The sequence below is a fragment of the Triturus cristatus genome, chromosome 8 (genome assembly GCF_964204655.1).
Source record: "Triturus cristatus chromosome 8, aTriCri1.1, whole genome shotgun sequence".
NCBI lineage: Eukaryota > Metazoa > Chordata > Amphibia > Caudata > Salamandridae > Triturus > Triturus cristatus.
Window position 1 is genome coordinate 224,484,568 of NC_140591.1, and position 72,089 is coordinate 224,556,656.

The 72,089-nt window shown below is 45.1% G+C and overlaps 1 pseudogene; it reads left to right on the forward strand.

Moving 5' to 3' along the window:
• The first annotated feature begins 1,111 nt into the window (after nt 1-1,111).
• LOC146801883 (FRAS1-related extracellular matrix protein 2-like) lies at nt 1,112-40,135 on the forward strand (annotated as a pseudogene).
• Nucleotides 40,136-72,089: the final 31,954 nt, after the last annotated feature.

The window sequence follows — 72,089 nt, forward strand, 5'->3', positions numbered from 1 at the left end:
AATACAATGAGCAAATATATCAGGTGCGACACAAAAAACAACAAATAACACAACAAAAACATACCTAAAAAGGGAGATTGTGGAGGAGGGGGAGGTGAGACCACGAGGACAAACGAGGCATCCGAGCAAGGACACACGGGAAACCAGGGAGGAATCACGCCAAAAAGAATATAGGATCTGTGGAGATGAAGAACAATCAATTAAAACCAATTGGTAACGAAAGCAAGATACGCGGCTTCAACTGAGTCAAAGCCATATCTGGCCATAGCATTCAAACAACCAAAATGTAAGAAAAATAAGCCAGAACATTAAAAGAGAAGACTTATGCAAAACCTGAAAAAGTAACGACAAGGCAGTAATAGAAGCAAAACATTAAGGCTTGGAAAAAGATGTGGAGGCGGAGGAGTCCATGCTGACTGGTCTGCAAGAGTTAATGAAGCTCTGTAATTTCACCGGATCTTCATATGTAATGGTCTTGTTGTTATAGGTGACCTTAAAGAGGCAGGGGTGGAAAAGTCCATACCGAGCTCCCAAAGAGCGAAGATCAGGCCTCATACTGAGGAATGCCTTACGTCTGTTAGCGGTAGCTTTGGCATAGTCCTGAGCGAAAAATAGCATAGAACCATACCATGTGATTTTCGAGATGGCTTTAGCCGCTGACAGCACCTTGATCAAATCAGTATACTCCAGGAAATATAAGATTACGCCTCTTGGCCGTTGGGATTGCGCATTAGGAGAGGCGACTCGGCCCAATCTGTGTGCACGTTGAACATTTAGCACGGTACCCTCCGGGAGGTGAAGCAATTGAGGTAGGAAAGATCTGAAAAAGGAGACAGCGTCCGACCCTTCAAGACCTTCAACCAAACCATAAATTTGCAGGTTATTACGTCGATTCCGGTCTTCAAGGCCCTCCAGTTGACGCTGGAGCTCAGAAACTTGGGAATGGAGTTGAGAAACACTTGCGCTCGAGGTCTTAAGTGAAGAAACACTATGCTCAACTGCCGAGACTCTGGCGTCCAACTGAGACCAATTTTCTCTGAGGACCTGCAATTTAACATTTGTCTCCTCCATAAATGGGCAGAGAGCTCGGATTTCCTCCAACAGGAGCTCCATGGAGACCGGCGAGGCTGATTTAGGCGGAGAAGGGGGGTCTTTTTTCAATCGCTTCGTGACAGACTTCCCTTGCAATGCAGAAGGAGGATCCATTGCTGTTTCAGAGGATTGTGACGCAGACGACAAAGTATCCTTGAATTTGGAAAATTCTGTAAAAATTCTAGAGTTCTTAACAAAAGATTGCTTCGCGACAGAGGAACCTCTGGACCTGCCCATCAATTTTAATGAAGGTGATGAAAAAACTGTGAAAAATAAAATGACCAGTCCAACTATGACCTGCGCAGAATACCTGTTAGTAATTCCCCCTCATAAGGGAATTCTCACTCTCTTGTGGACATCTGTAAACCGCAAACGACGATGGCCAGAAGCCAGAACCTGTTGATGATGGCAAGTGGTAAAAAGGCTAAGTAACATAGCAATAGGCATATGAGCTGAAACTCCTCACGAACATCATAAAATGGCTGCCCAAAAATAAATCAGCTCACCCTGGAAATAAACATGGAACTGGAAGTACATGTAGTTGAGGAGGAAGAGGTACAGACAAAAAAGTACCTAATTCATAGTTCACATCGTCTGCTTGTAGTCACCGGAGGCACTAGACATCACGAAGCTGCGCTGCGCTGCCTGAAGGCTCCGTTCGCGGCAGGAAGACAAAATGGCGGCCGCTACGGAGCGTTGTTCGTCAAGCGACTAATGTAGGGGCGAAAAGCAGCTTCTCATCGTGCGCAAACAAGTAGCGATCTTCGCGCTGCAGCCAGTATACCTTTATGCCTCATTTCTCCCCTTCCGACTTCAACGAGGACAGCGGAAAGCGCGTTTACTCCGAGGTGAGCCCGGGAGCCTCACTCGGACGCCGCCATTCTCCGCGGGCGTTAGCCACGCCCCCCTAGTTGTAATTTTTAAAATGTGCTTTTCCCCTGCTCGTGTCTGTTTCCATTTGCCTCTGTTTTTCTGCAAACTTGGTATTTTTAAACTGATGCTTTGTTCTACCCGTTTGTATATTAATTTACCTCTTATCTATCTGCAAACTTGGTATCTTCAAACTGCTGTTTTGTTCTACCTGTGACTCTATGCATTTCCCTCCTAGTTTTTCATAAAGACTGTATTAAGCATCACCACCCATTCACATCAGTGGCTAACCAGAGTGTGCTTAGGAGACTGCTTAATCTGCTCTGTAGTTTTAAAATGTGCTCAGAAAGTGTATTCAGCACTCGTTTTTTGGTTTGAAAAGTGATTAGTTTAAATGTGTGCAAAGCAGTATTTCAGTGGCTTCAAAATTGTCCGTCACCTGAAAATTAGAATCTGGAAGCTGGGAAGTGTAGATTGTGCCTGTCTGGAGATTCCGAATAAAGGAGCACCTCCCTGCCACAGCATTCAGGGCTTAAGGTCACTTTGATATGTTTTCTATGGGTTGTTGCATCTGTTGCTGTGATCGGTTGCTAGGACTAGTACTTCTAGGACTAAGGGCCTAGGTTTTGAGTTCTGATTGACTGTTTGGGCTAGGGTTCTGATTAGCTACTAGGGCTAGGTTTTCCTATTGGACTTAGGGCTTTGGCTTTGATTGGCTGTTAGGACTAGGGCTGTGATTGATTAATAGGTCCAGATCTACCATTGGCTCTAGGGTTTAGGGTTAAAGTTCTGATTGGTTAGACGTTGGGTTCCATCGGCCAATAGGGCAATTTTAAGCATAGGGCTCAGGGAATCTCAGCCCGGGCGTCGTAGCTAAGTGAGAAGGGTACTGGGGCAGTTGCCTGTTTGGACTTGGCAGAGAGGACAAGAACAGTTGTCTGTTTGGGCTGGGTGGAGAGGACAAGGGCAGTTGCCAGTTTGGGCTTGTTCGAGTTGGGCCTAGGGTCAGAGATGTTGCCCAATTTTCACTTACGAGCTACCACCTTAAGACATCCATATCCCCCAACATCTAAACACAAAATCAGCAAAGGCATTCTACTCATGCATCACAAACAAACCTCATACAGATTTCAATGTGTATTGAACCACTACACAACCCCACACACTACCACTAAGCACAATTCTTACACTATAGCACCTGTATTCTCACACAAAACACAACCTATACTACCAACACATACCAACACAACGCTACATTATACATAAGTTTAATGCATCCAGACACACACGCTGTGTTCTAACAAAACACCAGCTGTATCCTCTACTTGCTCCTAAAAGAGCCCCTTTTGTCATCACAAAACCTATACTCAGCCTTCCATCACACCAGCCACTAACACTGGCATCCCCTCTTTACCAATTACACACAAACATACAATCCTTACATCAATCAATCAGGGTTGGTAAAGTGCATCTACTCACTTGTGAGGGTCTCAAGGCGCTGGGGTAGAAGGGGCGGCTCCGTTGAGATTGCTGGAGGTTGATGGGGAGTGTGTTCCAGGCTTTGGCTGCGATGTAGGGCAAGGACTTTCCTCCCGTTCTGGTCTTGTTGATACAAGGGACGGTGGCCAGAGAGCTGGACTGAACCGAGGTTTCTTTTGGGTGTGTGGAAGGAGACTCAGCTATTCAAGTATGCAGGACCGATGTTGTGAAGGGTCTTGTATGCGTGGATGAGGAGTTTATAAGGTTATTCTTCTTTCGACTGGAAGCCAGTGGAGATCGCGGAGGTGTTTGGTGATGTGACTGCAATGGGGGATGTCGAGGTTCAGTCTGGCCGCGGCGTTCTGGACAGACCGGAGTTTGCAAAGGAGTTTCTTATTGACTCCACCACACACATTTGATCCAGTGATCGAATCTAACACAAACACCCATAACTCCTGTCCATCCCCTCTTGCACACCACATACTCTTCTCCAAAACACATCACCAACCCTATACTATTCAAACACCTATAACCAACAGTACGGTACATACAAATCTTCAACAGAAAACAACTACATCAATATCTCCTTTCGTTCTGCCCCACATCTAGTTGGAACTTGGTACAGACCCAAGTGGATCTATACAAATTCACTCGGAAACTGAAACTACATTCCTTTTTCTCTGACGGAACCCAACAACAGAGACAACCAGGTCACCCCAACATCACTAGTCATCTCTCAGCCAAAGACTTAGAAGACATCAACTTATTAACACACTTGTCTACGGATGCTCCAACAGATGATTTGGAATCTCTTACAAGCACGGCAGAAGAATTGGATATTGACATTTTTTACTGTAAAACCACAACACTTAGGGGCAAATCTAAATTTACGCCAATCTTACCAGCTGGCAATCCAATAGACACTTTTTTCTCGGCAGTGAGTAATGACCTGATATCTGAACATCACAAATATCTGTCCAAACGAAAATATCTCACACATAACACAACACGAGAAGAAGAACATGCACTATACTATTGGAACTCAAAAATGATTCATCGTTAACAATCAAGGAAGCAGACAAAGGGGGCAATATTGTCATCCTCAACACATCGGACTATCTTCAAGAAGCCGAACGCCAATTGCAAGACCCCGTCTGCTACAGCAAACTTACCAACAATCCGACTAAAGACATACAAAACAAACTGCAGTGCTTATTGAACAAATGGTACGAAAAAGGTCTTCTCACACTGGCAGAAAAACAACTTCTCTTCATAGACACGCCAGTAACTCCGACCCTATACCTTCTGCCCAAAGTCCACAAGCCAGGTACACCTCCGAAAGGAAGACCCATCATTGCAGGTATCGACTCTATATGCTCCAGGATTGGGGCGTATATTGATGAGGAACTTCAGCCGTTCATGAGAGACCTTCCCTCATTCATCCGGGACACTAAGGACATACTACAGAAGCTGAATAACATCACATGGCAACCGGACTACCTTCTCTCAAGCATTGATGTCGTCAGTCTATATACGTCAATTCGACACCCTGATGGTATAGCGGCAGTAAGGAAATGCCTACTAGGAAGATCAGTACACTTCACCGCGAGAAACAACATGATTCTGGAAATCCTGGAATTTTGCCTATATAACAACTTTTTTCTATTCAATGGTACCTATTACCTACAGACCCAAGGTACGGCGATGGGGGCAAAATTTGCTCCTCCATACGCCTGTATCTTTATGGGGGAAGTAGAGCGTCACTGGATTTGGAAGGATCATGAACCAAACTACTCCGAGAACATAGTCATGTGGGGAAGATACATCGATGACGTGCTGCTAATATGGCAAGGATCTGAAGAACATCTACGTAACTTCCTCAGAACCCTGACACCAAATCAATGGGATATCAATATCACCTATACCATATCTAAAAATGAAATAGAGTTCCTGGACGTAAAAATATCTTTTGAAGACAACGCCTTACTAACACAGTTTCATCGTAAAACCACAGCCGCTAACTCCATTTTACACGCGACCAGCAGTCATCCACAGCATACCATCAAAAATATACCAGCAGGAGAATTCCGCAGGGCCAGAATCAATTGCAGTTCAGACCAAGGATTTGAAATACACTCCAGGGACATTACATCACGACTCGCCCAACGAGGATATAATACCAGTTCTCTTAGAAACACTCAACAACAAGTCTCTACTCTGGACAGAAACAATCTTCTACAAAACAGGAAAAAGAAGGAGACGGAACCTACCATACGCTTCCTTACCCCTTTTCACAACGGTCATCACCACATACGGAAAGTGCTCAAAAAACATTGGAACCTATTAACATTAAACCCAACCATCAGATCTGCAATAAAAGACCAACCACAACTCAGCTTTAAGAGAAGCAAAAATCTGAGAGACTCACTATGTCCATCATTCTTTGAAGCCAGACAACTTTCCTACAGAAACCACATGGATTCTACACATGCTCCAACTGCTCAATATGTAAACTAGGCCAATCAAAATTACAACAAACAACAATAAATGGACATACAATTACTATCCATGATTTCATCAACTGTGAGAGCACTAATGTGATCTACCTCATCACATGTCCATGTGGTCAACATTACATTGGGAGCACAACCCGCCCACTCAAAAAGCGGATACAGGAACATTATCGCAACATCAACAAAACAGATGATAGACAACCTTTAGTTGAGCACTATAATCTATACCATGAACATAATCGGAACTTTGTCTTCTGTGGCTTAGAAAAGATCCGACAACCCGATAGAGGAGGAAATTTGGAACAACGTTTGAGACAGAAGGAAAGCTCCTACATAATCCGTTGTGGAACTGTAGAATTTGGTCTCAATAAAGATCATGAGTGGCATCATTGGCTGTAAAAACAAACTGACAACATCAAATAGCTATCAAAAAGACTGAAATGGATGTCGAAATATTCTCAGACACACTGATGATGACACCTATGTGTATATATGTATATTCAGTTTTTACAATGCACTGTTGTTTTCCTGTTTTCTTTCCACCAAACTGTTCCCCGATCTGCAAGTCATAATCATCTTTCGGGTTTCCCCTGACTGGCCCTACTAAAACCCATAGAATAAACAGAGCGATTAGCGCCATAAATGGAAAATACAATAACAAAATAATTCCTTTCTTGAGTTATCCTTCTCACCCAAACATCGCGGTAATCAACACAAAAAAACAATACAATCAAAATTAAAACGAAAAGATAAGCAAAATAAAATATAGGAATAAAGTAAACCCTACGTATCTGTGAACACTGTTTATAATAAATACAGACTAGAAACAGTGAACTAACTTAACTATAGAATGGTCTAAGCCCATTTCAAGATGGCGTCGGTGGTCTTATTAAATCACTAGCGCACAGTAACAAATTAAATCGAACTGAATGGAGATCATGTAGTTTCTATGATTATACCACAAAGCGGCGCGGACCAACAAAGTAACTTCGTATAGCCGGTCGCACAAAATAAATAAAATTAAATACATCTTTAAAAATATATACTAAATAGGGAACAGAGCGAATTAAAATATAACGAAACAGGATGAAAATCCACTTTTTAATAATATACAATAAATAAGTAGATTTGAGACATAAACCGTTTCGCTAAAGGAACATAACAACACTCAAAGATGGCGCAACAAAACATCCCCATCTGACGTGAATAACACGTGACAGGCCGCATTAACCCCTTTAAGATGGCCGCGGATCAGAACGCGAATACGACGCGCGGAAGACTACCAGAGACGGCATTCCCGCCGTGATCCTGATCTTATGCCTGAAAGTAAGTAGACTTCTCCTAGGCAATGTTCTGTTAACAGAACTCGGCTGGCGTTTGAGTCCCTAAATAATAATAACTGTTTCCCCCATCATGTGCCATTACGCTGATTTCGAAACGGGTTACTTTACTTCCTATAACCGATATAACCAATTCATTAACCTTTTCCTTTATGCTATCAACTATTGGGCCCCCAGAACCTTTTCATTATCATAGGAAACAGAATAGAGAAGACATATAAGGAGAATAAGACTGTAATGATTGTAAATAATGGTATTGCATAGCCAAAATCTATAATTCACATTACCGGATGGTCCTCTGTATGAATTAATGCATACTGTACAAATTATTTCGTGACCAGACTGCCTCTCAATATGATTAGCCTGTTGCAATTTTCGTTATTGTACCAATACATATTGTTTCATGCAGAGGCTGGTATACTTGTATTTTACAAGTAACCTGTGAAAAGAATGACGAGATAATGAAGATAACATGACCTGTTTGAGATGTTTAATATCGAAAGAAATTTGAAAGCACATCCCCAGGTAAAACCTGCTCGCACTCTTTTGCCTTAACCACAGCTCTTGGTTATTGGACTCTATACTTTACCAACTTCAACTAATTCTTTCTAGCGCAGCATTTCTCTCCCTGCATAGGTTGCTTAGTTTCTTTATACGTGACCTCCGATAAGAACTGAACTAACTTTGACATATGTTAAGCACTACTAAGTCCTAATACTGATTAAATCAATGAATAATAGTCAATTAAAATAACTTGTTCACTATAATTTCTTAGCGACTTGACATATCCAGACTTACCTATAGACACGGGTTTTGTTCAAAATCACGCTTTATTTTCTTCTTTCTTAATACAACTTCTACTCACAGGGAGTGGTCACACTAACTTCTCTTAGTTCACTTAATTTCTTCTCCTAGGATTAATTCCTTTTTGTCCTTTCTTCCCTTGTCCCCGTACAGCCTTGAGAAAGCCCCGGCCTCAACTGAGCCTAGGGGGCGAAACACGTGTTGGCTGTCCATGTTCATTTGATTTTTCATGTTCATTCAAATCACGAATAAAAAGAACTCTCTGTTTCTACCAAAAGCCTGAATATGGTTCATTACAAGAGAGAGGGGATTTGACTCACTACTATAAATACATCAATATCTCCTCTCACTTCTCCACAAAAACAAAACACAGAGATCTAAGCTTTACTCTGTAGTACCATCACAATATACCTCTATCAATCTATTCTCTATCTTCACTCTCTCATCCCATCCCCTTTCTGCTACTATGATCTCATAATAACCCTTCCAAGTCTCCTCCCTCCTCTATGCCTTCTAGCTCTCCCTAAACATCAGTTTACTACTATGATCTCCCAAACAATCCTACTAAATTCTTCCTCATGTTATATCTCCTTTGACTTATCCCAAACCTCATTTTCTACTCTGATTCTATTTCTCCCTGATCCCCTTCTAAAGGCTCTTCCCACCTCCATCTCTCCTTTACTCATCCCAGACCTCAACTTACTACTGTGATCTCCCAATTAACACTTCTGTTTTTCTTCCCTCTTCTATTCCGCCATTACTCTATTCAATCCAACTAACAGACTTGCATTGGCTCTGCTCAAATGAACTTGTACCTCTCTATACTAATACTATACTCATATTTCCCTATACCAGTCCACCACTAATCCTTTTCGGTTCCAGAGTTGCGTGCTACTCACCAAAAAGCAATTTGACGCCTCGTCAGAGGTAGTAAGTGCTATATAAATATTATTACAAAAGCCATTTCCTTCATCCAACCCACAACTTTAGTTTCAGATGCACTTTGATGACTATCTTTTGAAGAAGTTGTATCCTGTGTTTGACTGTGGTCTTTTACCCACTATATTTGAGAGAAAATATAGCCTAACAGCCAGAGCTGCTGACCTTGGCTCTGGGGTACCAGGGACAAGTCCTGGACTAGACTCAACATTCTGTGATTTTTTATTCAAATCACTTAATTTCCCATTGTCTAAAATAAAATGTGTAATCTAATCTGGTGCTCATGCAAATCACTTTCTCGCTCTTGGGCCAATATAATAATATATATTTAAAAACCCTGCATAATATAAATATATATATATTTACAAACAGATATTTATGCTCATCAATATCTTGGGACATTAGCGCACATTTTTGACTAGGACCCTTTAGGACGTTTATGAGCTGCCATTAAATTTCCTTTGGGAGATAAAATGGGAAAACATATCTGTTTGAGCCCCTACCGTTAAGCTTTGTTGTCTGATCAGAACTGCATGAAAAATGGCATGCTGGACCTTAGCTACATATCCTAAATGAATTCTAAATTTGTTAACGCTCTGCCCATGGGGGCCAAAGTTATGTCAGTGAAATTGCTCACCCTCCCTCGTAGCTCCACCATTAAGTGAGGCCTTCCCCAGAGCCCCTGCACTCTCGAGTATTGGTGTTCGAGGCCCTCCTCTACCCGCAGGTTTCACCTGCGCCTCATCCCTGGTGGTCCAGTGGACCTCTGTCTCCATTCTCTTGCTCCGCTTTCTCTCCTTTTTCCCTCGTTTTTTCCCCTCACTTCTATCTCCCCCCTTCACTCTCCTTCTGGGTCTTTTCTCCATTTTCTGTTGTTTTCCCCTCATTTCAAGCTCCCCCTTCACTCTCCTTCTGTGTCTTTCCTACGTTTTTCACTCGTGTTTTACCCTCATCTCAATCTCCCCCTTTCACTCTCCTTCTGTGTCCTCTGTGTCTTTCCTCCACTCTTTCTTGCACTTTTGCTGCCTTATTTGCACTTTTCTCTCTCTTTTTGCCTTTTTCCTTTTGCCTTTTTCAGCCAGTTTTTCCCCGCTGCTGCTGCCCCCGAGGCCCTTCCCCCCCCCAGCACGACCAGTGCGACCGGCCCAATCCAGCTCCCCTCCCCACTCCCAGCTGTCCAGCCTTCCCCGACCCCTACTTATTGACGGCCACCGGCGTGCCAAAGGCAAGTCCGTCTGCGCCCATCCACGACCTGACTGCGACCAGCACGAGGAACCCTGGATCTCTGCACCACCAACGCTATGACCCAGCTGCACACCAAGCTCTCAACCCAGGCCGCAACAACAACAACTGCAAGCTAGCATCACCAGCTGACACCCACGGACCCTTTAGCTTTCACTGCTGTAGACACACCTGCAGCACTGCCAAGACCACGGACCCAGTGCAACCTGCCCGCAAGAACACAACCGAACCGAAGACCCTGCAATGCATCCTCCTCAACGTCCAATCCCTCCACAAACACGCCACCGAAATCTGGGACCTCATCGACAGCACCACCCTGGATGTAGCATTCTTTACTGAAACCTGGACCAACACCACCTCGGGACCGGACATCGCCATCGCCATTCCCCAAGGATACAAGATCTCCAGGAAGGACCGCCCCACCCACCTGGGAGGAGGAATTGCCATCACCCACAAATCCACCCTCTGCCTGAGCACACTCCCCGACGAGCCCACAGACCTGATGGAACACCTTCACTTCAAGATACTGGCCAGCCCTACCTCCACCCTCCGAGGAACCCTCATCTACCGGCCCCCTGGACCCCATGGACTTTTCACCAACTCCATCATGGACATCATCTCCCCGCATACCATCGCGTCCACCAACTGCACCCTACTGGGAGACCTCAACTTCCACCTCGACAACCAACTGGACCCCAGCACCACATCCCTCCTGGACAAACTCCACAACATTGGACTCCGCAAGATCGTGACCGAACCCACGCACTCAGCAGGACACACTCTCAACCCCCTCTTCACAACAGGAAACTCCATCACCTTCAGCCACACCACCGAACTCCCATGGACTGACCATCCATGCGTCCACTCCACCTTCAGAACACCCACCATCCACAGACACCAGCACCTGCTCCCATGAAGAAACTGGACCAGAATCACCGACGACCAGCTAACCTCATCACTCAGCAACTCTACACCAACCATCGCGGAAAACGACAACCCCAACACCGCAGCCCGAACCCTGCACAGATGGATCTCCGACAGAGCCAACACCATAGCCCCCCTCAAGAAAAAAAACAACACCCACGCCAAGAAAGCTAGATGGTTCACCACCAAACTTCGAGAGTCCAGACGCACTTGTCACTGCCTCAAAAAGGCAGGGAGGAACACCAAATACACAGAAGCCCACAACAACTTCAGAACTGCCACCAACGCCCATCACCAACTCCTCAGAAAAACGATTGAAGACAGAATCTCCACTCATGCACACAACAGCAAAGAACTCTTCAACATCATCAAGGAATTCGCCCAACCCACCAGCGAGTCCACCGACATCCCTCCCTCACAAGACCTCTGCGACAAACTCAGCACCTTTTTCCACCACAAAATCAAGAGCATCTCCACAACTTCGACGAAGACAATCAACACACTGAACCCTCACCAACCACCCCCGACACCCTGAAGCCAGCAATCTACAACTGGACAGCCCTCACCACCGAAGACACACTGAGGATGATCCAATCCAGGGCCCCAACGGACCCCTGCCCCATCACATTTTCAACAGAGCTGCCGACACCATCGCACCCATGCTCTGCCACACCATCAACCAATCCCTGGCAACCGCCTCGTTCCCCCATGACTGGAAAAACGCTGAGATCAACCCCCTCCTGAAGAAACCTTCGGCGGACCCCACCGACCTCAAAACCTACAGACCCATCTCCCTTCTCCCGTTCCCAGCTAAAGTCATTGAGAAAGCCATCAAACGGCCAACTCGCCACATTCATCGAAGAGCACAACATCCTCGACTCCTCCCAATCCGGCTTCAGAAAAAAACACAGTACGGAAACCGCCCTCCTCGCCGCAACAGACGATATCTGCACCTTACTGGACAAAGGAGAAAAAGCAGGCCTCATCCTCCTCGACCTCTCAGCGGCCTTCGACACGTTCTCTAACCGTACCCTAATACGCAGACTCCACGACGCAGGGATCAAAGACAAGGCCCTCGACTGGATCCGCTCCTTCCTCTCCGGCAGAACGCAGCGGGTCAGACTCCCTCCTTTCCTCTCGGATCCTACACTTACCACCTGCGGAGTCCCCCAGGGGTCCTCCCTCAGCCCTACGCTCTTCAACGTCTACATGGCTCCACTCGCCCCATCGTCAGAACCTACGGACTCTACATTGTGTCATACGCAGATGACACCCAACTCATCCTCTCCCTATCCAACGAACCCAACACCGCCAGACACAACTTTCGAGAAGGCATGGAAGCCATCGCCAAATGGATGAAAATCAGCTGCTTACAACTAAACACCAACAAAACGGAAGTACTCATCATGGGCCCAAACCCTGATGCCTGGAATGACACCTGGTGGCCCCCTGCCCTCGGAAACCTGTCCACCCCCACAGACCACGCACGCAACCTGGGAATCATCCTGGACTCAGAGCTCAAAATGGACCACCAGATCAACTCCATCTCGTCCTCCTGCTTCCACACCCTCCGCCTCCTACATAAGACCTTCAAATGGATCACCCTCGAACACAGAAAGACCGTCACTCATGCCCTGGTTACCAGCAGGCTCGACTACGGCAACACACTCTATGCCGGAATAAACAAAAACCTCACCCGCAATCCAAAACGCCGCCGCAAGACTGGTCCTCAACCTGCCAAGACACTGCCACATCTCCCAGCACCTGCTCACACTCCACTGGCTCCCCATCAAAGCTAGAGTCACCTTCAAGATGCTAACCCACGCTCACAAGGCCCTCCACGACACCGGACCAGCATACCTGAACCGCCTACTCAAATTCCACTCACCCCAAAGGACCCTACGATCAGCCCTGCTCTCCTATGTCATGGTCTCCCGCACCAGAAAGACCAGATCAGGAGGCCGCTCCTTCTCCTTCCGCGCGGCCAGAGCCTGGAACAACCTTCCTCTCCACCTCAGACAGACAACATCGCTCCCCATCTTCGTAAGAAACCTCAAAACCTGGCTCTTCGACAGACCCCCTCCTTGATGGACTGGAACCTGTAACACCCAGCCCCCCAACCCCCAGCGCCTTGAGACCCTTACGGGAGAGTAGTCGCGCTTAACAAACACCTGATTGATTGATTGATTGATTGATTGATTGATTGATTGATTGATTGATTGATTGATTGATGGGCAAAAAAAAGAATGCCTTGTGTAACCATATAAACTCTTACCAGTAACTACCAGGGAAGTGATTTGCTGCAGTCTCCTAATAATGATAATGGTTAACATAGTGCTATGTGGAGGGAGAGAAGTTTTGGTATACAGTTCTTGACCTTGTGTCACTGTAATCTTTTGCTGTCACCAACTTTACAGCCAAGTGAGCTGATGGTAGTCATGCTTGGTAAACAAAGGTGCATCTAATATGCTCCTCTAGACCAAAGAGCTCACTCTATGTTGCACTCCTTGTCGCAGGAAACCTTCAATGCACAAACATGAATGTCGTGTTTGCTGAGGCAAAAAAGTTGAAAACCTACAGAATACGATGTCTTGCATGCAAGACAGGGGTGCGCACTGCTCAGAGCCATAATGTGGACATTTCCCAGCTGAATGCCCTGAAAATCCTGAGTACCATACTTTGTTCTGGCCTCTCTCCCTGTTGACTTCTTCACCATTTTAACTCCATCAGAGATCCAGGAGTTACCTTCAGTATTGAACTATATTTCTCCTCTCAGGTTAGCTCTGAGACCAAACACATGTTCTTCCCCAACCATCACAACCAAGGGATACACTCAGTCCTTCAAACAAAAGATCATATCACCCTTGTCATAGCATTTGCCCTCTCTTGCACAGCATACTGCATTGAAGTTTGTCAGGGCCTCCCAACTACAACATTGTTTAAGCTACAAAGTGCAGCAAATGTTTGCAACCTGACACATCTACATATTGAACGGGAGGTCAGATGCCTAAGGTCAGCCTCCCATTACTGTCTCACCCTGCTTGCATCAACATTAAAATGTTTTTGGGGAAGGTCTCTACACTGTGCAAACTGTGTTTGCTTTGTTCATCCTAAGTTGGCAGAGTATGGCCAGACGTGGGTCCCTTGCTCACTTTGCCACTGGATTCCAATAATACCACACTTGCTGAAATTGATCCAGGGGTAACAGAATAAAAACGAAAAAGGTTTAAAATTTGTTTTTAGCGGTCGAAGGTCACACTGACCTTTCCAATGATGCCTCACTTTGCAAAAACAATTTCACTGTTACAAAGATACATCCTTTGCGCACTTCCAAGAGCTACCGTTGGCGGTGGCATGAGTGTAAGTGAGGAGGGCATCCCAATGCAGTTGGATTAATGGTCTGTGGGATCGTAACCTTGGCGGGATACGCAATGCTTCCTTGATTGTCATAACGTAAAGGTTGCCTCGGCATAAATAGAGGTTGGGAACATGGAATGTAAGGAGCAGTGGCAGATTGGAGAGGGCTTTGCTATTCATGGCCCCAAAAACATGATAAATACCTTGCAATTGTGCAATGTTTTCCTGAAAGAACCAACAAGTCGATTGGAGTGGTTAGAGCTCGATGAGGTAGATTATGTAATATGCATAATATGGCAAAATTGATCATTTTTTGAGGTAGTGATGTGTATTGGGAAAGAGCTAATAGCAGGTGCTTGAAGCATTCTAATATTTCCCTAACTCGCACAGAGATAAGGCTTTTGGATGTCTGGAAGGAAGATGTTTGCGTGCTCTCCTGGTGGTGAACCGTTGGAAGCGCGCAGTTCTTGTGGTGCTAGGTAAAGAATGATAACATCAGGAGACTGCTGTTGAAGGGAACACCCAGCTTACTGGTGGAGAGGGAAGATGTCAGGAAGAAGTTGATGGAAATTTAGTGGATTACAGAGACTGATTGGGACATGACGCGGATGGTTTAATTCTCAAATGACTTGAGCATTAAGAAATGGAGCAACAACTAGAGTCGCAGCCGGAGGTTTTTGATTGGGGGAGGGAGTATATCTGGCCAAGGAGGAAAAGATGGCATGTCATCAGCATAGAGAAGGTATATGATTCCAAAGGAGTGATCATGTTGCCGAGAGTGGTGATGCAAAGAGAGATAATTAGATGGCTCAGGATGGATTCATCGAGGGCACCAAGTGGCAGTGGGTGTGACTGTTAGAGTGACGAGCATCAAAACATGGAGAACAAAGGGGTGGCGAGATAAAGGCTGAACAAGTCAAATGCCTTTCCAAAGATGCTTTGAAAGATGACAGTCACAAGAAAGGTTCGATGAGCCAGTACTTAATGCTGCCAATATGTTGAGCATGTTATGGGTAAAGAAAAGGCAGTTGTGTGTCTGTGTGTAGAGGTGAACAAGTTGGAAGAGTACAACAAAGCTGTAACTCATTAAGAATGCCACCCCATCTGACTCTGGAAGGTAACCTGCAGCTCATAGCCAGTCCTCCATCTTGGTCCATACAAAGCTGTAAGCAAGGTCTAAGCATTCTTGGGACATCCATAAAGCCCAGGCATTTCCTATAGCTGTGCTCCATCCTGGGAAGAGTCCTACAGATGAGTGTGAATCCGGCAAAAACAGTGATAACGTGAATGGCTCTGTTGTACATTATGCTCCATGCTTTCCTTCTTGCAGTTTGCCAGTTTTCTGCTTGGGACACTAGATGAGTTGTATCCTCATAGGCGCATGCGGGGTGGAGAATGAAAGGTTGCCAATGCAAATTGCTCATGACTCCTTGTGTAACTGGTTGTTGTGTGAGGTAGTCTTCATTCATTGTCATTGATGTGACAAGAAATTAAAACACATTTAAAATTGTGATCATTCAGAATGCAAGCTAACTGTGAAAGACCAAGCTCACAAATGCTGAAGAAGATGGTGACTATTTTTGAAATGTACACATGACTATATCTTCCTGTGCAAATGTACCTTTGGGAATAGGGACCTGTCAGTCTATTGTTAGCATTACTGGGGGTGATGTGAGGTTTTCTGAAGGATGAGTTTAAGTTCATTGTGAAGGGTGTCAGGTTGCGTGGTCTTTTGATTGTGTTTGGTGGCATTCAGAGTGTGTCAGGGTGTGGTGCATGAGGCAATCTTGTGTACTTTGGGATTGTTTGCTTGAGTGTTGTGTCTGACAGTGATACGTCAGTTGTAAGTGCATCTATTGCAGTTGTTACCGTGCATGAGCAGGAGTTGTAAAGGTCAGTGGTAATTTGATAGATAATGTATTGCCTCACTTTGAGAACGTCTGTGTGCATTATGAGAGTATAGGTTGGAATTGTGTGAAGGAAGCCTAGAGACATTTTAGAGTTCTCGGAGTGCTAGTAGAGTGTTGTTTTTGGGCCACCAGTGAAAGGGTTTGGCGTTGGTAGGGTATCAGATGGCATATTGGCAGGTAAACAAGAAAATATGACAAGCGGTTTGCGAGTCAAAAAGAGTTGCACAGCCTTATTCACATTTGTGTTCAAGTAATCCACGTAATCAGTTATGTATTGCAGTTCATCCAATTTATTCCCAAAGTATACCAGTCCTTATTCATCACGTCAAAGGTACATAGTTCCATTATTTTGTGCGTTTTTCTGCTCCAGAATTGCCCATCCGGGCCTATTCGTAGGCATATACTGAAACTTGATTCCTCCATCACATTAAAATCCACCCAATGCATTTCGGTCCTCCTGGACCTTCGTCAGGGGTATCTATGGTAATTTAAAAATATGCATCAACTACATGCAATAAAAAGATATAGCAAAAAATTATGACAAAAAATTAATTTGACTCGCAAACCGCTTGTCATATTTTCTTGTTGATTTCTTGACATGCGCATTCGGAACGGAGCGCATTTTGAGTGAATGTACGCCAAATGAGAGAAATATGGATAAAAAGGACTGAATTTATAAGAAGGGTGTGCTTCAGGTTTATTGCAATGTATATTGGCAGGTAAAGACAGTCTCAAGGTAAGTCATGCACCTCACTATTTAACCAGCTAATTTCCCCAACTCTCATCTCCTTATAGTGGCAAAAACAGCCTTCCTGTTTTCTGTGTGTCTTTTACTCACTATTATCTTTTTCAATTTTCCACTCTTGGTCTCTCCTTAGGAATTCGGTTTTTGGCCTGACTCATCAATGTGTGTCTGTGAATATGAAAAGTGTTCTTATCTAAAATAACGTTGTGTGTCATTACAGATGATTCCCAGCTGAAACTGCTTCCCTTTGCATATTTTGGCTTATGATGATACAGTGTTCCTTCTGCAGGATCAGCTCTGCCATCATGCATCTAATTCAGGTAGGTTCTTTGTCACTAAATATGCATGATGCATATTCATTTGTGAATGTGGCTAGGTGCATGTTGCCTTTTGTGGGTACGTGATATTGTACATGGCTGTCTGATGGCCTGCAAGGGTGTCTGATGACCTGTAGGATTGTTTGTTGGCATGCTTGGGTGTATGAAAGTTGTGATTTTGGGTTGAGTAAGGGTCAGACGGTATAAATGGTTGTCTGTGGGGTTGTGATTGGGCACATTGATACTGATAACTTTTGTGCATGGGTGTCCAATCACATTTGATGATGTTTGAACATAGATAAGGTACTGATTAATCATGTGTGTGGATATTTAATGATGTGTGAGAGTATCTGTTATATTTCTTTTTCTTATGAATGAATGCGAGTACTTTATGGGCTATCTGGCAATCGTTGATGCCTGATTAATGTGAGTGTGGGTGTCAGCTGGTATGCAAGTGTGTCTGTGTGTGTCTACGTATGAGTGTGTGTGTGTATATATATATATATATATATATATAGACACACACACACACATACGTAGACATTACATATTGCATTATATATTATATATATATAAAATCTACTGGCGGTTGCCAGTAGATAGTTATAGTTAGGACCTAGTTTCCATAGGAAAAGCGTTTTTTCTCTGCCCAATAACTTTGGCGCCAGTTGACGAATCTTCGCAAAAGTTTCAAAACTAGTGGGGCGCTCTGGTCAGCTCCTGTCTTGAAAGTTTCGGGGTGATTCGCTAAGCGGGGGCCAAGAAAAAAGGGGGGTCCCAAAACGTGTTTTCTCCATGTTATTTTCCGTAGGAAACTTTAGACACGGCTACAGCCCGAACTGCTGAACGGAATTACACCAAATTTTGCAAAAAGGTAGCCCTTGGTTCAGAAAGAGTCCTTTTTGTTAAATGGTGTAAATCCATTCAGTAGTTCCTCAGAAATTCAAAAAATAGAGGCCGGAAAATCAATTTCCCATAGGAAACTTTAGACACGGCTACAGCTCGAACTGCTGAACGGAATTAAACCAAACTTGGCAAAAAGGTAGTCCTTGGTTCAGAAAGCGTCCTTTTTTAAATGGTGTAAATCCGTTCAGTAGTTGCTGAGAAAATCAAAAAATATTAGTTTTGATATCTAGAGCCGCGGTGGATCCGCGGACCCTCCCGACCACGAGCTTTATTCTAATTGGCTGTCAACACTCCAAACCAGGAAGTGTTGGCAGCCATCTTTTTGTAAAAAAGAAATTGGCCGAATTTGCGCTGGGTGTGTGAATCCGGACGAAAAATTTTAAAAAGTGAAGCGCGTCGCATTCAAAAAGCCCCCGGGTGTACTCAACAAATGTAAGACTGGCGCCGCAGGTATCACTTTTTAAATGCATAAATTTCCATCGCCGCCGGCTACGCTTCCCAACTCTTCTCAGGTTTCTTTTCGCTGCCATGCACGAGGAAAACACGCACTTCGGTGAAACCTCTCTCTTTCAGGAGCCTGGCTGCACGAGAGAAATGATTAGTGTGTCCGCAGAGTCATGTTCAGATATGATGTCCTTTAACCAAATTCCGAATCAAAAACCGACTCTAGACAGTCGCGTTAAAAAGTTTTATTTTACACATTTACCCAAGTCACCGCAAAAGAACCGAAACTAGGCGATATCGAAGCAAGGCTTGTAGGGATTTGAGCGCACATTTTGCAAGGCGCTCAGATTGTGTAGGCTGAAAAATGTAAGAGAGTTGACGCTGTTTGCGACCCACTCTTGTTGTCACTGCACAAGAGGCGGGTATGTGCACTGTGCGGATTTGCCTGAGATTAACAGCAGGTTCCCCTTGTCCCATAGTCACAGGCCTGTACGCGTCCACCTACGCCCTGCCCACCAAGTTGTGAGTGATTCCTCTCACCTTTTGAAAACCTCTCTGCGGCACGCAGGACCCACCCGCGTCAGAGGCCCCTCCACTCCACTGTGGTCAGTATCCTTCACCCCCACCACACTCCCCTTCTGAGTGATCGAGCAGCGCTTGTCCTTCCAGCAGCGCTCCCCTCCCCACCGAGCTGCGCACCAATCCCGAGGCACCGGGGCGGGCTCCGCCCGGCTCCTGACTGCCCCTGGGACTCCAGCACTTATAACCTACTGGACAGGCACTGGGTGCAGTGCTAGGGGACTTGAAACTAGCCTGGTCACCCGCAGCCAGGATTAGGAGGGGAACACCTTGGAGAGGCGGGGCATGCTTCACCCGATCACACAGGTAGAGTCTGCGCCGCTCTCAGGACTTTGGCAAGTTACTAAACTTCTTGAAGGGACGCGGCGACCATGGCAAGGGGGACCACTCAGGCCGCCCTGGCGGAGGCGCTGCTGTCATTGCTGCTTTTAGCTGTAGTTGGCATTGTCCGAGGACAAGCCGTGGCTCACCGGGACAGTGCCCCTTTATGATACGGAGGCCCGGATCAAGTGGAGGGGACCACCCTGCTCACCAACAACGGCATTCGAGTGCCATTCGGCAAGTCTATCTACCTGGATCCTGTGCAGGACTTGTCTATCACCGTGCACCCTGGCGACCGGTGCCACCTGTCCGTGCTGGACAATGACCCCCTGTCCCAGAGGCCCTGCCGCCTGCCTCTGGCCAGGTTTCCCTGCAACTTCTGCCCCGGAGAGGTGAAGTACACGCACCTGGGCTCCCGCAGCCCGTCCATGGACAGGGTGAAGCTGATGCTGCGCTATGATACGCAGACACGCACAATGGTGGTGCCCTTCATGCTGGAGGTGGAGGTGCTGTTCACCCAGCTGGAGGTGGTCACCAGGAACATGCCTCTGACTGTGGAGAAGCTGCTGGGCACCAGTGGGCCCATCGACAGGAAGACTCTGGAGTTCACTTACGACCGGGCATCGGAGGTGTGCAGAATGAGCCCTGTGGTGGGCCAGGGAGGCCTGCCCAGGTATGGGAGACTAGTTAATTTCGAGCCCAAGACCCCTGGTCAGATGGTTGATGGTGAGGAGTTTCTGAAGTTGGATGTGCGCTACCAGCACGCGGCTACCACCCGATCCCCCAACCGGGACTTTGTGCCCATGTTGGTAGAGTTGCAGGACCACGGAGTCGGAGAGAGAGGCCACACAGGTTTGCGGTATGAGCTCTGTCAGCTACAAATGGTAGCTGTGACAGAAAACCCCTACTCCTGACTCATGGAGCCTGTCCCTTTAATCTTTGGTGATTGGAAATAAGAGGAATACCCCCTCTGACAGCTAAGGCGCCTTAGCGTGCGCCGCACAGACGGCTATGCACACTCTGTTAGACCTGTCCTCTCACCTTCCACTTTCTTGGTCCTGATGAAAGCCAGCCCCAGTTTCCAGGCACTGGCTGAAACATGTTGACCCCACTGGATGGTGGCGGCCATTGATACCTCCTTAGCCATCCCCTGCCTCCTTTTAATGCTGCCCATGGCCCATTATTAAATAATTCTAATTGGTTTTCGGGACCAGAGGGACAGCTTTTAAATATACACGCACTACACCATCACTGCACGCTCACCTTGAAAATAAACCAGCTCCGCTGCAATTGCAGGCGTCGCAGCACACTTGAGGTACATTCGGTACCCCTAGTGGGGGCCGATGATGATGCATGCCACCAACTAGGTTGGTGGGTGAGGCCTTTCTTAAAAACCTAAATGGTTTCCCTTGACTAAAGAGACTATTCTGTTTCTTCATATCTACATACACATATCCCCCTCGACCGTGGGGCTAGTTCCTTTTGATTTTCTACATTTGTACTCAGGGGAATTGAACCAGCTTCCTTTTTTCCTCTCTCTCTTTGATTTATATAAAGAGTTGCAGGACCGCCAGGGCCAGGTGCTGAAGCAAGAGCTCTTCCAGATCCTTGTTAGGGTGCGGGAAGGCCTGGGTAACACAGCACCCAGGCCCAGCTTTGTGGCCATGATAATGAGGGAGGTGGACCAGTTCATCATGACAGCCTTCACCCCAGACATGCTGGCAGCTGAGGATGTAGAATCTGACCCTGGGGAGCTCATCTTCAATATCACATCAACCTTTGGGCTTGGCCAGTGACGCATTGTAAGCACGGATGACCGTAGCATGCCCATCACCTCTTTCCACCAGCGAGATCTGCAGGAGCTGAAGATTGCTTACCGGCCGCCAGCTTCTGACTCTGGCTACGAACCATCTTCGAGATTGAGCTGGAGGTGGTGGACACAGAGGGTGCCTCCTCAGAACCATTCTCCTTTATGATCCTGGTGAGGCCTATGAACACCCTGACACCCTTAGTGACACACAACACAGGCCAGTTGTTGTATGAGGGTCAGTCTCGCCCTCTCTCCAGTGCCCATAACCTTGAGATCAGTGATGAAGACAACCTGGTGCAGGTGATAGACGGGCTCCGACATGGCCAGCTCACTTTGTTGGGCACTCCACCAAACAGAAAGTTCTTCACCGCTCACGACTTAGATTCTGGGCTTGTGATCTATCAGCATGATGGAAGCGACTCTTACAGCAACAACATCATCTTCCGAATGACTGATGGGCAACATGAGGTGGAGTTCCTGTTCCCGATAACTGTTGTACCCACTGATGACGAGCCTCCAATTGTAAATGCCAACACCGGGCTGGTGCTCTTTGAGAAGCAGGTGGTGCAAATCACGCCCTTTGTGCTCAGTGCAACTGACATTGACTCAGAGGACCTGACCCTGGTGTTCACCCTGGAACTACCATTTCCCAGCCTTGGAGAAGTGGTACTGCGGCAGCAGGAGGCACCAGAGGAAGACCTTGCCTCCTGGAGCCACCTGCAGAGCGAAGGCCTTTACGAGAAGGAGATGAAAACCTGGCTACAACAGGACATCCTCAATGGGAAACTCTTCTACAGGCACACTCGGCCCCACAGCACATCCACCGTCATGGACTACCTTGTGTTTAGTGTCCACGATGACAAGAACCCTCCAAACCAGTCTGGAGAGAATATGCTTATCATCAAGATCCATCCCATTGATGATATCCCCCCTGAATTATACCCAGGCACCTTGCTGCAAATGGTGGTACAGGAGTACTTACCTACTTCCGAAGAAAGTTACTCCGTTACACTGACTTAGACTCTGATGACAGGGATCTAAAATACACCATTGTAAAACCACCCACTGACACTGATGAGAATAACCCAGTACAGATGGGCTCCATAGTGCTCACGGAAACTCCTGATGTTGTTGTGACTGAGTTCAATCAGGCTCAGATCAACCACCACAAGATCGCATACAAGCCCCTGGAGCTGGGTATCAACCCCCATGTGGTGCAGTTTGAGTGGAGGACACGGCTGGGAATACAGGAGGGGTGTTTTTACAATCTACCTACAGCCTGTGGACAATAAGCCTCTGAACATCATCAACACTGGATTGACTGTGTTTGAGAGCGGAACTCATGTTATCACAAAGTCAGAACTGGATGCTACTGACACGGACACATACGGGCACCGGATTGCTTTTACACTAACCCAGTCTCCCAGGCATGGGCAGGTGCTGTTGTCACTCAATGTCTTGATGGTGGGAGAGTCGTTTAGCTTAGAAGACATAGCCAAAAGCAGAATATCCTGTATTCACAATGAAGACGAGTCAAGCAGTGATTCGTGTACTTTGGATGTCAGCGATGGTGTGCATGTAATTACCATTGTGCTTAAAATCACAGTGCGACTTGTGGATGATGAAGTCCCTACACTAAAACTACCTCCTGAAACTATTGGTTCTTTTTTAGATGTTCTTGAAAACAGCGCTGCTGTGATCACTGCTAATGTCATCCAAGGCACAGATGAAGATACTGATGACCTAATGTTTACTTTCATTGTTGAGGATCCACCATTGTTGGGGGACATTTTGGTGAATGGGATTCCAGCTGAACGGTTTTCACAGCGGGATATCATTGATGGGGCTGTGGTGTATTCTCACACCAGTGGTGAGGTTGGGCCACTGAAAACAGAGGACTCTTTTAATTTAACCCTTTCTGACATGTCTGAAGAGTGGACAGTTAGGGGAACACTGTCCAGGGAGTTAGAATCCAGGTGACTATCCTACCTGTTGACAGCCAACCACAAGAGGTTACAGTAGGAGAACAGTTTACTGTTGTCGAATGGGACAAAGGAGTAATCACACCTTTACATGTAAGTGCCATAGACACCCCAAATTGACAATATTCTTTGTACTATTGTTGTACAGCCCACTGCTGGATATTTGGAAAACATTTCTCCAGCCCCAGGTTCTGAAAAGTCAAGAGCCGGAACAGCTATAAGTGCGTTCACCTTGAAAGACCTTAGACTGGGACATATTTACTATGTTCAATGTATCCATAAACATGTACAGCCTGTGGAAGACAGGTTCAATTTCCGCTGTTCCGATGGGACCAACTTTTCCCAGAGGCATTTCTTTCCCATTGTCATCATTTATTTTATTTATTTATTTTACGGATTTATACAGCGCATAGTTGCCCCAGCAACTGGGCGTTCCAGTGCTACCCAAAGGACAGGTGCCAATAGAACTGCTCCAACCAACACAAAACAAATTACGTCGGGAAGAGCCAGGTCTTTAAAGCCTTTCGGAAAGTCAAATGATTCTGGAGTCCTCTGATAGAGATCGGGAGGGAATTCCAAAGGTGGGCCACCTGAACCTTAAAAGATGGACCACCAGCTCTGGCTCTTTGAAATCAGGGGGTACATACCAGTCCCGAGTTAGCAGAGTGAAAGGGGAGATTCGGGATGTACTGGACTAGCAGGTCCACTAGGATCGGAGGACCTTGTTGTATCAACATTTTGTGGGCTACACACAGGGACTTAAACTGGATTCTTTTGGCTATTGGCAGCCAATGAAACTTAGGTAAAAGATTAGATACCGAGCAAAACTTGGGCAGTGCCAGCAAAGCACGTGCCGCGGCATTCTGAATTCTTTGGAGGCTTAAAATACAAGATTTATTGGCACCTAGATAAAGGGAGTTGCCATAATCCAACCGGGATAAGATTGTGGCCTGGAGAATAGTTTGGCGGATTTTTGGGTCAAAATATCCAAGCAGAGGTTTCAACCCCCTCAGGAGTCCAAAGCAGACCCCTGCAAGAACTTTAGATTGGGTATCAAAAGAAAGATCCCTATCTACCCAGAAGCCAAGATTCTTAACCGCCTCTTTAGGCAGTGGCGCTGGTTTGAGTTTATCCAGCCACCACTGTTCTGACCAGAGAGCACTATCTCTCCCCAGCACAAGAATTTCCGACTTGGCGGCATTAAGCTGCAAGCAATTGGCTGTCATCCAGTCTGCAATCACTAACGGGTCCTCTTTAAATTTAAAGAGGTTGTTTTTACACTTTTTTGAAAAGTCAATGACTAGCTGGGTGTCATCGGCATAAGATACCAATGACATCCCTCTACTTTTTCCAACCATTGCTAGGGGTTGAACATAGATGTTAAACAGCGCAGGGCTCAATATCGAACCCTGTGGGACCTCATGCTTAATGGCATGCACCTGCGAGTGATACAGTGGTACAGCAACTTGAAAAGTTCTGCCTTCCAGAAAAGAATGGAACCAGGCCAAGGCCAGCCCCCTGACCCCGATATCCTGCAGCCTACATAAGAGGATGTCATGGGAAACCGTGTCAAAAGCGGCACTTAAATCCAACAGATTCAAGGCTGCAGAGTTCCCAACATCTAGGCTGCCACGGATGTCCTCGATCACAGCCAACAGCGCCGACTCGGTGCTGTGGCGGGGGCGAAAACCATTTTGTGAGGGGTCAAGGACTTTGTTCTGCTCTACAAATTCAGCCAAGACTGTATTTACATAGGATTCAGTAGCTTTGGCTAAAAAAGGAAGTTGGGAGATCGGACGAAATTACCCGGGTCCGAAGGCTCTAGAGATGGTTTCTTTAGAAGAGGAACAACTTGTTTCCATGTTGCAGGCAATGATGCAGAGGACAGTGATAGATTAATCAGTTCCCTGACCGCTGGTAGAATTGAATTGTAAACTAGACGAAGTTAGTCTGGTCTCAGAGGATCGACTGGGGAACCTGATTTGATTTTACGACAAAGAGATTCCGTCTCAGAGAGCGAGAGTGGAGTGAAAGTGCACAACGTTAATTCAGGAATTACTATCCTGTCCTCGACCTCGGCTATTCGATCAGTGTTGACCCTAACTAAATGTAAGCTGGCAGTTGGAAGATTGTTATAAATAGTCCCAACTTACGCACAAAGAAAACAGCAAGTTTTTCGCACTGAGCGTTGGAGGAGACTGGGGTATCCGCTTTCACATTAGAGTGTTGCATCTTTCTAAGAAGGGAGAAAATCATTTTAGGGGGGTTATTACTCTCCAAAATTTTAGCCGCAATCTATTCAGCTCTGACTTTTCGCATCAACCTATGATATGTCTTAATTGAATCACGGGGTAATCCTGACAAGCCCCAAAATTGGGTATCGCAAGAAGCGTGGGTTGAACATTTCGAGTCCCTTTATGCCACAGGTGAGGGTCAGAGCACCACCCCTGAGTTTCAACTTGTCTTTTATAAGGATGAAGCCTTTACCCTGGGTGATGTTGATAAAGCTCTAAAACTTGTGGTTCCAGGTAGGGCCCCCGGTATGGATGGAATTCCTGCCGATATTTTTTTGAGTAATAGTGAATCCTGGGGAAAGTATATATTAGTACTAGCTAATCTGATTGCTAGAGGCACCTCGATACCCAATTCCTGGAAAGGCGCTGAGATCATTGCGGTGTTTAAGAAAGGGAATAAGTCCCTCCCCGGCAACTATCGACCAATTAGTTTGATTGACACCACACAAAAAATCCTGGGTAGGTTGATTTTGAATAAAGTGTTGGACTGGGCCTCTGAACATTTAATTCTTTCCCATTTGCAAGCAGGATTCAGAGTTCGAATAAGTACCATTGATCAGGTCCTGCATTTTGCTATGCTCCATTGGAAGACTGTACTTCTAGGAGAGGGCAGCCTATATGCTGCCTTTATTGATTTAAGGGCAGCGTTCGATCTTGTCCCACGGGCATCCTTATGGGCTGTCCTTGACAAAATGGGCATGCCACCTTTGTTACTTTCATTAATTATTAGACTCCACATGGACAACTTTGCCGAGATTAGGTGGGGTTGTGTAGGACAAGTGACCACTCAGTTCCCCATTCAGAAGGGGGTTAGACAAGGCTGCGTTCTTGCACCTACGTTATTTTCTATGTACATCAATGATGTGGCTAAATTGTTAATTGATGCAAGCGTAGATGCCCCTATATTGGCAGGTGCCAAAATCCCTATTTTAATGTTTGCTGACGATTGTCTGATCATAGCTAAAACCCCGAGCGGCCTTCAGAAATCTTTAAATATTTTTGAGGACTTTTGTTCAGCTCGTGGGCTAGAAATTAATGTTTTAAAATCTAAATTTATGTCTTTTAACCAGTCTAAATCTTTCAAGGGTAAAATATTTATGAACAAACTGCCACTTGATCAAGTCCAAGATTTTATTTACCTAGGTATCTGTATCCAACATGACTTGGGTTGGAAGAAGCAGGTAGATATGGCTACCCTTAAACATTCTCAACTCTCTGGTGCGCTGAGTAAAGAACATTCTAAATCTCTGACAAAACCAATCGACCCGGCACTTCGTGTCTATGATGGAAAAGTGGTTGGTGCTGCGCTCTATGGAGTTGAGTTGTGGGGATTCGAGAACCTACATAAAATGTCTACCTCCGAAAACAGATTTTTACGTAATCTTACTAGATACCACAGAGTACTCCCTTGTGCCCCTTGTTTTACGATCTAGGAGTAAGACCAATAGCATTAATTGCCTCGTTTCGTCCAGTCCTATACTGGCGACGATTATGGGTTACCCCGGAACTTGGGCTCTTTGCCCGTGGCCTTATGGATATAGTTAAAATCGATAATTTCCACAAAGTCAAGTGGCTTCATAGGATACATGAGATGCTTAAAAAGTTGGGTCTAAAAGATTTGTGGGAGGACCCAGTAAATAGCAGGTTCCCGTCGAAACAAATATTGAAGGCCCTATACTGGGAAATGGTGGCTATTCGAGTTTATAGAAGTACAGCCCCACTTTCACTAACAGGTGTATTTCTCGCTTTTAAGGACTCAATTTCACAGGCATCCTTCTGGGATGATATTACCAATCCTCTGGATAGGAAGCTATATTTCCAATTTAGAGTTGGTAGTCTCCCAGTCAGAGAATTTACATCTAGATGGTCTTCGAGTTGCACACTTATTTGCCCAGGTTGTACGGCACCTTCTGAATCAATTAACCAATGCCCTTCATATGTAATCCCGAGACGGGCCTGGATTAAACCTATGTGTCGACAGCTGGGCATTAGGAATGTTAAGGTAGTACTTAGAATTTTACGTTCTACTGAAATACCATGTATCTACATATCTGTTGCTAAATTCCTTGGGAGGGCCTGGGTAATTAGGAGTATATTGTTGGATGGGCAGATTGTCTAAACACTTGAAATATGAATTATGTTGTAATACTATTTATCTTTTTAACTATTTTAATATGTTGTCTTCTTTGTATTTATATCTAATTGTTGTATGCTTTTATGACAATCGTCGAATAAAGCTAATTTGACTGACTGAATCACGGTATTTATTTTTTGCTTCCAAGTCATAAGCACGCCTCCAGGATCACTTCAATTGCTTACAGACCTTTTTAGCTTTCACCAAGGTTTCAGTAAACCAAGTTTCTTCCATGAACTGAGTTTTGCAGGAATGCTGGCATCTAGCGCTTGAGTCAGCCAATCCTGAAAGAGAGTATCGGCTACCTCTATATTAAAAGGGGACTGTGGTTTCAAACTTAACAAAGAATCCGAGAATTGACTAACATCCAATTTATGCCAAGGACGTTTCATCACAGAGCGAGGGCAGTTCAGATCCGGTTTCCCTGGCAGCTGAAAGGAAAAAGAAACCAAGAAGTGGTCTGACCAGACCAAAGGGCCCGGAGGTGACACTGTTATAGAACCCAAATTAGAAAATATAGGGTCCAAAAAATGGCCGGCCACATGAGTGCAATCAGTCACACGTTGTATCAATTGACAGGCCTCTAAATCGGCTAGGAAGCAGGCAATATCGGTTTTGCCACTGTCTTCCAGATGAAGATTTAAATCACCCCGGCCAATGATGAAAATCCAGAGAATTTGTTATCATGGAAGGTATGCATTTGGTGATTGATACGCCCATCCTCAATGCAGCGGATGCTGATATCCCAGCTGACAATCTAACTTTTATCATTACTAAACCACCCAAGCTTGGGCATATTGTAAACCAGCTGGTGAATGGCACTGTTTTGGTGGAAAGTTTCAATTTAGAGAAGATTAAGGAGAGCTCTAGTATAATCTATTAACATGATGACGCTGAGACAACGGAGGACAGCTTTGAGGTGAAATTAACTGATGGCAAGTTCAACGTTGAACAAATAGTGCTCATCATGGTGATACCAGTGGATGATGAGACCCCAGAATGACTATCAATGATGGACTTGAAATTGAGATTGGAGAAACCAAAATAATCACAAACCGAATAGTGAAGGCTACTGATTTAGATTCAGATGATAGCACGCTGACCTTGATTGTGTGATATGGCCCAGGGCAGGGCCTTTTACAGAGCAGGTGGCCCTCAGGTGGAATTGAGAACATCACTATGGGAATGAACTTTACTCAGGATGAGATAGACCGGGATCTCATCAAGTATGTGCACTTTGGACAAAAAGGGATTTGAGACCTTTTATAGTGTGATGTGACAGATGGCTTGAATCCCCTTATTGACCGCTACTTTTATGTGACCATTGGAAGCATTGACATGGTCTTCCCAGATGTCATCAATAAAGGAGTGTCATAGAAAGAAGGTGGGAGAGTAACACTCACAACAGAACCTCCTGAGCACCAGTGACCTGAACAGCCCAGATGAGCATTTGGTTTTCAGCATCACCCGGGCACCTATCCGTGGCCATTTTGAGTGCACACATCGCCCGGGAGTGCCAGTGACTTCCTTCACCCAACTCCAATTAGCAGGTAACAAAGTCTACTATATTCACACTTCAGATGATGAAGTGAAAATGGATAGCTTTGAATTTGAAGTCACTGATGGATACAACCCAGTGTTTCGCACCTTCCGGATTTGCCATAAGTGATGTTGACAACAAAAAAACAGTGCTGACAATTCATGGCATGGCAGTCAGTGGGAGTGAACACAAACTAATAACCCCCTTTGAGCTAACAGTGGAAGACAGGAACACCCCTGACCATCTTCTGAAATTCATTGTGACCCAAGTACCTGTTCATGGGCAGCTCCTTTTCAACAACACGAAATCCGTGACAACCTTCACCAAGCAAGACCTTAATGACAAACTGATCAGTTACAAGTATGATGGAACCGAGTCCGCTTAAGACAGCTTCTCGTTCACAGTAACCGATGGCACCCATACTGACTTCTATGTTTTCCCCGACACTGTATTCGAAACAAGGAGGCCACCAATGATGAAAATCAAAATCATAGCAGTCGACAGTGGGATCCCGCAAATTGTGGTCAGCAAAGGAGCCCCCACACTACGTATCTTGCCTACTGGTCATGTGGGATATCTCATCACCAACAAAGGCCTGAGAGCAGGGGACAGGGACAGTGTAACCCTCCTTGTGTGCTTCTGGGTCATTGAGGGGCCCCACCTCGGCTTCCTGATCAACCTGGATAAAGGCAACCACAGCATCATTCACTTCACACAAGGTAAAGTGTACGGGTCTTCCTGTTCTGTCTTTTTCCTTGCCTTCATCACTGTTTGCCAACCTATTACATGTGACAAGCACAATCAAAGTAAATGTCAACATATTGTTGTTCGATACTGTTTTCACTGAAATCACACATGCAGCCCGTCAATGTTAAAAACATAATAAAAGCAATGTGAAATGTATAGTGTACAAAAGATCGGAAACGTCATTGTCAGTTCACAGCCTAAATAATGAATAGGCTTGTGTAGTCATATATACGTCATGAGATTTAGTACTGAATTCACCATTTTTAAAATGTTTGCTTGTTTGGAAAATTTAAACATGTTGGTGTAGTTATAAACAGGTGTTGTGTGCCTCCAAGAAATAACCTGCACACAAAACTCGTGTAATGGGTAAATATGCTTTAGGCATAAGGAAGGCCAGAGAAACTCAGCACTGTTTTCAGCTGTATCCAAACACACTGTAATCAATAGTGGTTTTAGGTCGAAGCCTACCAGACAGCCAGATGTCTGGTTCATGAATGACATCTTGGAGACATTCAGAAAGCTTCCACTCTACTCTGCACCACTCCACTGTACGCCACTCTACTCTGCAAACACTACACTCTCTGTCACTCTAGTCTGCACCACTGCACTCTACACTGCACCACTCTCTTCTACACCACTGTACTGCACTCTATGCCAATTCACTTTACGCCACTACACTTTACGCCACTACACTCTACGCCACTTTAATCTACTGTGACACACTGCACTCTGCGCTTCTCTACTCTACATCACTCTACTCTATGCCAGTGCACTATACCCCACTCTACTATGCACCACTGCTCTTTTCGTTACAGCACTCTACACCACTCCAGTCTAGGCCGCTCCGCTCGAAGTCACTCTACTCTGCAACACTGCACTCTATGCCAATGCACTTTATGCCTTTACTCTGAAACAATATACTCTAAGCCACTGCACTATATGCCACTGCGCTCTATGCCACTCTACTCCCCTCTGCGCCACTCCACTCTATGCAAATGCGCTCTATGCCACTGCACTGTACGCCAACTACTGTGCACCACTGCACTTTGTGCTACTATACTCTGCTCTGCGACACCCTGCACCTCTGCATGCTATGCCACTCCACACCATTGTGCTCTGCACCACTCTACTCTGCACCACTGCACTCTATGCATTGCACTCTACAACACTGCTCTCTTTGATACTCCCCTCTATGCCACTCCACTCTATACCACTCTACTACACTCCACGCAATGCACTCTACGCCTCTACACTACACTCTAACCTTTACAACGCCACTCTACGCACTTCATTCTACTCTGAAACAATCCACTCTACTCCACTGCACTCTATGCCACTACACTCTATGCCATTGCACTCTACACTGCACTACTCTGCACCACTCTACTGTACGCTACTGTGTTCTATGGCAATGCACTCTATACCACTTTACTCAAAACCAGCGCAATTTACGCCACTGCATTCTACACCAACTATTCTTCACCACTGCACTTTATGCCATTATATTCCACTCTGCAACACTCTAAGCCACTGCATGTTATGCCACTCTACTCCATTGTGCTCTGTGCCACTCTACTCTGCACCACTGCTCTCTACACCAGTCTACTCTGCACCGCTCTACTATCCATCACTCTGCTCTGCACCGCTGCACTCTGTGCTACGCCACTGCACTGTACAACACTCTACTCTGCAGGAACGCACTCTCCACCACTGACCTCAACACCACTCTACTCTGCACCACTGCACTCTCTGCCACTGCACTCTACGCTACTGCACCCTATTCTGCCCCACTGAACTCTACGGCATTCTACTGCAGTCTATGCCACTACATTCTACATTATTCCACTCTACGACACTCTAATATATTCTGTATCACTGAAATCCATGCCACTGCACTCTGCACCACTCTACTCTACACCACTGCACTCTTTGCTACTCTCCACCTCTCCACTCTACCCTGCACCACTTCACTCATCACCACTCCACTTTTCTCCACCCTACTCAACTGAACACCACTTTCCTCTACTCTGAAACCATCTACTCTGACTATGCCACTGCATTCTACACCACTATGCTCTACGCCAGTCTACTCCACTCTAGGTCTTTGAATTCTACGTCACTGCAATCTACTCTGCACCACTCTACTTTATACTACTCTACATCACTGCACTCTATGCCAATGTAGTCTACACTACTTTACTCAAAACCAATGCACTCTACGCCAATCTGCTCTGCACCACTGTACTTTATGCCACTTCATTCTAGGCCACTGTACTGTACTCTACAACACTCCACTCTACGACACTACACTCTGCTTCATTAAACTTTATTCCACTCTATGGCACTCCAGCCTGCAACACTCTACTCCACTCTACAACAGTACTCCATTCTACAATGCTCTACCCAACTCCCTCTATGCCACTCTACTCCACCCTATTCTACAACACACTACTCTACTCTGCTGCACTCCACTACTCCACTCTCTGCCATTCCCCTCTATGACACTCTATGCCACTCCACTCTATGCCACTCCACTCTACAACACCCTACTCCACTCTGTACAATTCCACTCTCCTACACTACTCCAATCTATGCCACTGCACTCAACAACAATCTATTTTGCTCTACTCCACTCTACTCTAGGCAACATCCTCTATGCCACTCCACTCTGTTCCATACCACTCCATGACACTCTATGCCACGACACTCTATTCCACGCCACTCAACTCCACTCAACGCCATTCTGCTCTATGACATTCTACTCCCTCCACGACACTCCACAACACTTTACACCACTTCACTCTATGCCACTTCATGACACTCCACTTCACTCTACTTCAATTCACTCAAGTCTACTCTACGCCACTCCATGGCCCTCTATGCCACTCCATAACACTTCACTCTGCACTGCTTTATGACCCTCCATTCCACACCACTCTTTTTTACCCCACTAACTTTTGGCCATGCTGAACAGCAGGCATGCTGGTGTACAACATGGCTAAAAAAACATTGGCAAAGCCAATAGCTCGTGCACAGGCGAGTCCGATTGGCTTTGCCAATGCATGTTTGAATCATGCCTGTTTACCAGCCAATAGACAGTATTGTGAATTGTATTTCAACAAAAGAAATCACTTTAGCGTGTCTGTCTTCAGTAAGGCCCTTGTGACAAAGGTCTTCTTTTTCCATAGTGGACCTGATTCATAAACTTCACTTTGTAGTACGTTTTGCAGTACTACAAAACGTACTACAAAATGCTATTCACAAGCTGCACATTTGTAGTAAATTACACTTTTTAGTAAGTTTACTACTTTCCAGTATTTTCAAACTGCACTTTTGTAGTTACTTACACCTTTGTAGTAAATCCCTACCCCCATTATTTACTTTGGGAGGGTGTTGCAGTGCCAGTGGTTGGCCATGTGTAGTATTGGACTTACTACAAAAGTGTACGTTACTACAAAAGTGCAGTTTGTGAGTACCAAACAGTAGTAAACTTAATCTTAAGTGTAAAATTACACAAAAGTGTAATTTACCTTTGCGAATCAGGTCTTATATGTCTGTGGGAAAATACTTTGATACATAAGAGCCCTCGGCCCTCCACCTCTCCAAGTAATTTGTGTGAACTGAAAGTGCAGTGTGCATCTGCTACACATGCCACTGTTTACACGTGTCAGAGCACTACTGGTAATATGGGTATCCTGGCACTTTGCAAACCTGGGTCATTTTATAGCGTTGTGCCAAAGCTAATGCTACACACATCATTCGAAAACAGGCGACGCCCCTCTTGTTTCAGGTTGTCTTCCTTCTTTCAGTTAGCTTCTGAACTCTGCTCCCCCTGAGTGCCAAGCACTTGTTTTTACCTAACATAAAGTTGTAAACACAAACCCCCCGAGTTCATTGGAGTAACTAGTGATTTTAAACTGTTTGAGCGGGAAGCTGTTCTTGTGGCTGAAATCAACAGGTCCAGTGGCAGGTGTGCGTTTCTGCAGGATTTAGCAGCGTCGCTGAATTCCATGGCCTCCGGGCGCCATAGCGATTACACTCCATTCAGGGATGTTATTGTGAAATTGCCGTAATGAACCGGACTGGCCGCATTTCTTACATTTTGGGCCTAACAAGCTTAAACTGTAAGTACTCGCATGCCCATTGTAGAATGACGTAGCTTGTAATCGGCAGGTGAGGAGAGGAGATTCTTAAATCGGGCAACAATACCTTTGTTAGGCGTGCACTCTCTTGATACCTACTTTTTTGCTCTTTTTAAAGCTCATTTATTTTTAAGGTAGACATAAGCAGAAATTAGTGACTGTTGTAAATTCAAACATGTTCACATTCATTCTCAGTAACCTGATGACTGTTGATAATCCTTCCCAGTCATCAGAATGTTCACAGATTTTCAGTTTACTTATCCTTATGATGTTCCTAGGTGCAACAGAGCACCATCGTTATAATTCTCTGCACAACGTATTAATTACAGTTTACTCTGCAAAATACCTGTGAAAAGTCTACTGTAGACACAAAACACACCGTCATGTATGTGTGCTTTGGAGGTGTCCTGGTAAACATTGACCTTTTTACGCTGTATTGGCCCTCAGTCATTTTATACCCCTCTCTCTCTCTCTAACTCTCTCTCGCGCGCTCTCTCTCTCTCTATATATATATATATATAGAGAGAGATATATATATAGGGGCAGATTTATGAGCCCCTTGCGCCACTTTTGCATCACTTTTCCCATGTTAAAAGTGACGCAAAAGTGGCGCAAGGGGCTCATAACACACCATCCCTACTAGCAGAGACTATAGTGACACAAACAGTGCAGAATTCAGATGAGTGGGAAGCACTATCCTCAAAGAAAAAAGAACAAATTCGCACAGCCCTACACGGGGCGTTTATGACTAAATACCTCCGGAAAAATACGGCACCCAGGGGATTGATTGTCACTAACGAACCTAGATTATTCCTTAATAATAAAGAATTTAGAATCAATTGGTCCAGCATTGCGTGGAAATGCACAAAAGATTGGTTAATTCTCATCATCAACACTGCGAGACAACCAGCAGATGCTCTCCTAGTCGAGATCCAACAGAGTGAAAGCAAACTGAAAACTACAGTGCAACTCTCACTTTTCAAAAAGAAGTTGGATGAAATTAATAAAGAGCACTCAGAGTATAAGGAATGTCTAACACAATCCAAGCTGACTAAACTGAAAAAAGATGTACAAAAATTCAGCAAAGAAACAGTCTATCCATACGTGACGGATGAACATTACAACAAACCAATCCCACAACAATTAGGGAGAAAACAACGCTTCCGACCGACGCCCCAGAACTGGACATTCAGCTCTGGAGAAGATAGAAGCGACACCAGCAGTGATGAAGGCTCGGGACCACATTATGGAAAACCGTCCGGGTACCAACCCCTGATGCAGGTACCTCAACAACAACCACCCCAACCTCCCCCCTTTGGCTTTTGGCAACAGCCTTATTTTCCATCGGGCTTTGGTTATCATCCAGGCCCACCGCCCTTTTTTATTCCAGGGCAGAGGCAGAGGGCGGGGCAGACAAAAAAGAAGAAAAACAAGGGTCCAGTGGGAAGACCAACAACCACCGCAAGGAGTAACAACCAGGAGCAGAGGGAGAACGGAGATGCCCTCAACAAGCAGGGATTAACCAATATCGTTAACATCAGCACACACATCCTAACTCCTGATGAAGAAACCATTCTTAACAAAGGTTTAGGTTTCGTCCCCACTCCTAAAAATGACCCCTTCACTTTTAATATGGAATTGGCCCAGTTTTTTCGAAAACTTAAGCTTCGAGACTTCTTCGGAGACACGACAGAAACTGATGAGGATAAGAGGAAATCTACCGGGTTGCGCAAAAAGTCTACCTTCCAACCCCCAAACCAGAACATTTCATGCCAAATACTGACATTCGAACAGGCAGTGCTCAGTGACATAGAAAATATTGACTACCTTAACACCAAAGGGTTTAATAACCTCTCAGGGAAGGAACGGATGGCCCTACTGGCACTTAAAAACAAGCATTGGCATAGCCAATAGGTCTCGCCTTTGGGACCTTATAAGTGTTTAGCCATGTAACAGTTGCATAACTAAATACTTATAAGGTCCCAAAAGCGAGACCTATTGACTATGCCAAGCGGCCACGAAAGTTAAAGTGATCGCGATCACGATCAAACATCAAATCGAAAGTGAAAGTAATCGCTGTAAAGCACGGCGCGCGCGCCTGCGCACATGCACTGTAGCTCTAGGCTGGCCTGGTAGCACTTTTTGGAGCCCTCTCAATAAGTCTTGCCAGAGCAGCGCATGCGCTGGGTCAGGCGAGACCTAAAAAAGAAGTGGGGGGATGCTGACGTCACGACAGGAAGTGACGTCACAAAAGGTGGCTTGCACCATCAGACTCATTGCCTCCCCTCGCTCACCCCTTAGGTGCGATTGCACGTGAGCAGCATTCTGAATGAGCTCCGATCTCGCCCCAGAGAGGCCAAAGAGTGAATGTGTGGCTCTATTTGCTCTAGTTATCGAGCTCCGGGTAAAATAAGTGGGGGGACGCCGTCCACAAGCGTGGTACCACAACTCGAGCCCTGATAATAAGCACTGGCAAATCAAATAAGTCTCATCACTTGGCTTTACTAATGAAGAAAGAAAGAACGAACGATGCCGAGCAATGTATTTTCAGGTAGTAATACATGGTATGTGTTCAAAATTGAATATGCCATTGTAAAACAAAAAGTGTTTGCTTCATTTCAGCTTTTCACACCTGTGTTACAAGACCCGTTTCAAAGGCACCATTCTTTGCTAGTAGGTATCCAGTTGTTTGAAGGAGGTATGAGGGATGAAGCAGGGCAGTAATTGACGGGCCTCAGTCCCGGTGTCCAGCTCTTATCTGGGAGAAACGGGATGAGAGTAGCACGTGCACCTGTAGGCCAGCAGCCGCCCCACTTGCCGCAGAGATTATGGATAAAGACACTGAAGTGGGAAATGGCAAATTGTGTCTAGTGTGTAGTTGGTGCTGTTGTTGGTGGGTGTGGGGGCACTGGTGTGGGGCTATCGAGCAATGACACTCTCGGAAAGCAGAAGAAAATGTCAATAAAGCCTGTGAACGTTCTAGTTGAAACGTTTGACACAGTTTCAACCATGTTGCTTTGGAAAGGCAGATTACAACTGATTTAGTTTGGTGTTTGAAATAGCGCTAATATAGACATATTGATCACGAGGTGCTGTATCTATAGACATTTGGTGTGTGGGGCTATTACAGACCGGATTACTGGCACTGCTGGTTATTGCGTGAGGACAACCAATAAATGATGTACTTCGCATTACATAGTAAAATATATTTGCATGTTTGGTGGACGGCAAGATGTTTTTTTAGTGACGCTTCGTGCTGATTTCAGAACCTTGTTTATATTTTGGGTCAGCCAGTGCCCCGCCCCACCGGAGAGCTCCTAGCTGAGAGTGACTTCTGGGCACAATGTCGGTTACCAAAAGGACACACACATTTGCTGACATAGGGTCATCTATAGACGGGGTCGCCGCGCGTGACTGTCTTCTGTTTACATCCCCCAAAATTCTGCAGAACGGATCTTGGAATGCATCTCAGGCACCGAAGCACCGTACCCCCTGTGAACCCGTCTAGGTCTGTTGGCGATGAAACTCTTTCTTACAGTGTGCTGTTATGCAAGACAAGTTCACAGAGGCACCACGGTGAGTATAATGAGTGAATGAATTAGTGAATTGATTGCAGATTCCCCTAGCGGCCGCGAAAGTTAAAGTGATCGCTATCGCGATCACGATCAAACATCAAAGCGGACGTGGGGCCGCGAATGTGAAAGTAATCGTGGTAAAGCGCGGCGCGCGCGCCCACGCACATGCACTGTAGCTCTAGGCTGGCCTGGTAGCACTTTTTGGAGCCCTCTCAATAAGTCTCGCCAGACCAGCGCATGCGCTGGATCAGTCGAGACCTAACAACCAGGATATCGTTATCAAACCAGCAGATAAGGGGGGCGCGACTGTCCTGATGGACCTCACGACGTACCGAGATGAGTGTATGAGACTGCTAGCAGATACGAACAGCTATGCAATACACCAAACGGACCCCACGGGCCCGATTAAGATCAAAATCAAGAACATGGTGGAAGAAGCCCTAGGTAACAACTGGATAACGAAGCAAGAAGCGGAGTTCTTAATTAACGAGGAACCTAGGATGGCGCGCTTCTACATCCTACCCAAGATCCACAAGGGACGCATGCCACCGCCAGGCAGACCAATCGTCTCAGGCATCGGATCGGTGCTAGAACCTTTGTCCCAATTTTGCGATTGGTTCCTACGGCCCATTGTCAAGGAAACACAATCATACCTTAAGGACACAAAAGACGTCCTATGCCTCCTAAGAGATCTGGAGGTTGATACCACAAATGACTGGCTTATAACGATGGACATCGAAGCCCTGTACACTAGTATTCCGCAACGACGAACTTTGGAGGTTGTAGAAAACATCATCTTGCGCAGGGAGTGGGATTTTGTTACCCCCCAACACTTTATCATGGAATGCGCTGAACTGGCCCTTACAGAAAACTTCTTTGAATTTGAACAGGTCATTTACCACCAAATAACAGGCACTTCGATGGGGAGCACATTTGCTCCCAGCTTGGCCTGTTTATACGTCCAGCAATTTGAAGATGATTTCATCAATAATGCAGTGAACCCATTTCAAAACCACATAAAGATTTGGAAACGTTACATAGATGACGTCTTGATTGTATGGAATGGAACAGAAGAGAACGCTACAGCCTTCGTCCATTGGGTCAACCTACAAGATAGCCATCTTAAATTTACTCACACCATCAATAAAAACCACGCAATCTTTCTGGACCTGGATATAACACTCACAAGTGAGGGGATAACAACTAAGGTTCATAACAAACCCACCGACAAAAATAGCCTACTCTTGTATGAGAGTTATCATCCAAAAGCCCTCAAACAGAACTTACCAGTTGGTCAGTTCCTCCGTATCAGGAGAAACTGTTCCGAGAAAGAAACTTACACAGAGCAGGCAGAACAACTCGAGAAGAAACTGATTGAACGCCATTATCCAAGAAAACTGGTGAAGAAGGCTAACAAAAGAGCCAGAAACAACCCAAGGGAGGCACTTTTGGAAAACGTGGAAAAAGACAAAACCAATAGACCAGTCTGCGTCACCACTTTTACCCCAATTTCAAACTCAGTTCAGAAAATCATTCAAAAAAGATGGCACATACTCAACAGCGCTGGAAAACATTGGGAACCGCCACTGTTCGCGTACAAACGGAATAAAAATCTCAGAGATGAACTAGTCCATGCCCAGATGACCACAAATGAGAACACAGAACAACTTAGACTCTGGGATCAACCACCCGTGGTTGGCCATTTCTCCTGCGGCGGATGCCAATCATGTAATCTTACAAAGAACACTAAGTCAGTGGACATTGGAACCAACAGACCGTGGCAACTCAAATCATTCAGCAACTGTAACACGGATAATGTGATATATTTACTAACATGCCCTTGCCAACTTCAATACGTGGGGATGACTACAAGGAAAGTAAGAATTCGAATCAATGAGCACCGTAGCACAATTAGGTGCAAAAAAACGAACACCAAGTTAACACGACACTTTACTGAGAAAAACCACACAGACTCAGACCTACAGTGGACTATCCTGGAGGTCATGAAGAAAAAGAAATTTGATCTCACAAAGGCTCTCCATGTGAGGGAACAACGTTGGGTGTATCGCCTACGCTCTCATGAAAAAGGTCTCAACGATGACATTACATGGCTGCAGTTAACCAATTGATGAAAGGAGATATAATTCGGACAGTAGAACAACCATACACAATGGTTCCCTTTCTCCATTTCCTTTCTTGACCCGGTTTTAATATAAAATACTAACTGCACATTTGGATATATAAGTTCATCACGACACTATAGCCTTGTAGTATCACGATACATCACCATACATAGGTTCAAAAGCGGCTGGAGATAGCTATATGTAGCAACGCTGCCGCTACATTAACAGACACTGTACATAGTTTTACTACACGTTGAAGTATAAAGCAAGGCATGTCTCAAAAAGATAAAACTTTTGATCTCTTCAGTGCTAGAGCCCCTTTTAATAACATACACCTCTGTATTAACCTGTATGTGCCACCAACTATCCTTTTAAAAATCAGGACACTATCGTATGCACATTCAATACACGAGCAATCCAGAAATCAACAGACACTATGCATAGCTCTATTGCACGCTGAGGTAGCAAGAAAAACGTGTCTCAAAAACTTTTGAACTCTCCAGTGCTTGAGCCCTGTTTATAACAAAACCTTTTATTAACCCGTTTGTGCCACCACCTTTTCTCGAAAATCGGGGCACTATTGAATGCACTGTTTTACAATTCGTTATTAACCTGTATTCAATATAAGGGAAACCAAGTAATTAAGATCACTTAAGCATTTATGGTGTCGCGTTGTCAATATATGACGCGTTTTCATATACTTTCAGTATTCTCGTTTAATTAAACACAAGGTTACGACACCCCTCGCCGAGCCAGCCTCATCTCCAATGAAATCGCCTCTATCTCATGCACCTTGCCAGACAGGCTTTAGCGCGCCCTATGAACGGCGTCCTTTTCCGATCCTTCGTTCCCTATAGGACGGCTTACTCACACCCCCAGGCTCTTCACCAATGAGTCTCCTTCTCTCTTCTACGCGACCTCCGCCATCTTGACTACAGGCTCGGTGCTCTACTGACACCGGGAACCCCGCACCTGTTTTCTGCTCCCAGTCTAATTAATACAATTACACCGCGTATTTAAGACGGCGCCCGCTCCCTCCAGTCCTCGCACTCGGGAGGTTCGAGCGGACGCATAGGACACAGGCATATTCTGCTCCGTGTTACAGTAAGAGTGTGGATGATGCGAATGACTAAGAAGTATGCGTGTGTAGTAATGATTAACTTTCACTATATAAGCAAGTTACTTCCAATGTTCCCTTCAATTCTGTTGGGGATTCGCTCTAATGATAGACCGTCTCTCTGTCTGTGTGTCATTTTTTCCTGAAGTTTGGATTAAGAACTAGGCTATGTGCTTTTCTTTCTACAGAAGTAACATAACGGTGGATTTCCCCCGTCCCTCTTCCCCCCTTGGGACAAGTTGTCCAACCAATTAGGGTAAGTTTGGTAGCAGTATTTACTGCTCCCAGGCTGAAATTGCTCACAAAAGTGTACACAAATAGAGTGTCACAAAGTCACAAACACTTTAATCACTCCTAGAGTTCAATGCATGCATTGTATTCCTTTTCTCTTTTCGTTTACAGGTACGTTCTACTCAGCAAGGTTTTAATGAATCCTGTTTTCTCACTTTATTTCATAGGCTTCACCTTTGGAAGCACCATAGGAAGTGAAGTGTGGCCTATGCTACACTCACACAGTGGTAGTATCTTACCAACACCTGGTAAGAACGGAGCCCTCATTCATACTTTGGTCCTGATGAATGCCGCGGACCCAACAGGGCCATTATGGCAGAAACATGTTGACCACACATAGGACGGTTAGGGGACACTAAATACCCCATACACCGTCACACATAATTTTTAATATCATATAGTTGTCAATCACATTAAAAATCACTCTTGACCACTATAATGATTTTTAACCCCACTCACAGTCTCACGGGCCCCCACTTAACCATTTAGAAAGTGCATCCTTGTCGTCAAGTGTATGCCCGCCCTCTATCAAACGAAGGTTTTAGAGGGCGAGGACTGGTCAATGATGAAGCATGACACCAGGTGGTGTGTGAGACCAGTCCGTAACTTTTTGTGAGATGCCCACACCTACGACGTTCCTGTAACTCGTTTGGGTTATCACACTAGGAGCGGCTTCTTGTGGTAAATGCTCATAAATCTGCCTCATATTATCTACTGGCGGTCGCCAGTAGATAGTTATAGTTAGGATCGTGTTTCCATAGGAAATCCGCAACATTCTATTTGGAATAACTTTGGCGCCGATTGACGAATCCTTGCGAAATTTTCAAAATAGGTGGGGCGCTCCGCTCCGCTCCTTCCCTGAAAGTCTCGGGGGGATTCGTCAAGCGGGGGCTGAGAAAAAGGGGGGGTCCCAATACGCGTTTTCCCCATGCATTTTTCCATAGGACCTTTAGTCCAAGCTACAGCCCGAACGGCTGAACAGAATTACTTGAAATTTGGCAAAGAGGTAGTCCTCAGGTCAGGGATGTGCCTTTTGCAGGTCTGATGTAAATCTGTTCAGTATTTCCTGAGAAAATAGCATTTAAATCAATATATATATCTATAGGCGCGCTCCGTGCGCGTACGGTAAAATGTACCGTACGCGCACGCTGCCGTGCGCGAGCGCGATTCTGATTGGTTGTTAGATCTTAGTAAACATTCGAATCGGTCGAAACCAGGAAGTGTCGGCTGCCATTTTGTCTCTCGCAGTCTGAGGGGGTGAAAAGCAAAGGTGGAGAACGTGAAAAGGGGGCAGGGTGGACAGTTCCTGACCCCCAGCCTTTGTCAAGGGGGTCCCAGAAGGACCCCCAAGAGCCAAAATTTCTTTTAATTTTTTTTTGAAAAATCGCGGAGTGCGCGTAGCGTGCGCGTACGGTAGAAACGGAAAAATTCTGCGAACTGCGTAACGTGGGCGCGCAGTGCACCGCGTGCCCACAGCGCGTACGGGACGCGCACGGTGAAAAACCTTAAAAAAATAAATAAATAAATACATAACTTAGCATTTAAAAAACCGTACAAATTCACTGAAAAAACCATAGGTTTCACACATGTTATAGTTAGCTGGACATTTCACTCGTAAAAAACCATTGAAATTCCCCCGTTATAGTTAGTTCAGATAACTATAACTCGCGCAACCACAATCCACTGCTGATGACGTCACATATTACATCACTCATGACATGGTCAGTGACATCACTCATGACATCACTGATGACATCATCCTTGTGATAGAGTGGCGGTCGCGCGAGTTATAGTTATCTGAACTAACTATAACGGGGGAATTTCAATGGTTTTATGAGTGAAATGTCCAGCTAACTATAACATGTGTGAAACCTATGGTTTTTTCAGTGAATATATATATATACATATATATATATGTATATATATATATATATATATATATATATATATATATATATATATATATATATATTCAGCCACAGTTTTCAAAGATTGCTGCGCACTCTGGTCAAATGCAATAAAGTAATTTATTTTGATTCGTTGCAAAACACGATCTGTACACGATCTGCTGACAAACGCGTTTCAGCCTCCTGGCCTTCGTCAATGTCAATAGCGTTCAGTTTCCATAATCTATTTAAGCATTTGATTGGTTGCCATGATCATAGTAGAATGGAAATGAAAAGCGGACTTCATATATACAGATATTCGATGTGGGAAGATTGTCGGCCATCTTAACACTATGTAATGCCACCATTCTCAGTACTCAATTAAGACATCAAGTCTATGGGTTCCACGTTATAATTCCTAAATATATAATCAGAATTCTTTACATATTCCTCTCAAATTATAAAGACATAAAGTTTGTAAATCAAAGATATACTCATGCATTTCAATTCGCAATTGAGTAAACAGAATTCTATACATGCAGCTTTTGAATTTATAAAAACACAATGTTTGCTGATCATAAACGTGTTAATTTATGCTCCCTGCTAATTTATACCCCAATTGGGTTTTTTTACTCGATTTTTGTCACAGAAATAACGCCCTGAATGGGCTATCTTTCATTGTGATTGTCTGAGTGGTCAGATGCCATTCTTCCCCATTGTCAAGGTGTTTCAAAGGGACAGCGTTTGGATTTCAATTACTTTATCCAATAAAGGACCAGAGTTCCTCCTCCTGATTAAGTCCCCCCGGGGGTTTTGGTGCGCAGCTCCACTATGAGTTTCGCCTCAAGCTGTCTCAGTGACCTGACTCTGTCCCCTCATCTTTCTCCCGCTGGGACCTGGTCTATACAAAAATATGTCAGTTTGTCACTTTTAGCACCATGCAACCCAGCAAAGTGCCTCGCCACTGGGTACGTTTTGTCCCTGTTTGTTATGGCTCTTTTGTGTTCCAAGATGCGCTTCTTTGCTGGGTGTATGGTGCTTCCAATGTATTGCAGTCCACATGGACAAACCAGGCAATATATTACAAAACTGGAATTACAGTTAAGAAGTTTGTCAATGGATCTTTTAAACTTTTTGCCTGGCACTGCATAGTCTTTCACCTTCTTGCAGTTTTTGCACGCCTTGCAACTCATGCAAGGAAAGAAACCGGTTATAGTTGGTTTGGTTCTCGTTTTATCCTCAAAGTGGCTGCGCACCAAAATATCTTTCAGTGAGGAACTTTTCCTGAAAGTAATGTCAGGATTTGGAGAAATCAATTTTCCCAGGACCCCATCAGTTTGGAGAATTCCCCAATTTTTCTGAATGAGGCCCCTAATTTTATGAGCCTCTGCCGAGAAGGTCATGATTAATCTGACCTTAGATTGGTCTTCTTCCAAAGCGCTATCATGGACCTGTTTCTTGGTGAGTAGCTCCTGTCTGCTTCTACCACCTGCCTTGTCAACTGCTTCCTGCAGCACTTTGCTCTTGTATCCTCTATCTTTAAATCTCAATAGAGACTCATCGGCTGCCTCCTGGAAATCTTCAGAACGGGAGCAGTTCCTCTTGAGCCTTAAGAGCTCCCCATACGGAATGCTATTGATCAAATTCCGAGGATGTTGACTCCAAGAGTGCAGGACAGTGTTGCCCGCTGTTGGCTTTCGGTACAATTTTGTGCACAGCTTGTTATCTGCCACAAAGACCAGGAGATCTAAGAAGGCTACCTCCTCTCCACTGATGTTACTCGTGAACTTGAGGTTGTAGTCATTTTCATTCAAAGCCCTCACATACTCTTCTGCCTCTGTTTGTGTGCCTCTCCAAACTATGAAGAGGTTGTCGATGTACCTAGTCCATAGGGCTATTTTATCAAGCCAGATCTCATTGTCACCCGCCCAGGCCACGTGCTTCTCCCACCAGCCCACGAAGAGATTCGCGTAGCTGGGGGCGAAGCACGTGCCCATCGCGGTACCCTGTGTCTGCAAGTAAAGTTCTCCTGCAAATAGAGAAATATTGTTATGCAGACAAAATGAGACAATTTGTGATAGCATTTTGTTATGTTCCTGGAACTTCAGGGCTCGGCTTCTCAGGAAAAATTCAAGGGCTTCTAATCCTTGGGAGTGTCTAATGCTTGTATATAAGCTAGTTATATCAAGAGTTATTAACAATAAATCATCATCCCAGGAGATCCCTTGAATCTGACGGATGAAGTCTGTTGTGTCCAGGATAAATGAACTCAGGTCCTTGACCATGGGGAACAAAAAGGAGTCTACATAAATAGAAGCCTTCTCCAATAGACTTCCCAGTGAGGAAACTATCGGACGTCCTGGAGGCTCCTTAATGTCCTTGTGTACCTTCGGAAGATGGTAGAATGTAGGTAACACAGGACACTCAACCTTCATGTATTGGAGCTCATTGATTTCTAGGATTCCTTTATTGTTCCATTCTTCCAACAGGCTGTAGAACGCCAATACGCTCCTATTGTAATCTTCTCTCTTGATTTTTACATAGCTTTGTGTATCACCAAGTAAGCGTAAGGCCTCACGCTTGTATTGCTCCTTTGTCATTATTACGACATTACCCCCTTTATCTGACTGTTTAATTACCAGTTCGGGGTCATCTCTGAGGGATTTCACAGCTTCCCATTGAGCTTTTGTGAGGTTATATTTTCTTCTCCCTCCAGGAGTCTTATCATCAGTTCTTAGTTTATCAAGATCTTTGATTACTGCCTCATGGAAGCAATCAATGGCATCATAGGGGGTTCGTGGTATGAATTTGGATTGTGTATATATATATATATTCACTGAAAAAAACATAGGTTTCAGGGGCGTTATAGTTAGGTTTTGGCATTTAAAAAACCTTACAAAGTCACTGAAAAAACCATAGGTTTTAGGGGCGTTATAGTTAGCTGGACATTTCCCTCGTACAAAACCCTAGAAATTCCCCCGTTATAGTTAGTTCAGCTAACTATAACTCGCGCCCCGCAATGCACTGCTGATGACGTCACATATTACATCACTCATGACATGGTCAGTGACATCACTGATGACATCACTGATGACATCTCAAATGACATCACTGATGACATCACTGATGAGATCATCCAGTGAGTATGTGTTTCTGTACAGTTTTAATATGTTCAATATATATAGGGAAAGGTCTGTTGAAGAATGAGTGGGTGTACAAGTGTGTGAATTGATAATTTTCTAGGTGCATAACTGACTCTATAAGTGAGTCATTAAATGTATCTTACTGCAGACTAGTGACTAAACTGTGTGAATGTCTGTATGTGTCTGTGTGTAGGGGTATAAGTGGCTGCATGGTTTTGTGAATAGCTATATGAGTGTCTTTATGGGTTATTGATTGGTTGTCTGAGTATCTCTATGGGTACCTGAGTGTTTGTGTGGGTAGGGTGTGTGTGACTCTATGCATAGATGTGTGAGTGGGTGATTCTATGGGTGCATGGTTTTAAGAGTGCATCTGTGATGGACTGTATGGTTGGATGAGTGTATGTATGGGTGTGTTAGGGATTGAATGTATATCTCACTGGTACATGTGTGACTAACTACATCTGTGAAAGGCTGTATATATGTGTGTAAGAGTATATAAGTGGATATATGTGAGAGTGTGTGATTGTGAGAGTGGCTGTATGAATGAGTGGTTGCTTGTATCAATGATTGTATAAGAGCCTAAGAATGTGGTATTATTTTTATGAGTAAGTGAACTTGAGTGTGTTTAACTGCATAGGTGAGTAAATTGGACTGTGTTTAATTACTTGCACGACTGACTAGGTGTGTCAGTACCTCAATGGATGATTGGCGGGGTGTGAGGGTCTATATAGGTGTATAAATGCATATGATAGTCTTGTACGGAGTGACTGTAAGTATGAGTAACTGTACAGGTGAGTGAGTGGAGGTGTATGTAGACCTAAGAGTTAATGAGTGGGTATGTAGTTATTGTTATTGGAGTATCTATGGGTTTCAAAATGGCCGTCTGAAATTTTGAGTCGGTGTATCAAAGTTTATATTAGGGTGTGAGAAGATGCACTAATTAATTACATGGATGATGTCATCAGTGATGTCATCAGTGATGTCATTTGAGATGTCATCAGTGATGTCATCAGTGATGTCACTGACCATGTCATGAGTGATGAAATATGTGACGTCATCAGCAGTGCATTGCGGGGGCGCGAGTTATAGTTAGCTGAACTACCTATAACGGGGGAATTTCTAGGGTTTTGTACGAGGGAAATGTCCAGATAACTATAACGCCCCTAAAACCTATGTTTTTTTCAGTGAATATATATATATATATATATTCACTGAAAAAAACATAGATTTCAGGCACGTTATAGTTAGAAATTAGCATTTAAAAAACCTTAGAAATTCACTGAAAAAACCATAGGCTTCAGGGACGTTATAGTTAGTTAGACATTTCACTCGTACAAAACCATAGAAATTCCCCCCTTATAGTCAGTTCAGCTAACTATAACTTGCGCCCCCGCAATGCACTGCTGATGACATCACATATTACATCATTCATGACATGGTCAGTGACATCACTGATGACATCACTGATGACATCTCAAATGACATCACTCATGACATAATCCAGTGACTGTGTGTTTCTGTTAAGTTTAAATATGTTTTATATATATGCCAAGGATTATTGAAGAATAAGTGGGTGTATAAGTGTCTGTATGAAGGATTTAGTAGGTGCGTGACTGACTGTACAAGTGAGTGAATAAATGTGTATTACTGAATGCATGAGTTAGTGACTAAACTGTCTGAATGTCTGTATCAGTATGTCAGGATATATATATATATATATATATATATATATATATATATATATATATATATATATATATATTACGCTCAATTCCCTCTTTTTTCGTCAAAAAGGATGTCGCACTCACAGGGCGTTCGAACACAGTTTATTAAATCAAATGACCAGCAACAGACGCGTTTCGGCGAGATGCCTTCCTCGATGTTACCAAGACATCAGAAACGCCATGTTTTTTAACTTCCCCCATGTCCACAAAATTGAGAAAGGACTAAAATGATCACTCTCAACATCGGCGCCATTTTGTAGTGGGTGCTCACTTATATTCCCCGCACCTTATCAATGTTAGAAATTAACAATTCATACATTTCAATTAAACATATCATTGATAATGCCGTGAATCGGCCCATATTCTCTCTGTATTTGTGTATCACAGGTATTATTGCATTACATATTGCAAACTTTTACACGTCACCCGTATCCACAGAAATAGAAAGAGGACTAAAATAGTTGCTGTAACATCAGCGACATTTGATAACGCCGTGGATCGGCCCATATCCCCTCTCTATGTGTATTACAGGAATTATTTCATTTGATTTATCTATTACCAACTGTTATACATTTACTTACTTTTAAACCTCATATTCATAATTTGTGATTTACATTGAAAGACATGTTCATAATTGATTTCAATCTTATTTCAGACACATCATGTAGTTCCAACAGCTGTTGGAAATATTCGAAAAGGTTTTGGAACCCCATCTCAGTTAGATAAACTCCCAACAGATCACTTATATACCTATGTGGACGGACAACTCCTCCCCACTATTTAACCCACGGGGGGACTTGGTCAATAGATCTATAATAAAGCGTGACTCAAGTCTTCCTAGTTTCTTTACTCTATCCCCCCCACGGACACTTGTTGGGACATAGTCTAGGCCATGAAATTGCAGCAGATTGAGATTGCTTTGATGTTTTTCTGCAAAGTGACGCGCTACTGGATACATCTGATTATTTTTGTCAATAGCCCTCAGATGTTCAAGAATCCTAATCTTCAATTGATGAATAGTGCTACCTATGTAAAATAGCCCACTAGGTACGTCCAGTAAGCGCCATTGCAGTGAGGTGTAAAAAGGGGCACGGCTTGCACCACCTCTCTGCAACGCAGAGCAGTGGCGCTTACTGGAAGCACCTGGTGGGCTAGTTGGCCCCCAGGGTCCCTCAGGATTGAAAGGGAATTATATCCCCAACTTAAAACGCGCCACAGGGCGTGTTTGCACACGTCACCTCAGGCCCCGTCCCCTCCCTTCACCACTGTGTAAACGCGCCCTGTGGCCGTTCTAAGTTGAGAGATTAAGTCCCCTTGAATCCTAAGGGTCCCTCGGGTCAAACTAGCCCACTAGGTACCTCCAGTAAGCGCCACAGAGCTGCGTTGCATAGAGGTGGCAAAAGGGGCATGGCCTCAGAACACCTGTCTGCAACGCAGCTCCCTGGCGCATACTGGAGATACCTGTTGGGCTAGTTGGCCCTCAGGGACCCTCAGTATTGAAGGGGAATTAATTCCCCAACTTACAAGTGGCCAGGGGGCGCGTTTGCAGAGTGCTGCAAGGAGGGGGCGTGGCCTCCGGCGCGATGCCGGTCTTTTATTTATTTTATTTTTTTAAGAAGGAGGGCTGTGTGGCCCCCCGTCTTTTTCTAATTTATTGGCCCTGGGGACCCCATCCCCTAGGGCCTGCACCCTAATTTTTTTTGTTGAAAAAAATGAATTTGGCCCTCCCAAGGCCTTAATCGGCCCCGGGGACCCCAACCCCCGGGTAATGGCCTTTTTAAAAAAAAATTCTTTAGGAAGGGGGCTGCGTTGCCCCCCTCCTCTGGCCACTTATGGCCCCGGGGACCCCATCCACCGGGGTCAGCCTTTGTTTTTTATTATTTATTTATTTTTTAAAATATATTTATAGAAACACCTAGGACATGCTGGACTAACCGTATGTACCTATCACCATGACAATTTGAGTGATATTCATTAAAAGGCGACTATGCATACAATGAATCCACGTGGAATGTAATTACACCGCTAGTGAAGCTCTGACGTGTCTGACGCCCTACCGTGCCTAACCCCGGCGCCCCCGCCGGTGGATACTCTCCAAGTAGACACCCTTGTCATTTATTTATACAAACATGGGTAGCTATTGACGGGCACATTTAATACACTCGCACAACAAGCCATTCAAAGGGGATTCGACAAAAATTCGACCAAACTATGCAAGAAACCCCCCTCACGGTTAATAAAACACACATCCACTGCCGAATGTGTAATACTTTTTATTTTACTCTCTGGAAAGGAGACGAACCTCACTTGAGAGTCACAGCGTGCTCCTGGCTGAGCCAAATGCTGTGTTACACCCACCAGTGCCCACCGAGTGCCACACACCTCTGTGTTGTATTCCACCAGCTAGTGCGTATGCTATGACACTCTCTAGCCCATGTGCACACTGTAACACCACCCCGTGAATATGTCATGCCACACTTGCCTTCGCACGGGTTATATTGCCCCATCTAACGTGCCTTCCTCGATGCCTATGTTATAACGCACAGCGCTATGCCATACATATTACAATCTGGGATTCATATCTTTGTCACAGTGCATATGCAATGTTACACTCCCCAGCACATATTTTATATTACAACTTTAGAGACTAGTTAGGTTACACAACACTGCCCTGTGCATATTACACTCCAAGGCGCATATCGCATAGCACGCGCTAGTGCCTGTGCTATCTCGCGCTCTCCAATTAATCTGTCATTGCGCACAATGTATTGCATATTATATTTCACGCCCCGGTTCATCTTATATCACACTTTTTGGTGCATTGTTTATACCATATACTATATCTAGTTTTCATTTTCAATCGTGCTCTCAGGACTATGTTTTATATAACACTGCGTCCACCTAACCTTTTCACGGGCATTACATTTTGCGATGGGGGGTGGAGGGTCAGGGGGTGTTTCTGCCAAGTGAGCCCAGAGTCACAGTCACAAACGTCCTCTTCTTCCTGAATAAAAGTGAGATTATGCTGCATACTTGTTCATATTTTAAGTAGTTCGCTCAGACACACATTTTAAAAACAATAAAGTTTCTAATACCCACCTTCTCTGAACAGTTAGCTTGCTGCCCATCCACCTCCTCCCTATCCTCTGTTGTCTGAATCCATGGACTAGCCTCCTCCCTCCTGCCATGCATGGTCTGATGTGCTGCTACTCCCCTCCATTTAGCATGATGTACAAGTCCACTCCTCCTGCCCTCCAGTGCCCAATTCTATGGCCCATCATTGACCTCCTGCTTAGCCTCTGTGCTTAGCTTGCTGCCCCTATTCTCCTCCCCCCTGCCCTCCGATGTCTTTGTGCATGCCCCTGCTCCATCCTTTTTGCCCACCATGTTCCATGGACCTGCCACTCCTATCTACTCTGAGTGTTCTGTTGAGCTGCCACTCTCCTCCCACCTGCCTAGCATTGTCAGATGACTGCAACCTGTCCCTGCCACCTCCACCCTGCCTGTCCACATGCCATGCCCCTATCCCCTTCCTCCTGTCCTCCATGGTCCATTTTACTGCCACACCCTTCTGCCCTTCCTGGTCTGTTGTGCTGCAACTGCTCCTCCTGCCTGCCCCGCGCGGTCTGTTGTGAGGCCCCTTCCCCTGAACTCTCTTGTCTTTGCCCAGGTCCTGACCCTCCCTTCTATCCTCCATGGTCCTTTGTGCATGCCCCTGCACCCTCCTTCTTGCCCATCATAGCCATTGTGCTGCCACTAACCCTCCCGCTTGCCATGCATGGCCTTCTGTGCTGCCATGGCCCCTCCCACCTTCCCTGTGTGGTCAGCTAGCTGCCCCTGACCCCCTCCCACCTTCCCTCCATGGTCTGTGTGTATGCCATCATAGTCTCATTGTTGCTCTCCATGGTGTGTCTTGTTTCTAGTGCCCATCCTGCCTGACCTCCATGGTCATCTTGCTGCTCCTGCCCTGCCCCCTTTTCCCCAGCCCTCTGTTTCCATGTGCAGACCCCTATTCCCTCCCTCCTGGCTTGTCTGTTCCATTGTAATGCCCCTGATCTGTCCCTCCTGCCCTTTATGGTCTGTTATGCTGCAGCTTTCTCTCCTGTCTGTCCATTATGGTCAGCTAGCTTCCATTTCCTCTTTCCCCTCTGTTCTCTGTTGTCCATGTGCATGGTCCTGTCCCCTCCCTATTGCTTTCTATGGATTGTTGTGCTGCACTCCCGTCCCGCATGCCCTGTGTGGTGTATTGTGCTGCTGCAAACCCTGATGCCTGCCCTGTAGTGTCAGTTTGGTGCACCTCTCCATGTCCCTCCTGTCCTCTGTTATCCGAGTCCATGTCCCTACCCCAATTCCTCCTGCCTACCATGATCCAATGTACCATACTTGCGAACATTTTGAACTTGGTAAGAGGGAGATTTTGAAAAAAAACTGGGGAATTGATTTTTCCCTTTGAGTTACATTGAAAAAGAGGAGATTGTAGACAGGAGACAGATCAAATAAAGCCCATTTGAGCTTAAAAACATTGGACGTTTCCTGGCTGAAACGGGTCTGTTGGCATGTATGGTTGTACAACCACTGCCTCTTCCTTCTGCCCACAATGGTCTATTATATTGCCACAGCCTCTCTTGCCATTCCTCTATTGTTGGTTTGTTGCCCCTGCCCCCCTTTCCACTGCCCTCCATAGTCTGTTGTGCTGCCACTGCCCTTCCTGCCTGCCCAGGGTGGTCAAATTGTTGCCTCTGCACTCTCCTACCTGCCTTCAATTTTCAGAGTCCGTGCCCCTGGCCTCTGCCTCTCAACAGTATCCCAATGAACAACTAGATTGCTAACATTCTATATTTATTACGAAAGTGTGGAACGCCTGATGTCATCTTGATGTAATCAAAACGGTAATACCTACAGCATTTCCTTTAGAAATTACATATATGAGAGGGTCTTAATTGCATCAAAATTATGGTTAGTGCTCTAAAAAACTAAATTGAGGACATATTTTCTGAGTTTTCAAATAGTGACAAAGAACTTTTAAATTATTTGTAATCTTTATTTTTTTTATCCAGTTGACCACTTGATTAAATGTTGCACCTAGGGGAGTGTTACTTCCAGAGCTGCAGACTTTGCAACTGGGGAACCAGGTTGGAGTTTCTGCTTCAGCTCAACATTCTGTGATTCTGGTCAAATCACTTAATCTCCCCATGTCTACAACCAAAATGAATTTGATCTTGTGTGATGTAACCAATGCTCATGTAAAGCACTCCAATACCTGACAAGTCTGCACTATATAAAACTGCAAATACACAAAAAATAAGTGTTTTGCACACTTCTGTCATTGGGCTACATGTTGGCTACATCTGGGTGATATTTGTGCTGCATTTGGGCTCTTTTGTCTCTGGTGGCCATCTTGGGAGATTTATTTGTTATGAAGTTTCCTAATTTCCTCTTTTACTGCAGTCTCCTCAGTAGGAATGCTTTCAGTTTTTTACTTTGATTGCATCAAGAAGGTATTCAGATATGTCACACATTTGCCATAAATTCTAAATGTTAGCACTCTAGTTGCTCATTAGATCACTGTAGTAAAGCTACTGCTCACCACGGAAGTCTGCTGCTGGTATTAGAAGTGCATGTTTCAGTCTGCATATCAGAATTTTTTAATGAAATAGAAGAGGATTTGAGAAGTCACTCAAAATGTGCCCTAATTTTTCTTTCTTCAGCACTAATCATAATTTCTATGGCAAAATGAACCCTCTCATTGTGTTCCTTTTTAAATGAAATGTTTTAAGTGTTACCAGTTTATTCCAATCAAGATGGCTTCAGGTGTGCCATACTTTTGTCATAAGTAAGACAGTAAGTGCTCTAGTTGTTCTTAAGAACACTCTGGGACATTCTGTCATTGGGCTTTACTTGGGCTACATCTGGGTGATATTTGGGCTACATTTGGGCTCTTTTGTCTCTGGTGGCCATCTTGGGAGATTTATTTGTTATGAAGTTTCCTAATTTCGTCATTTACTGCAGTCTCCTCAGTAGGAAATACTTTCAGTTTTTTATTTTGGTTCCATCAAGAAGGCATTCAGCTGTGTCACACATTTGCCATAAATTCAGAATGTTAGCACTCTAGTTGCTCATTAGATCACTGTAGTAAAGCTATTGCTCACCAGGGAAGTCTGCTGCTGGTATTCAAAGTGCATGTTTCAGTCTGTATGTCAAAAAAATGTTATGAAATGGAAGAGGATTTGCAAGTCAAAATGTGCCCTAATTTTTCTTTCTGAAGCACTAATCATAATTTCTATGGCCAAATGAACCCCCTCATTTTGTTCCTTTGTAAATTAAATGTTTTAAGTGTTACCACTTTATTCCAATCAAGATGGCTTCAGATGTGCCATACTTTTGTCATAAGTAAGACTGTTAGTGCTCTAGTTGTTCGTTAGAACACTCTGGGACATTCTGTCATTGGGCTATACTTGGGCTACATCTGGGTGATATTTGGGCTACATTTGGGCTCTTTTGTCTCTGGTGGCCGTTTTGAGAGACTTATTTGTTATGAAGTTTCATAATTTCCTCGTTTACTACAGTCTCCTCAGTAGGAAATACTTTCAGTTTTTTACTTTGATGCCATCAAGAAGTCATTCAGATGTGTCACACATTTGCCATAAATTCAGAATGTTAGCACTCTAGTTGCTTATTAGATCACTGTAGTAAAGCTAGTGCTCACCAGGGAAGTCTGCTGCTGGTATTGAAAGTGCATGTTTCAGTCTACATGTCAGAATTTTTAAATGAAATAGAAGAGGATTTGAGAAGTCACTCAAAATGTGCCCTAATTTTTCTTTCTGCAGCACTAATCATACTTTCTATGGCAAAATGAACCACCTCATTGTGTTCCTTTTTAAATTAAATATTTTAAGAGTTACCACTTTATTCCATTCAAGATGGCTTCAGGTGTCCAATACGTTTGTCATAAGTAGGACTGTTAGCGCGCTAGTTGTTCTTTAGAACACTCTGGGAAGCTGCAGTAGAACACAAAGGAATCAACTGACAGTCTCTGCCCTTGTTGTATGTACATGTTTTACTGAGAATGTCAGACTTCATTCTCACAAGACTGAGAAAGATAATGTGAATTTACAGAAAATATGCTCTCAGTTTAGCTTATGGATCACTTTCCAAACCTCTGTGGGAAAAGCATGAGAAAATGGTTTTCTCTCAAACATGATTCATGATATCACAGAAAAAGGCTTTTCCACATGGTAAAATCCCCTTAGAACACACCACAATTCCTAAAATGAGTATGGTACCATCAACAAATGATTTATAATGTAACTAAAGTCTTAAAACCTTCTATTAACTGCAATGCTTTTTAATGAGGTGCTATCATGTATATTGGTCCCAAGATGGCTGCCAACACTTCTTGGATGAAGTGCTGACAGCCAATCAGATCTCACGATGAGATGTGAGGTTAGGCTCCGCCCAGATATATATTTGATTTTGATTTTGATTTTCTCAGGAACTACTGAACGGATTTACACCATTTGAGCAAAAGGCACGAGTCTGAAATGAGGACTACCTCTTTGCCAAATTTGGTATAATTCCATTCAGCAGTTCGGGCTGTAGCTGCGTCAACAGGTCCTATGGGAAAATGCATGGGGAAAACGCGTTTTGGGACCCCCCTTTTTTCTCAGCCCCCACTTGACGAATCACCGTGAAATTTTCAAGATTGGAGCGGACCGGAGCTGGCCAAAATTTCGGAAACTTTCGCGAAGATTCGTCAATCGGCGCCAATGTTATTCCAAATAGAATGTTGCGGATTTCCTATGGAAAATAGGTCCTAACTATAACTACTTACTGGCGACTGCCAGTAGGTAATATATATATAGATATACAGATATATAGATATTCATAAACAGTTTACCCTTTGCAAATAGAGCACACCCGAGACAGCGTCGACTTGTGGAAAACCTTTAATTCAGGGTGGACAGCATCCATACTACGTGTAAATAAAGCCTAGTTGCTAGTGTCATCACGACGCGTTTCAGGCGGAACGCCCTTCTTCTTGGTGTACCACCGCAACAAGACCAGCTACACACCACCGCGTTAATTTGACCAGTCACACGCCCTCCAATGGGCCAATCAGGTGAGAGATCAGTCCCAGGTGGAATCTGGGAGATGCAGTGCGTGCCAATCTAGTCCCCACAATATCGCTGCTGGTAATTAATGGCATTCCGTCCTGTATGGACCCCGCAGGATGTTGCAGCCCTTAATCAATCCACAAGCCGGCGCTGTCTCGGGTGCGCTCTATTTGCAAAGGGCAAACTGTTTATGAAAAAAAAAATATATATATATACATATATTACCTACTGGCGGTCGCCAGTAGGTAGTTATAGTTAGGACCACGTTTCCATAGGAAAACCTCAACATTCTATTTTGAATAACTTTGGCGCCGGTCGACGAATCCTCGCGAATTTCTCAAAATAGGTGGGGCGCTACGCTCCGCTCCTACCCTGAAAGTCTCGGGGGGATCCGTCAAGCGGGGGCTGAGATAAAAGGGGGGTCCCAAAACGCGTTTTTCCCATGCATTTTTCCATAGGACCTTTAGAACGAGCTACAGCCCGAACGGCTGAACAGAATTACTCAAAATTTGGCAGAGAGGTAGTCCCTAGGTCAAGGAAGTGCCTTTTGTAGGTTTGGTGTAAATCTGTTCAGTAGATTCTGAGAAAATAGCCTTTAAATCAATATATATATCTGAGCCCGCTTACGGTACGCTTACCGTACGCTTACGGTAAGCGTACGGTGGCGTGCGCGAGCGCGATTCTGATTGGCTCTTAGATCTTAGTAAACATTCGAATCGGCCGAAACCAGGAAGCGGCGGCCGCCATTTTGTGTATTTCACTCTGAAAAAAAAGAGTGAAAACAAGGAAAGGGGGCAATGAGGAGAGTTACAGACCCCCTTACATTTGTGAGGGGGTCAAAGAAGGACTGTAAAGTACAAAGAAAACATTTATTGATTTTAAAAAAAATCACGGGGTACGCGTACGGTAAGCTTACGGTAAGCGTACGGTAGAAAAAAAAAAAAAAAAAAATGAAAATCAGATTTAAGTGTTTAGATATTAGGGGGCTCTAAAAAGAGCCGTTGTGTTTATGAAATGATTTTTTAGTGGTACCTACAAGTAAGTACCGATGCAGAGTCTAAGGTTCAAGAGGAAGACTCTGTTCCCTTCATCATTGAAGTGCACACCATCTCCTCTATAAATGTCTTGCATGTCATAACGCAAGTTGTTGTGGTAAATGGCACCCATACCATAGTCACGGAGGAAAGCAGAAACAGATTTGTTGACGTGCTTTCTTGCTTTGTCATCGCACCGCGTGCCCACCGTGCGTGCACGGCACTAACTGCGTAAAGTGGGCGCGCGGTGCGCGAAGCGCACCGCGTGCTCACTGTGCGCGCACGGTGCGCGAAGCGCACCGTGCGCGCACGGAACGAACTGCGTTAAGTGGGCGCGCACGCCACGAATGGCGTAAAGTAACTTAGCATTTAAAAAAACGTACAAATTCACTGAAAAAACCATAGGTTTCACACACGTTATAGTTAGGAATTAGCATTTAAAAAACCTTGCAAATTCACTGAAAAACCCATAGGTTTCACACATGTTATAGTTAGCGGAAATTTTACTGATAAAAAACCAATGAAATTCCCCCGTTATAGTTAGTGCAGGCAACTATAACTCACGCGACCGCAATCTTCTGCTGATGACATATGTGTCTTTATGAAAAAAAAATATTTGTAATATATGTATAGCTAAAAATGTATGGAAGAAGACATGGGCAAATAAGTGTCTAAATACAGTATTAGCATCAGCAGAGGATTGCGGTCGCGTGAGTTATAGTTGCCTGCACTAACTATAACGGGGGAATTTCATTGGTTTTTTATCAGTAAAATTTCCGCTAACTATAACATGTGTGAAACCTATGGTTTTTTCAGTGAATATATATATATATATATATATATAAAGAACCTGAGTGAAACAGAAGTGAGTGTTCCTTTAGCTCCTGCTCTAAAATATTTGTGTAATACAGTCATAAAACGGATTCATAGTTAAGGGTTGTTCTTTCATGAACAAACATAATACTTGCAATGATAATAGCATACACACTAATCCCTTCAGGGCACATCTCAGACGTGCATTGATTTAAAACAGAGGGCACAGCAGGCTGTTTAGAGGTTTCCATCTTAGCCACTTATGCCATGAGCCATTTCCCTGAGCAGAGGTGTAATTGAATAGGGCTGGCAGAAGATAGGATTTAGCTCCTGCTACCAGCAAACCACAGGCGCGGCTTTCTGCCAAAGTATATGCAACATCCCGCATGGGAGTGTTGTTCTGTGGTTCTGAATAGTATTCATTTGTTTTTAATTTGGCAGTACAGTACTTCAGTTCTTACTACCAGTGTAATGCATGATCCATAAAAAGGGTTCCATACAATATTATATGCAAATGGTTGCTAGACATTCTAGGAATTCGAGTGCAGCACACAACATACTAGGACCACTGACCCACTGCATGTCATCCTGTGGCTATTAAACTAACACAGTGCACTGCATTGTATGGATATTGCCTCACCACAAGGCAGGGCATCCCAAAAAGATTAACTCACTACACTGCATGACACCCTAGGAACTCCAAACCACCCAACCACACTGTACTGCTTCATTGGGATAGTGACCTGCAAAACAGCTTTGCTCTTTGGGATCCCCAACACACAACCCAACACTCATACTCCACACTGCACTGTACCATAGCATCACTAGCATTGCACAGCAGGAACACTAAAGGCTTGATTTATGACTAGGTGGTAGATGAACATCCTCCAATTTCTGTGGAAAATGCTAAATAAATGAACCAGCCCAATTTCCTTCTCCTTACTAACACAGATATGGAGGAAATAAAGCTCCCCTATAAACAGCATTTTGTTCAGAAATTCGAGGGTTTTCGATTATGATGTACTGCACCAAAGAGACACTGTTTCACCACACTGCACTGCATCCTAGAAACACTACACGGCCAGTCAGAACTTTATCGACATTAGCCTACAACCCAACCTTGTATTCTGGGAACATTAACCCTCCGTTGGACTGATTCAAAGGTATACTAAACATGCCACAGAGTAGCTTTAAGACAATAATCAACTACACTGCACCCTATTAATGCTCACAAACCACAGGTAACCCCTTGTGGGTCTCCATAACCATCTAGCAAATGCTTTGCAGAGTGCTCCTTGAGCTCTGTCACTCTGGAACGTTGTCTGAGATATTATCAAAGGACTAGAAACTGGAAAGTGATTTCTGACTAATCTCAAAAGCAAGCCATATACATTACATTAGCGGCATTCCCATATTCCCCTTCTGTGTGGATGGAGTAGACAAGAGATTGAATGTGTACAAGTAATTGTTCTTGCAATTAAAATCAAGAAAGATGTAAAGTCTGAGAAGGAATCAGAAAACCAAAGATTAGCAGTGGCTGAAATGTAAATATGGTATTAACAAGTAATAGATTAGCACGGGCAATTATTGGAAATGATAAGAATAGGGAAATGCCTGCCATCTTAATTAATGGCTAACAGTGCTTAGCTTTATATTCTCTTCCAGTTTGTGGAATTGCGCTCAGTTCCCAGCGAATAGTTCCTCCAGCTCTCTGGAAGGAGCAAAGCTCTCGTGTTGCACGGGATCCAAATCCATGGACCAAATTGGTCAACAGTGTCCCCTGTCAGTGGAGTGCCCTCTCTGGCTAGACATTAAAACATGGAGTTTGTACAGTGTTCCACTCTATAAAAAAAGTGTGAATATTCTTTTCTTGCTTCAAAAAATATGTGAACAGTCTTTTCATGATTCCCAAGCTGGTCATGGAATGTGACGAGAGAAGTGAATACGCCTAAGCCAATGAGAATGCAGCATGGGAATTGCTAATGCTGTAAACCACAATGCAGACTTATACCTATTATTGCTAAATAAAAAGGCTTCTATGGCAGAGTATTGATATTGCTTTTTCACATTACTTCAACAATCAGTGATCATCAAGCTGTCCGGTGGTATCACAGGTGTACTGTAGTGCACTTGAAGGCAATGGAACAGCCGGTCTGACAGCAGCAAATTAGAACTAAATATAATCATATCAAAGCCCACCTAGTCATATTAAATACCACAAGGCACTTACAGTTTACATAATCTGAGCAAATAAGACTCGAAAACAGAAGACAACCAACAGAAGCTGTGAAAGTGTACACATGGTAGACAGGAACAACAATCTGGGTGATTAGATCAGACATGGATGGGGAGAAGGGGCTCTCTGAGGTTTGAGAAATTGCGCGAGATGATAGAGCGATGACGCAGTTCGCCCCGGGGCACTGTCATTTGAGAGCAGTGGGAGCGTGCCGAAGGAGAAGTAGAAACTAAAGCATTGGCAAAGCTAATATGTCTTGCCATTGTCCTATTGGCCTTGTCAATTGTGTTTATCCACACTGCGCACCATCCTTGGTGATGTGCAGCGTGGCTAAAGTTTAAAAATAAAGAAGAAAAATTAGCCATTGATCCAGACGCCAGAGTAATTTTGTTGACACTCGCATGCAGCAAGTGCACCACACGTTTTTAGGTCGACCCTAGTCAGGATGATATGTTGTATGTACTTTGTGGGCTTTGACTCCTTCCACAGTTTTGGATTTGTCTAGTCAGTTGTCTTGTAAAAATCCTTGCTTGCTAGTGGGTCATTTGGCTTGATGGTACTTTCTTTTTATAACTTGTTCACTCCCCTGGAGCTGTGCCCCAGGACTTGTCTGCTTACGCTTTTTTCTATTTTACTTTCTGCTCCCGAACTTTAAAAAAAATTCTAAACAGCTCTTCATAGCGCTTCACGCACGTTCGTGCGATTCCCTTTATCACAGTGCTGCCCAATTCATCTTTAACCATGGCGGTCGCTTCGGGAGACCCCGCACCCGCATGTTACATATTAATTATAATCAGCACGATGTCCGCTGCACTTCATCTTTAAGTATGGCGGCCAAAAACCTATTATTTGTCCGTGTCAGTTTTTGTCTCCTCCCCCACCCTGCTCATTCACCATCACAGCGTGTGAGTACTGTAAAGGACAGCAGTCGCAGAGAATAGGAAGCAAGTCTAAATAAGTAAGCAGTTTTTACAATTCAAGATTGGATACCAGAGGAATAAGGGAAGTTAATGCAGGTACAGTGTCCCGTGACGGCTTCTTGCCCCGTGACTGCTTTCACCCACCCTCCCCTTCGTTAGTTGCCCTTTGTTCTCTCCAAGCATCGGATTTCACCTCGGAGTTATCGACAAATGACAGCAAGTCATTATATCCCTGAACCCACAGAGAGTATCAGAGGCTTCTCGGGGATCAGTGTGTAGTCTGAGGGATAGTCGGTATGTAAGCTGGAACCGGTAACTTAAATGCCCAGAAAGGTGCAGAGCAGCTCATAACAAAGTTGTAAATTCCATTAGTAAAAGACAATCTAAACTAAGGAAAACTACAGGTATTTCTTTTAGCGGTGTGTTAAGCGCCTCCTCACAGAGATCTGCGTGTAACCTGCTGATCACTGGTTTGGCTCATGCCAACAGCTGACTGAGCCTGCTATTAATGCGCGGTCAATTGATCGAGTCATGAACATGGAAATAAATACATTTTTAGTAGATCGCAACAATACAAAGTGTTTGGTGTAGACTATAATCTTCACCTGCCCAATTTAAATATGTAGTTAAGGGTAGCATGACAATCCGTTGATGTGAAGCAAGACTACAAGTACCAGCATGCATTGCTATAGAATAAAGGCACAAGAGTACTGCATCTTTAGTGTTACACAGTAATTAATAACCTGCCTAAAGTAAATGTACGCGACATTCCTCATAGTTTAGTTAGTGTTCTTTCACACTTGTTGGGCACAGTTAATCAGGTATTTCTGTAATGTTTACTCAGACCCCTGCCCTGGAAAGGGTTACACAGGGATGTTTTTGGACTGCGTGCCATTTATTGCAAGATGCTAGTGAATGCACGCGCTTTCGAGTTTTGACGCTTTCTTTTATGTTTCGATCATTGGTGATATAAAACCAATATTAAGGGATACCTCCTCATGCTCTCCAAACGCCTCATGTGAGGTTACTTAACAATATATCCTGCAAGTAGACACCAGGGATTGAGCAGTTGTATTGCATGTAGCGTATCTTTTATTTATTACAATGAACACTCAAAAGTGATTGTGTTGCAGAATCCAGCAGAGAACAATGTTTAAGCGTTGCTATTTCACCCTTTAGACTGCAGCTGACTGCATTTGTGCTTCCCTCTGGATGTGAACGGTCAGCAATAAAGTAAACTCCTGGTAGTGCTTTAAATACATACCTGACAACTTGAAGAACAATCTCACTGAGTGAGGAGGGGGCGGGCCCTGAAGGGGGCATGTCCTCATGCCGAGAAGTCCCTACAAGGCACTTTTGAACCTCACCCCAACCCCAAGCTGCCTCCTCCGAAGAACAGAGAAAAAGCTTGCTAAGGCTTGTGGGGTGTTTTCACACTCCTTAATGGACATCGGCTGTTCAAAGCCCCGGAAAACAAGATGGAAAACCACTATTTACAGTTGTTTTCAGCTGGTTTTCCCTGCCACCGTGTCTGATATTGGCTCCTCACCGGGAGACCGTGTGATGGGAGCCAATATCGTGTGTTACACTGTGGCACTGTGTGAGTTGGCAGCTATGTAAATGTCATTGCATAGACATGCAGCGCTCTAAGAATTCAAAAGCTTTACCAACACAATCACGAGTGAGTCATATTTCACCCATTAACAAAGTTATGGGAGATTCTGAAAGGCTTGAGGCAATCACTCGCTTTACACTTACCTGCTGTGCCCAGGGTTGAATTTCTTCTTGCAACAGAGTTGCTTTACTCATACCCATGTTTGTATATATTTTCCCCGTGTAGGTGCCACTTTTTCATTGTTGGGAGCGTTTATCACCATATGCATTTTTCAATCCCGCCGCAGCGTGTTTATGTATCTCTCCATAGATAGGTCCGTGAGCAATTATATTATTTTTTAAAAAACATACAAGACATTTCGTCCCCGTCTTTCTTGGCACCGGACTGTTATTACAAACAGCAGGGTAACCTGACATTGCATTTCTATTTGGTTGTGAAAAGAACTTCACTTTTTAAGCCAAAACAATATGTAAAAGGTTCGTCTTGGTGCCCCCTCCCACCCTCCTCCCGCTTGAGTCCGATGTCTGTATCCCTCAGTTCCTCGTGTTGCTGCCCTCTTCTGCTATTAATGATAGCCTTCTCCCATCTGCACCAGTCAGTGATAGATTTTAATATTCCGGGGTGATACACAGCAGGGATCGGTACCAGATGTCTGTCCCCTTCTCCACACTCAGCTGCTGCCCAGCCACTGCCAGCGGGCTGAGTGACTCACTGTTTATAGCCTCCCTCATAAATCCGCTTTATGGGAGATAAACAGCAGGGGAGAGCTCTGAGGCAGACTGACCTCTCCAGCTCAGCTCGGTGTTCTGCAGACACTCCCTGATGGGCAGATCAATGTCACCAGATCTCAACAGGCCGAATGTGTATTAGTTTTCATTGGCTGTTGTTCAATACTCTTGCAGGTGCACACAGAATGGTATAGTGCTGTTGACTTGAATCGAGGCACTGGTCTCTCTGAGCATTAAAAAGGCTTGTTTTTGTTGCAGCTCTTTCTCGTTCTGTTTGATCCCCTCCCCGTAGTTATTTTAGGCTTTAAAGTTTTATTTACTGAGAATGAATGATGGTGCTGTTGTGTTTAAGCGCATTTATATGTATGCTCATTTAGCTGTTTTGGCTGCCAACGTGCTGCACTTTACCCTCTTCTGAGGGTACGAGGCACTGTAAGCAGACGGAATTTCAGAAAAGAAATGTCATTGATTATAAAATGCAATTAGTGCATTGAATCGCCTAAGAACCGTGCATCATGGCTACGTGCACGTGTGGTGCTGCGCATTTGGGTGGTCGAAGATTGATGGTCAAAGAAAGAAAATTCGAACCAACCGGTCTGTAGCCCATTACCTTCACTTTTGTAGCTCCTAGACACAGCTGCTCCGTCTCTGACAGCACATCTGGGCCCCCTCCCAATACTTAGGCCATCAATCTACTTTCTTTTTTCTTTTCAGTGTCACTCAGCACCATCTTCAGCACAGTCCAAAATCAGCATCACTCAGCACCACCTGAGCACCAGCACAGCACCACCACCTCAGCATGACTCAGCATCACTCAGCACCACATCAGCAAATATCAGCACCAGCACAGCACCACTTTAGCACCACCACAGCATCAGCGCAGCATCAATGCACCACTACCGCAGCACCACCACAGCACCACCAGAGCATCAACACAACACCACTTCAGCACCAATCAGCAAAACTCAGCATCACTGCAGCAGCACCACCTGAGCATCACTCAGCAGCACCTGAGCCCCACCACAACGCCAGCACAGCACCATCTCAACACCACCACAGCACCACCTAAGCATCACTCAGCCCCAGCACAGCATCACCTCAGCACCAGCGCAGCACCACCCCAGCAGCATCAGTGCTGCACCACCTCAGCATCAGGGAAACACCACTTCAGCACCAGTCAGCCTCACTCAGCACCACTTTGGCAGCACCACCGCAGCACCACCTTAGCATCACTCAGCAGCACCTGAGCACTACCACAACACCAGCACAGCACCACCTCAGCATTACTCAACCCCAGCGCAGCACCACCTCAGCCCCAGCGCAGCATCACTACAGCACCAGTGCAGCACCACCTCAGCATGACTCAGCACCACCGCAGCATGACTCAGCACCACCTCAGCATCACTAAGCACCAGCACAAGACCACGTTAACACCACCTCAGCATCACCTCTGCATCTGTGCAACACTACCTCAGCACCACTGCAGCACCACCTCAAAATAAACAAATACTGATGGCCCCACTCAAGCCAAGTGCCCTGGAAAGTTGGCCACCATACCAACAACAAACAAGCATTTACAATGCAATGGTCTCGGCATTGTTAAAGTTAGAGCTATTGGCATTGCTCATGACATTATTTTTGTTTATGTTTTTGTTTTTAAAACATTTAAAGAAACGGCATTGTTATTTACAATGTCAATAGCTTAATCTCTCTCAAATGCGAGACCTATTGCATTTGCACCCACACACAGAGCCACACACACAGAGCAACCCACACAGAGCCTCCTACACAGAGCTATTCACATAGAGCAACCCACACACAAATAGAGCCACCCACACAGAGCCACCTACACACACACACACAGAATTACCCACACACAGACAGACTAAGATTGGTTCAAAATGAAACTGTTTTTTAACAGTAGATGAAGCAAAACCCTACACACTACTACCACTTATGTATGCCCCACGTTTTATATTTATCTTGCATATCTGCAATATTTTATGATGTCTATGGGAGAAAGTTGTAAACACATGTATTGCTTTACTGGATTTATATGTTTTTTTTTAAAAAAGGGTTTATTTGATTGAACATCAACCAGAGCACAAAAAGTGAAACAAATTATTTAAACCTGGACAAAGTACAGGAAAAGTACACAGTACGGGGGAGTGTGAGTGCAATTGTGTGTTCTGTATGTGTCTGTGTGTGTGTGTGAGTACAACCCTGTGTGTCTCCTCGTGCATCTGTCTGTGAGAGGAATAGTGTGTGCATGTGTGCATCGCATCAATATGTGAGTGAGTACACCTGTGTGTGGGGGAGAGGGTGCTGGCGAAAGCATGTGTGTTTTGTATGTGTGAGTACAGCTCTGTGTGTGCATCTGTCTGTGAGAGTGACAGCGTGTGAATTCGTGTATTGCATCGGTTTGTGTTTCTGTGTTCACCAGCGTATCGCGGGACAGGGTGCTGGTGAAAGAAAGGATGTTGTGTATGTGTGATAAATCTCTGTGTGCATCTGTGTGACAGCGTGTGAATTTGTGTATTGCATCGGTTTGTGTTTCTGTGTTCACCAGCGTATCGTGGGACAGGGTGCTGGTGAAAGCGCGTGTGTTTGTGAAAGAAGCACCAGTTATCAGTTACTAGCCCAAAACGTGTGCGGGGGTGAGGGGGACGTGCGCCCTGTAAATACACCTGTTATGTTTGTGTGCGAGTAACCGTGTGCATGTTTCTCCCCCTCGCACAAGAGCGCGTGCTTACGGTAGGGGGGTTCCATTGAAGTCTGGAGAACAGACGCTTGTAAGGATGGCCTATCGGCTCCGTGGGCGGCATGGGTCTGGTCGCGACAGACCGCGATGCACCTGAGCATGGAGTGTGAATGCATTAATGAAATGGCGCTAACGCGGCTCTTTCCTATTTTGGCAAACACGTACTCAAAAATGGACCGCTACGTCGGCGCACAATGCCATTCTCCCTCCGCGAGATAATGTTGAATTTATGTCGCCTTGTGAAACACACGCGTCCAAGCGCTGAGACACATGCGCGTGTGCACCTCCGATTAGTGTATGCCTCACCTGGGTGCTTTGTATGTTGACTGCAGTTTTTTATGTATTTCAACCTATGTTTAAGCGCACCTTCCATCCACAAGGAACCCTGTGATAAGACAGGTGTTTGTGGTGCATACTGTATGTATTTATTTATCTGCTCAGCACACACACTGAACAAGTAGCATACAGTGTCAAGATAGGTGCGTTAGCCACAGACAGCCCGGCGCGCAGTAATCTCGCAGACCTGCTCTGCCCGCTGCACTTGTTCTGTTGTTACCTGGTGAACGCACCAATGCTCTGTCTTGGCCCCTAGGAGCCACTGCTTGAAGTAAAGACGTGGGTGATCCGAAACACGTCGAACACCCCCGAAAACATCAAGGTGGCAAAACGAGCGAGGGCTTTCACTGTGAGGTGTGGAGAACCTGGAGGGGGGCAGGGAGGGATTCAGGGGTGAGATGAGATGCTGGGGGGAGCATTGTCACAGCTCTCCTTTCCTCTCTCTGCCCCAATTCTGTTAATGGTGCCTGTCCCAGGAGTTTATATGGGTCCTCGGGGGGGATGTGTGGTATAATAATGCAGTGAGAATAGTGCCAGGGCATCAGTCTGCAACCCTCCCTGCACCGTGCCCTGCACACCACACCTGTAAATGCAGAGGGGGGGGCACCCTTGTTTACAGGGGGTTGAGAGGGGGTGATATTATAATGAGGGTTAGATTAGTGCCAGGGTAGGAGTGTTGCCACTCTCCCTTCACCGAGCCCCCCCTCTACCCCCCCCCCCCCAACATGACTCCTCTTAATGGTGTCTGTTCTCAGGAGGCGAACACCCCTTGTTTATACTGGGGCCTGGAGGAGGCGGCGGATATTATAATGTGGATGAGAACAGCAGTCCTGCCACCCACCGTGCCCCCGCGCATGACACCTGTAAATGTAGAGTATTCACAGGAGGGGGGCACCCTTGTATATATGCAGTGGGGTCCCAGAAGGCAGCAGGCCCCAACGGCCTGCATACACATCGTGTCGACAGAGAGTAGACACCCGATGTATTTACTGGGAGTGGGGACTCCAGAGGGTGTGCATGCTCCGATGAGAGGGCTGCTCTGGGCAGGAACCTGGCCCCCCGCCGCTGTCCGTACTCTGTGATTGCTACAGGCTCACATGAAAGGGGCTTACATGACAATTTAAACAATCGCTGACCTCCATTGAGAAGTACACCTAGTGTGATAAAACATTCATTAACATGAGAGAGTGCAGCGCGAGACCAGACACGGACGAAAGGGTGGGGCTAACCTGGCGGGAGTGCGGTCAGTGGTGGGCCAGGAAGGATAAAATGCGGAGGCAACCTAATGTGAAAGTCAATGGGGATACAGTCAAAATAGGCCATACCAAAGTACTGGGATTGTAAAAAAAAAAAAGTCACTTGTTCGGGGATCAAAGGTCAAGGGGCGTCGAGAGCTGCCCTTCAAGAGAAGCTCATTCTGTGAGTGTGGAGGCCGGGCTGGAGGTCCCCCGCAGCGGCTGCCAGCGGCAAGAAAGGGAGCAGGGGGCGGGAGGGGGCGGGAAGGGGTAGAATCGGCTGTGTGGAGGAGGGGGTGGTGGCGGAATTCGCAGGAGGGGCGAGGGGAGTGAGTGGGTGTGAAGAGGAGTGGAGGGGTGGGGGCGCCGAGGAGGAGGAGGCCGGGTTGTGAGTGACAGTGGGAGCAGGCTGGGCTCCCGGCTCCCCCCGGGGCCGCGGCTCGGGCCTTGTTCGCGCCGGGGGGAAGGCTGCTGGCGACTGAAAGGCCTGTCACTAACTCCCTGGGAATTCCTGATCCGGCAGGCCATGAAATGTCTCCGCATAATTGTTCCCGTCCGAGCCTATTAGAAGTGATCAGCAAAGAAAGAAATTGAATTAGCGAACAAGGAACGCAACTCAGACGTGGCTGCTCCCTGCAGCCATTTCGGTACTCGGGGCCCAGCCGGCAAGGCTTCACTACTGCGAGCAGGAAATGGCTGCAGTTCCCCATGTGGTTAGGCTGCGAGCACTCGGTGAGACTCTTGAACCCTCCCCCCCCTGCCGAAAGCGTGGGGGCGCACACACGCATTCATCTGCTATCGCCGCACCCCCCACTGACCACGGAACGTGCAAACCTGACATGCTTTCCGGGAACGGGGGGGCTGTACCTGATACACCACACCATCACACGCACCCACTTTTGGTGCAACGGTCGGAGCAGAAGAAAAAAAAATGTTTTTTTCCTCTCCGTGGGTCTTTCATTGTTTTCAGGGCCATGTACGTTCCCTTCGGTTACGATTTCTCTTCTGCCGTTTTTACCAATGTTTAAGACAGCAGTTCTGTAGGATTCAGGCGTTTTTCCCTCGTTTTCTTAGAGCTTCTTTGTCCCCGTGGCTGCGAAGGGCCTTGCTGTTCTGTTGCAGCCGAGGTTACACAATGTTGCAAAGGCCCTGAAATGGCAGAGAGGAGGCAGGCACCACACCTTAAGGGCCTGACGAAGGAAGGAAGGGGCCCAGCTCAGCCCTACAGGATCCCAGCTCAGCAGATTGCAAAAGAGAACGAGAGAGAAAAAAATAGGAGTTTTTTTTTTCTCTCTAACTGGGCAAAAAAAAAAAATAAGAACATGTGACAACTTTAAATAGAAGCCTCTCCCTGCCTGGTAAATGTGGCCGGTTTTTCAAGGGAAGCAGGTTGCACACAGGAAAAAACAAGCACACCACTGCCTTTCTCCGAGGTGAAGCAGAAATGCCTCGGAGAAAGGCAGCGGCGTTTTCGGATTCGGGGGCATGTTTTCGGATTCGGGGGTGTTTAAACACGCCCAGCGAAAATCAACGAAAAAACACGCCCCCGAATCCGAAAAGGACGGGGCTTGTTTTGCGAGACAAGCCTCTTCTCCAATGGCTGGCCAGCATTTAAGAGGCCAGCCAATGGAGAAGAGGAGAGAAGAGGGGCGGGTTCAAGCCCCTCTTCTCCAAGTCATTATGTCTCGCGAGCGAGACTGCGCAAGCGCAGCCTTCGCTAGCCGAGACCTAAAAAGCAAGATGCCCCCAAGAGAAATAAATGTACCTGTTCAAAACAACAATTACCCATACATCCCTCGTGCTAATCCCAGTCATTAGAGAAGACGTGGACAGAGAAGAGAGGTACAAAGCAGAAGAACCCTCGGTACTAGCCCAACCTGCCCAACTTAGGTGCCATAAAAGGTGTTGGCCCCTGCTTTATTTCCTGCATGACTGGGATAAGGACGCAGGTCTCTGCTGGGTTCGGGCCATTATTGAGTATGTGCATATCATTTATTGCCAGGCCTGTTAAGTACATGCCTCCATCGTAAGTACTACTTCTGCACCTTTCTGTGGGTGGAGTGAGTATGCTACCTCTTTCAGGTGCACCCTAGTCTGGTTCGCACATGCGCGGAAGAGCTAGAACTGTTCACGTATGAACGTACTTTAATTTCGGACACCAGGGAGCAGCGCACCCTTTGTTCCTGCATATACATACTCATAGGTAAGCATTATTTATATTGTGTTTGGCGGCTTGGCTCTAGTAGGTTATTGAATTTTGGCATTAGTTTTTTTACTGTAATTGGTTATTATGGGTAAACACACATCCAATAGAAGACACACCTCTCCTTTGCCTTATTCATCTTTATCATCTGATTATTTCCCTGCTGCAAAGCACAAAAGACATTCCAGGGAGGAGGCGAAGGAAAGAATTTGGAGGATTGTTCTCCAATCTCTAGAAGCTTTTATATAGGATGCTTTTTTCCGGTGCTAGAAAAGGAGTCATTAGGGGCAGTACCGGATACAGATGACTCTAATTCACTTGATGATGCGCCATCCTCCAGGGACCTAAAGGGCATATAGCATATAGCAAACAGCTTGCCGTACATTTAAAATATGAGGAAATAAGATGTGTCATTCTTAGAACGTTATTTGTAAAATATAGATGTAGTGGTTTCTGTAAATTTGTGTAATATTATTTTACACTTAGGTATAGAGTACGTCGGCTCTGTGGTATGATGTGGTTTGAATATAATAGACTATAAATAGTTCTATATTACTACACAAATATGGTGCTTGGCTAGTTGTGGTCAGAATAATGGTCGCCGCTTAGACAAGCTTGGGCCCTTTTTAGATAGAGCCTAGGCAGCGTGCATGCGCTGTCTGGAAAACCTGCTGTAATCACTATACGGAGTATAAACCCGCCTGCTGCTTACCATTGGTTCACTCCTGCATCAGTCTTTTTTGCTGCCTCCTAAGTCGTTCACACAGCCGATATCTCAGTTCCGGTCAAGGTTAAGGAGCACCGGCCAAGCACATTTTCCTTATTCTTACTTTCATAATCTGCTGTTTTAGAGAACTTTTTTATTAAAGGGTTGCTTTAGGCCCTCACTGCTTCCGCTCTCCCACCACACTCCGACACAAAAGCAGGTGAACTCGCTAACCGTCCCCACCATGATTGAATGTCGGTCTTAGCTCTGCGTGAGGCGAGGAGTCGGAAGGAATTTGTGGTGCATGTGAGCACTGTCTAAAATGAGCAGGCAGGCTGTGTTTACAAGTGCGAGGCAGCAGGTCTTCGCTTCAGGTGAGCTAGTGGCATCTTGGCAAGCAAAGTAGCAGTGTACCCATTGAATATACGTGCTAGTGCCGAAGGACAGATGTAAGGCATGCCCCGCGCACACACCGATTACACAGGCTAGTGTTGAGTAGGTTGGAATATGTATAGTTTACAGTGGTCACTTCTGAAATCTGTCAGTGCACACATGAAGTACATGTGACACTGCTTGACTGGTGTGGGGAATGTAACGTGCACTGACAGAGTACATACAGTAGTTCTGGGTAGGCGCAGACCAGATGCTGTGTAAACAGAAACCACATAAAGCAAAACTGCGCAGGCATGGGATCTGGATTGCATGCATATGAGGTACACATGATACTGATGTGCACTGCCTGTCCCATCACTGTATTGCACTGATAAGAACACACATGTGGCGTCGGGGAGAAGGCGCTTTATCACAACCACCCCTCACCCCACTTTTACCCGAGAAGCTGCACTAGAACGGGGCATGAGCCGCACACTATGTGAATGGTCCTGATGTTGAGAGGCCCAAGTACATAAACTGCCAGCGTGGATATCCCCCATGAAAGAACTCTCCAGCCCAAATTCAGATAAGGTCAAGTACCTCTGCGACAGCCAGCTACTTCGAATTTTGGTTCACAGTTGTTCACTCTGTGGTAGTTTATAAGTCGTACAATCTTTTTAAAGTGTGGCCTTTTACCACTGTTAATAAATCAATGCTGTTTTGTAT